Source organism: Salvelinus fontinalis, chromosome 2 (genome assembly GCF_029448725.1).
Source record: "Salvelinus fontinalis isolate EN_2023a chromosome 2, ASM2944872v1, whole genome shotgun sequence".
Classification (NCBI taxonomy): domain Eukaryota; kingdom Metazoa; phylum Chordata; class Actinopteri; order Salmoniformes; family Salmonidae; genus Salvelinus; species Salvelinus fontinalis.
In genome coordinates this window covers 97712687-97784775 of record NC_074666.1, presented here as the reverse complement: position 1 = coordinate 97784775, position 72089 = coordinate 97712687, and the positions used below count along the sequence as shown (strand labels likewise).

The window sequence follows — 72089 nt, the reverse complement described above, 5'->3', positions numbered from 1 at the left end:
GTAACATTTACCCTGCACCCCACCTCCACACAGTAACATTTACCCTGCACCTCACCTCCACACAGTAACATTTACCCTGCACCCCACCACCACACAGTAACATTTACCCTGCACCCCACCTCCACACAGTAACATTTACCCTGCACCCCACCTCCACACAGTAACATTTACCCTGCACCTCCACACAGGAACATTTACCCTGCACCCCACCTCCACACAGTAACATTTACCCTGCACCCCACCTCCACACAGTAACATTTACCCTGCACCTCCACACAGGAACATTTACCCTGCACCTCCACACAGTAACATTTACCCTGCACCTCCACACAGTAACATTTACCCTGCACCCCACCTCCACACAGTAACATTTACCCTGCACCTCCACACAGTAACATTTACCCTGCACCCCACCTCCACACAGGAACATTTACCCTGCACCTCCACACAGTAACATTTACCCTGCACCCCACCTCCACACAGGAACATTTACCCTGCACCTCCACACAGTAACATTTACCCTGCACCCCACCTCCACACAGGAACATTTACCCTGCACCTCCACACAGTAACATTTACCCTGCACCCCACCTCCACACAGGAACATATACCCTGCACCTCCACACAGTAACATTTACCCTGCACCCCACCTCCACACAGGAACATTTACCCTGCACCTCCACACAGTAACATTTACCCTGCACCTCCACACAGTAACATTTACCCTGCACCCCACACAGTAACATTTACCCTGCACCCCACCCCACACAGTAACATTTACCCTGCATCTCACCTCCACACAGTAACATTTACCCTGCACCACCACACATAACATTTACCCTGCACCCCACCTCCACACAGTAACATTTACCCTGCACCTCCACACAGTAACATTTACCCTGCACCTCCACACAGTAACATTTACCCTGCACCTCCACACAGTAACATTTACCCTGCACCCCACCTCCACACAGTAACATTTACCCTGCACCCCACCACCACACATAACATTTACCCTGCACCCCACCTCCACACAGTAACATTTACCCTGCATCTCCACACAGTAACATTTACCCTGCACCTCCACACAGTAACATTTACCCTGCACCTCACCTCCACACAGTAACATTTACCCTGCACCTCCACACAGTAACATTTACCCTGCACCCCACCTCCACACAGTAACATTTACCCTGCACCCCACCACCACACAGTAACATTTACCCTGCACCTCACCTCCACACAGTAACATTTACCCTGCACCCCACCTCCACACAGGAACATTTACCCTGCACCTCACCTCCACACAGTAACATTTACCCTGCACCTCCACACAGTAACATTTACCCTGCACCACCACACAGTAACATTTACCCTGCACCTCACCTCCACACAGTAACATTTACCCTGCACCCCACCTCCACACAGGAACATTTACCCTGCACCTCACCTCCACACAGTAACATTTACCCTGCACCTCCACACAGTAACATTTACCCTGCATCTCCACACAGTAACATTTACCCTGCACCTCCACACAGTAACATTTACCCTGCACCTCACCTCCACACAGTAACATTTACCCTGCACCTCACCTCCACACAGTAACATTTACCCTGCACCCCACCTCCACACAGTAACATTTACCCTGCACCTCACCTCCACACAGTAACATTTACCCTGCACCTCACCTCCACACAGTAACATTTACCCTGCACCTCACCACACAGTAACATTTACCCTGCACCCCACCTCCACACAGTAACATTTACCCTGCACCACCACACAGTAACATTTACCCTGCACCTCACCTCCACACAGTAACATTTACCCTGCACCTCACCTCCACACAGTAACATTTACCCTGCACCCCACCTCCACACAGTAACATTTACCCTGCACCCCACCTCCACACAGTAACATTTACCCTGCACCCCACCTCCACACAGTAACATTTACCCTGCACCCCACCTCCACACAGTAACATTTACCCTGCACCCCACCTCCACACAGTAACATTTACCCTGCACCCCACCTCCACACAGTAATATTTACCCTGCACCCCACCTCCACACAGTAACATTTACCCTGCACCTCACCTCCACACAGTAACATTTACCCTGCACCCCACCTCCACACAGTAATATTTACCCTGCACCCCACCTCCACACAGTAACATTTACCCTGCACCTCACCTCCACACAGTAACATTTACCCTGCACCCCACCTCCACACAGTAACATTTACCCTGCACCTCCACACAGTAACATTTACCCTGCACCCCACCTCCACACAGTAACATTTACCCTGCACCCCACCTCCACACAGTAACATTTACCCTGCATCTCACCTCCACACAGTAACATTTACCTTGCACCTCACCTCCACACATAACATTTACCCTGCACCCCACCTCCACACAGGAACATTTACCCTGCACCCCACCTCCACACAGGAACATTTACCCTGCACCTCCACACAGTAACATTTACCCTGCACCTCCACACAGTAACATTTACCCTGCACCTCACCTCCACACAGTAACATTTACCCTGCACCCCACCTCCACACAGTAACATTTACCCTGCATCTCACCTCCACACAGTAACATTTACCCTGCACCTCCACACAGTAACATTTACCCTGCACCACCACACATAACATTTACCCTGCACCCCACCTCCACACAGTAACATTTACCCTGCACCCCACCTCCACACAGTAACATTTACCCTGCATCTCACCTCCACACAGTAACATTTACCCTGCACCTCCACACATAACATTTACCCTGCACCCCACCTCCACACAGTAACATTTACCCTGCACCCCACCTCCACACAGTAACATTTACCCTGCACCCCACCTCCACACAGTAACATTTACCCTGCACCACCACACAGTAACATTTACCCTGCACCTCACCTCCACACAGTAATATTTACCCTGCATCTCACCTCCACACAGTAACATTTACCCTGCACCTCACCACCACACATAACATTTACCCTGCACCCCACCTCCACACAGTAACATTTACCCTGCACCCCACCTCCACACAGTAACATTTACCCTGCACCCCACCTCCACACAGTAACATTTACCCTGCACCCCACCTCCACACAGTAACATTTACCCTGCACCCCACCTCCACACAGTAACATTTACCCTGCACCCCACCTCCACACAGGAACATTTACCCTGCACCCCACCTCCACACAGTAACATTTACCCTGCACCCCACACAGTAACATTTACCCTGCACCCCACCTCCACACAGTAACATTTACCCTGCACCCCACACAGTAACATTTACCCTGCACCCCACCCCACACAGTAACATTTACCCTGCATCTCACCTCCACACAGTAACATTTACCCTGCACCTCCACACAGTAACATTTACCCTGCACCACCACACATAACATTTACCCTGCACCCCACCTCCACACAGTAACATTTACCCTGCACCCCACCACCACACAGTAACATTTACCCTGCACCCCACCTCCACACAGTAACATTTACCCTGCACCTCCACACAGTAACATTTACCCTGCACCTCCACACAGTAACATTTACCCTGCACCTCCACACAGTAACATTTACCCTGCACCCCACCTCCACACAGTAACATTTACCCTGCACCCCACCACCACACATAACATTTACCCTGCACCCCACCTCCACACAGTAACATTTACCCTGCACCTCCACACAGTAACATTTACCCTGCACCTCCACACAGTAACATTTACCCTGCACCTCACCTCCACACAGTAACATTTACCCTGCACCTCCACACAGTAACATTTACCCTGCACCCCACCTCCACACAGTAACATTTACCCTGCACCCCACCACCACACAGTAACATTTACCCTGCACCTCACCTCCACACAGTAACATTTACCCTGCACCCCACCTCCACACAGGAACATTTACCCTGCACCTCACCTCCACACAGTAACATTTACCCTGCACCTCCACACAGTAACATTTACCCTGCACCTCCACACAGTAACATTTACCCTGCACCTCCACACAGTAACATTTACCCTGCACCTCACCTCCACACAGTAACATTTACCCTGCACCTCACCTCCACACAGTAACATTTACCCTGCATCCCACCTCCACACAGTAACATTTACCCTGCACCTCACCTCCACACAGTAACATTTACCCTGCACCTCACCTCCACACAGTAACATTTACCCTGCACCTCACCACACAGTAACATTTACCCTGCACCCCACCTCCACACAGTAACATTTACCCTGCACCACCACACAGTAACATTTACCCTGCACCCCACCTCCACACAGTAACATTTACCCTGCACCCCACCTCCACACAGTAACATTTACCCTGCACCACCACACAGTAACATTTACCCTGCACCCCACCTCCACACAGTAACATTTACCCTGCACCTCACCTCCACACAGTAACATTTACCCTGCACCTCACCTCCACACAGTAACATTTACCCTGCACCCCACCTCCACACAGTAACATTTACCCTGCACCCCACCTCCACACAGTAACATTTACCCTGCACCCCACCTCCACACAGTAACATTTACCCTGCACCCCACCTCCACACAGTAACATTTACCCTGCACCCCACCTCCACACAGTAACATTTACCCTGCACCCCACCTCCACACAGTAATATTTACCCTGCACCCCACCTCCACACAGTAACATTTACCCTGCACCTCACCTCCACACAGTAACATTTACCCTGCACCCCACCTCCACACAGTAACATTTACCCTGCACCTCCACACAGTAACATTTACCCTGCACCCCACCTCCACACAGTAACATTTACCCTGCACCCCACCTCCACACAGTAACATTTACCCTGCACCCCACCTCCACACAGTAATATTTACCCTGCACCCCACCTCCACACAGTAACATTTACCCTGCACCTCACCTCCACACAGTAACATTTACCCTGCACCCCACCTCCACACAGTAACATTTACCCTGCACCTCCACACAGTAACATTTACCCTGCACCCCACCTCCACACAGTAACATTTACCCTGCACCCCACCTCCACACAGGAACATTTACCCTGCACCTCCACACAGTAACATTTACCCTGCATCTCACCTCCACACAGTAACATTTACCTTGCACCTCACCTCCACACATAACATTTACCCTGCACCCCACCTCCACACAGGAACATTTACCCTGCACCCCACCTCCACACAGTAACATTTACCCTGCACCTCCACACAGTAACATTTACCCTGCACCTCCACACAGTAACATTTACCCTGCACCCCACCTCCACACAGTAACATTTACCCTGCACCCCACCTCCACACAGTAACATTTACCCTGCACCCCACCTCCACACAGTAACATTTACCCTGCACCTCCACACAGTAACATTTACCCTGCACCTCCACACAGTAACATTTACCCTGCACCCCACCTCCACACAGTAACATTTACCCTGCACCCCACCTCCACACAGTAACATTTACCCTGCACCCCACCTCCACACAGGAACATTTACCCTGCACCACCACACAGTAACATTTACCCTGCACCTCACCTCCACACAGTAACATTTACCCTGCACCCCACCTCCACACAGGAACATTTACCCTGCACCACCACACAGTAACATTTACCCTGCACCTCCACACAGTAACATTTACCCTGCACCTCCACACAGTAACATTTACCCTGCACCACCACACAGTAACATTTACCCTGCACCTCCACACAGTAACATTTACCCTGCACCTCCACACAGTAACATTTACCCTGCACCTCCACACAGTAACATTTACCCTGCACCCCACCTCCACACAGTAACATTTACCCTGCACCTCACCTCCACACAGTAACATTTACCCTGCACCCCACCACCACACAGGAACATTTACCCTGCACCCCACCTCCACACATAACATTTACCCTGCACCCCACCACCACACAGTAACATTTACCCTGCACCTCCACACAGTAACATTTACCCTGCACCCCACCTCCACACAGGAACATTTACCCTGCACCTCACCACCACACAGTAACATTTACCCTGCACCCCACCTCCACACAGTAACATTTACCCTGCACCTCACCTCCACACAGTAACATTTACCCTGCACCCCACCTCCACACAGTAACATTTACCCTGCACCTCACCTCCACACAGTAACATTTACCCTGCACCTCACCTCCACACAGTAACATTTACCCTGCACCTCCACACAGGAACATTTACCCTGCACCTCCACACAGTAACATTTACCCTGCACCTCACCTCCACACAGTAACATTTACCCTGCACCTCCACACAGGAACATTTACCCTGCACCTCCACACAGTAACATTTACCCTGCACCTCACCTCCACACAGTAACATTTACCCTGCACCCCACCTCCACACATAACATTTACCCTGCACCTCCACACAGTAACATTTACCCTGCACCTCACCTCCACACAGTAACATTTACCCTGCACCCCACCTCCACACAGTAACATTTACCCTGCACCCCACCACCACACAGGAACATTTACCCTGCACCTCCACACATAACATTTACCCTGCACCTCACCTCCACACAGTAACATTTACCCTGCACCTCACCACACAGTAACATTTACCCTGCACCCCACCTCCACACAGTAACATTTACCCTGCACCCCACCTCCACACAGTAACATTTACCCTGCACCTCACCTCCACACAGTAACATTTACCCTGCACCCCACCTCCACACAGTAACATTTACCCTGCACCCCACCTCCACACAGTAACATTTACCCTGCACCTCCACACAGTAACATTTACCCTGCACCTCCACACAGTAACATTTACCCTGCACCTCACCTCCACACAGTAACATTTACCCTGCACCCCACCGCCACACAGTAACATTTACCCTGCACCCCACCTCCACACAGTAACATTTACCCTGCACCTCACCACACAGTAACATTTACCCTGCACCCCACCTCCACACAGTAACATTTACCCTGCACCCCACCTCCACACAGTAACATTTACCCTGCACCCCACCACCACACAGTAACATTTACCCTGCACCCCACCTCCACACAGTAACATTTACCCTGCACCCCACCTCCACACAGTAACATTTACCCTGCACCCCACCACCACACAGTAACATTTACCCTGCACCCCACCTCCACACAGTAACATTTACCCTGAACCTCCACACAGTAACATTTAACCTGCACCTCCACACAGTAACATTCACCCTGGACACCCCCCAATGGACATTACAGACTGTTACCCTGTTACCCTGCCCCCACCACCCAGTGGACATTACAGACTGATACCCTGCCCCCCCCCCCCCCCCCCCACACCATCCAATGGACATTACAGACTGTTACCCTGCCCCCCCCCATTCAATGGACATTACAGACTTTTACCCTGCCCCCCCCCCCCCCCCCCCCCAATGGACATTACAGACTGTCTACCCTGCCCCCACCCCCCAATGGACATTACAGACTGTTACCCTGCCCCCCCCCCCCCCACCCCCAATGGACATTACAGACTGTTACCCTGCCCCCCCCCCACCCCCCAATGGACATTACAGACTGTTACCCTGTTACCCTGCCCCCCCCCACCACCCAATGGACATTACAGACTGTTACCCTTCTTAGGTGCCCGACCGGGTTTAAATGCTTTTTTCAGTTTCATTCATTTTTATTTATACATCTGTATTTATGTATTTTAGTTTTTGCTGCTAAAAGGTTTTTGTTATTGGCTGGACAACCTTATTATCCTGTTTATAATGCTTCTCCACCTGCATTGCTTGCTGTTTGGGGTTTTAAACTGGGTTTCTGTACAGCACTTTGAGATATCAGCTGATGTACGAAGGGCTATATAAATACATTTGATTTGATTCTTCGTATTCGGTGGGGGGAGCTGCAACTCAATATTAGGAAGGTGTTCTTAATGTGTTGTACACACCAGAAACTGTTGAGCGTGAAAAACCCAGCAGCGTTGCAGTTCTTGACAGGAACAGGTGCATCTGGCACCTACTACCATACCCCGTTCAAAGGTACCTACTATCATACCCCGTTCAAAGGCACCTACTACCATACCCCGTTCAAAGGCACCTACTATCATACCCCGTTCAAAGGTACCTACTATCATACCCCGTTCAAAGGTACCTACTACCATACCCCGTTCAAAGGCACCTACTATCATACCCCGTTCAAAGGTACCTACTATCATACCCCGTTCAAAGGTACCTACTACCATACCCCGTTCAAAGGCACCTACTATCATACCCCGTTCAAAGGCACCTACTATCATACCCCGTTCAAAGGTACCTACTATCATACCCCGTTCAAAGGTACCTACTATCATACCCCGTTCAAAGGTACCTACTATCATACCCCGTTCAAAGGCACCTACTATCATACCCTGTTCAAAGGCACCTACTATCATACCCCGTTCAAAGGTACCTACTATCATACCCCGTTCAAAGGTACCTACTATCATACCCCGTTCAAAGGCACCTACTATCATACCCCGTTCAAAGGCACCTACTATCATACCCCGTTCAAAGGCACCTACTATCATACCCCGTTCAAAGGTACCTACTACCATACCTCGTTCAAAGGTACCTACTATCATACCCCGTTCAAAGGTACCTACTATCATACCCCGTTCAAAGGCACTTAAATCTATTGTCTTCACCCTCTGAATGGCACATACACAATCCATCTCTCAATTGTCTCAACACTCCAAAATCTTTTTTTTAACCCGTCTCCTCTCCTTCATCTACACTGATTGAAGTGGATTTAACAAGTGACATTAATGAGGGATCATAGCTTTCACCTGGATTCACCTGGTCAGTCTAGGTCATGGAAAGAGCAGGGGACCTTAATGTTTTGTACACTCAGTGTATATTTGCCAAAAGGATTAGGATACATTTCCCAATAGGATGTGGAATCAGTGTCAACATGTTTCTTGGTACATTGGAATCAGTGTAAATACATGTTTTGTACTTCGTCCTTGTGGCTTGGTGAGCTACATGTATAAAAGTGTTCCTCTTTCTCAAGCTGAACAGAACCTACAGACTACCACCTGTGATTCCTTCTCTGACAGGAACAGATTACCATGGAGAAGTTGGCCGTCCTTCTGCTTCTGAGTGCTGCCATTGCACTGGGCGACGCAAACCTGACCCAGCTCCTTGGTTTAGAACCCTTACTGAAGACTGAGGTGGAACAGACTCCTCCTGTCGAGGCTCAGGTAGCAGCACTGCATGTGGGGACAAAGGAAAGTTCATGTCCCTCAGACTGGCACCCTTATGGATCACGCTGTTTCAAGTTTGTCAGCATTCCACAGTCATGGTCAGATTCGGAGCAAAACTGTTTGGCACTTGGTGGAAACCTAGCATCCGTGCATAACCTTTTAGAGTACCAGTTCATGCAATCACTGACAAAGGACACCAATGTTCACCTACCTGACACCTGGCTTGGAGGTTTTGATGCAGTCAAGGAGGGCTTATGGATGTGGTCAGATGGGTCCAGATTTGACTACACTAACTGGAACACCGATGAGCCCAATAACGCTGGAGAAGGAGAGGACTGTCTGCAGATGAACGCTGCGAGTGAGAAGCTCTGGTTCGACGTGCCCTGTGAGTGGAAGTTTGTATCTCTCTGTTCCAGAAGAATGTAGGCTAGGAAATGACCCAGCTACTTCACCTCCACCTCCAGGGGTCAACAGGCTCCTTCACCTCCACCTCCAGGGATCAACAGGCTACTTCCCCTCCACCTCCAGGGGTCAACAGGCTCCTTCACCTCCACCTCCAGGGATCAACAGGCTACTTCACCTCCACCTCCAGGGATCAACAGGCTCCTTCACCTCCACCTCCAGGGATCAACAGGCTACTTCACCTCCACCTCCAGGGATCAACAGGCTACTTCCCCTCCACCTCCAGGGGTCAACAGGCTCCTTCACCTCCACCTCCAGGGGTCAACAGGCTACACTTCAATACTCAAACCAAGATCTGTCACTGACTGCAGCTCACCAACATGACAAATAAAACATGTAATCACAAAAAAAGCTTTCCACCTGTCTAATGATTAGCTAACGAGCCATATCTAACAGTTAGAAATAATGACAAAGGAATTTACAAGAGACAGCAAACAGCAAACATGTAACTACCGAAAAAAAACATTCTTTGAAGTTCAATGCAGACTTTTAAACTAAGTCATGATCTGCTGTTAGCTAGCTACTGTTTAGGTAGACTAACCTTTCAGGTTAACTGACATTAGCTAAACTTGTGATGAAAATGTGTGATGTTGCTAATCTTGCTTTTGAAATGAAAGATAAATTACTGAATAGTTTGTTTTCTTCATTTGCAGTTGCTTTTCAAGTTGTCATGGCACATCAGTTAGTCAATGGTGAGATTTTATAAACTAGAATAAAGACAATCTCTCAATAACATGAACCTGCGTCACTAAAAATAATTGATACATGATAAAACCTTATCATACTGTTAATAATGATTAACTCTCTTCCTAACAGACCATTTGTTTCTGAATGGTTTAGATGCAGGAAATTAAAGTTATATAACTATTAACTAACATGAATTATCAGCTTTTAAAAATAATTTCTTATTGCATTTTTCTGGCTTAGTAATTATGCATACAATTAATAAATACTTAGTAGATATTAAAATAATTATTTATTGATTCAGGTTAACACATTAACTAATGTACCCTTATTGTAAAGCGTTACCATTCCCTGTCTTTCATATCTGAGGCTAAATCCATGAGGCTGAGAAATGTGACAGGGAATGTGTCTACAGAGAGAGAGAGTGCTATTCTATTCCTCCCCTGAATGAAGGACTGAAGAAGCTCTGAGATTAAAATGCAGAAAATAAATTAAATGCGAAATATTGGGACGGAGAGTCCCTCACACAACAACGTGACAGCCATTCGGGCTTTAGGAGAAGGGTGTTACGCGGAGCAAACACAGGGGAACCCAAGAGTGGACTCAGATGCAGAAGCAGGGCTGAACGAACCAAAATGTTTATTGAACACAGAGAGATATGGAGTGCAGAACCGGGGTAGCTCAGATGAGTTGCAGAAAAACCTGAAGTGTAGAGTGAGGTTGTAGTTGACTGAGTTGAACAGGGTTAACAGATCCTGAGAGGAATCCAAGGTGGCGGTGGTGAGTGAAGTCAGATCAAGGTGTTTGGTGGTGAGATGTGGTACAAGAGACAGGAGACAGAGACAGAGCAGTACTGCAACAAGAGGACAAAACGGTGTAAGGCAGGGAAACAAGCACAGCAGGGCAACAGGATCTTGAGAACTGACAAAAGGCTAGGATAACAACTGACTGAGCAGAGATTACGATCTGGCAGAGTGGAGGTGCCAGGAATGAGTGTATATAGAGGTCTTGATTATGGGACGATTCACAGCTGATAGGGATCTGCTCTGATTCCAGCACAACTGTCTCCAACCACACAATCACACCAAGAGAGGAGAGAGAGAGAGAGCATACAGGGGGAGAACTGCAGGTTAGGACGACACCGGATGGACACCAGAGGGCGTAGTGGGAGCAGATATGACATGGGTATCCTTATGTACATATTGCCCCACCTACTGTATAAGGGCCCCACCTGTTTTCAGACCGTAGTTTCAAAGACCTTCCACACACACACACACACACACACACACACACACACACACACACACACACACACACACACACACACACACACACACACACACACACACACACACACACACACACACACCCCTCACATGGGATAAACAGAGAGACAGCCTGATATTTCATTCATTGTAAATCTTTTAAGTCTTTAGTACCAGAATGCATACATATTACACATTATTACTGAACAATACTACATATACGTACATGATTATATGTCACTATTCTCTAATTCCTTTCTTAGAGAAAAAGGCCTGGGGAAGCCGACACCCCCATCAGTCGTATGTTTTCTTTCCAGGATAGACCTTCTTGCCTTTAGGCCCAGGTTCTGTCTTCAGGACAGAAGGGCCCATCGACGTAAATGTTCACCATGTTGGAAAAGATTTTCCACTTGTCTCATCATGTCAAGGACTTTATGATAATCTCCCCACCTAAAGCTAAAGACAGGCACAAAATAGTTGACCTCTGTGCAGGCTATGGAAAATACATATGAACTAACAGATTTAGTAGCATTTGAACTATTGAATTCGGCACAACCTAAAATTTGGAGTCTGGCCTATATGCCACTGAAGAGATTCTTATGGCTTTCAAATCATCTGACCCCCAGACTTCCTCTCCCAGTGCGTACCCAGGCAGGGATGTTCCACTGAGGGCCTGTTAGATCTGACACAGAGCAAGTCTTATCTTAAGCCATTCTCTCATCCGCAACGCAGGAGAAAAACTCCCTGTTTTGGTTGAAAAAGGTTGTTGAGGCAGCTGTTTGTGAAAATCTTCACAGTTGAATCGTCCGGTTGGAAAATATAGCCCATATGTCCGTCACTCATATCCAGCACACCATTAAAACAATCAGGGACATCACAAAGAATGGCTGCGATGGTTTTGTCATTGTGTTCATGACACGAAGGACACAATACACCGACAATTGGTCTAGGAGCCATGTTTTATTTCTTTCTTCTTTAGAGTCTTCAGTGGTTTATCTCTGTTGAGGTTTATTGGCGCACATAGTGTTCACAGACCTTACCCATACTGAGGCATACCTACCCCGGAAATTACTGTTTCATATACAAGATACCTAAACAGCAGAGACATAAGTTCACTACAAAATCAAATGTTTTGAAATGTTCAAACACATTCCACAGTTCAACAAGGTCACAACACATCAATCACCAGGACAGTTTTATTTCAAACAGATGCTTTACTTCAAAGGAACAGCTGCACTATCAGGTTACATAAACACTCACTCCATAGGGTGAGAACATCCGGACGGGATGTCCATAAAAGGGCATAACCACGTGATACATAAACACTCACTCCATAGGGTGAGAACATCCGGACGGGATGTCCATAAAAGGGCATAACCACGTGATACATAAACACTCACTCCAAAGCGTGAGAACATCCGGACAGGATGTCCATAAAAGGGCATAACCACGCAATACATAAAATAGGTCATCAATCACTTTTTGACACATGCCGTATACTGTATTCTCTGTAGCGTATGAGTGAATAAAGGGAAAGGGAAGTGACATAATTTTTTGGAGAAGAAACGCATAGTATTATGGAAAATGTAGTTATGTGGCAACAGAAGTGTGGGGGGGGGGGGCAGTGGTGTGTAGTCTTAACTCAAAAAGTGGTATTGTGGACATCCTGTTCTCAAAGGTTTTTGCCTTTGTCATATGAGGTTAAAGAGGTAGTTGAGGGGAGGTTATTAAAAGTTAGAGCGAGATATCAAAACATCAATATGTGTTTAATAAATGTACAGTATGTGCCCCAGTAGTGGCAGTTGAGAGGGAATGTTTTTTTATAGACATTATCAAATACCATTGAGAAATGTAACACTGAAGAGGATTATTTATTTCTTGCTGGGGATTTTAAGAGAGAGAGAGAGAGAGAGAGAGACAGAGAGAGAAAAAAAAATTGTCTAGCAGTAGTTAACGATAGTTTGACTAGAGGGTTCGTACCGTTAAGCTGCAGAAGGGTTGTCCTCACCTTACTGCCAAAAAAGGGTGACCCTATGGAGGTGAAGAACTGGAGGCCGGTGGCCTTAATGTGCACTGATTATAAGATCCTGTCCAAGGCTTTGTCCACCAGGCCGAGAGAGGTGATGGAGCAAATAATACAGACCAGTCCTACTGTGTTCCTGGCAGGCAGATAGGGGATGACATTTCACATCATACAGACCAGTCCTACTGTGTTCCTGGCAGGCAGATAGGGGGTAACATTTCACATCATACAGACCAGTCCTACTGTGTTCCTGGCAGGCAGATAGAGGATAACATTTCCCTGATTCTGGATGTTCTGGACGTCTCTTGGGCTGTTGGGTTGGATGCTGGTCTCATTTCAATTGATCAGGAAAAGGCATTTGACAGAGTTGAACATCAATACCTCTGGGGCCACCTTGGAGGCTTTTGGTTTCAGCTCTGGTTTTATTGCCATGATCAGGGTGATATATGGTGACATTGAAAGTGTACTGAAAGTTAACGGTGGCTTGAGTGCTCCTTTTAAAGTGTGTAGAGGAACTAGACAGGGGTGTTCGTTGTCTGTAATGTTGTATCCCATCGATATAGAGCCACCACTAAATAGCATTAGAAGTCACATTGAAGGGGTGAACCTTTCAGAGGATATTCCTCCTATTGGTCTCTCAGCATATGCTGATGATGTAGTTATTGTGGTGAAACATCAAGCGGAGGTGGATAGTTTGAGTCTCATAGTTGATCGGTTTATGGGAAAATCCTCTGCAAAGGTAAATCTGGAAAAAAGTTGTGCTTTTCAGATTGGGAAAGGGTCTGGAGGGATCATGGCTTTGCCAGGGGGGTGGAATGGTGTAAGCGTATCTAGGAGTGTACCCAGGGGATGAGGGATCATGGCTTCCCAGGGAGGTGGAATGGTGTATGGGTATCTAGGAGTGTACCTAGGGGATGAGGGGATCATGGCTTTGCCAGGGAGGTGGAATGGTGTAAGGGTATCTAGGAGTGTACCCAGGGGATGAGGGGATCATGGCTTTGCCAGGGAGGTGGAATGGTGTAAGGGTATCTAGGAGTGTACCTAGGGGATGAGGGATCATAGCTTTGCCAGGGAGGTGGAATGGTGTAAGGGTATCTAGGAGTGTACCTAGGGGATGAGGGATTATGGCTTTGCCAGGGAGGTGGAATGGTGTAAGGGTATCTAGGAGTGTACCTAGGGGATGAGGGATCATGGCTTCCCAGGGGGGTGGAATGGTGTAAGCGTATCTAGGAGTGTACCCAGGGGATGAGGGGATCATGGCTTTGCCAGGGAGGTGGAATGGTGTAAGGGTATCTAGGAGTGTACCTAGGGGATGAGGGATCATGGCTTTGCCAGGGGGGTGGAATGGTGTATGGGTATCTAGGAGTGTACCTAGGGGATGAGGGATCATGGCTTCCCAGGGGGGTGGAATGGTGTAAGCGTATCTAGGAGTGTACCCAGGGGATGAGGGGATCATGGCTTTGCCAGGGAGGTGGAATGGTGTAAGGGTATCTAGGAGTGTACCTAGGGGATGAGGGATTATGGCTTTGCCAGGGGGGTGGAATGGTGTAAGGGTATCTAGGAGTGTACCTAGGGTCTGTAGGGATCATAGCTTTGCCAGGGAGGTGGAATGGTGTAAGGGTATCTAGGAGTGTACCTAGGGGATGAGGGATCATGGCTTTGCCAGGGGGGTGGAATGGTGTATGGGTATCTAGGAGTGTACCTAGGGGATGAGGGATCATGGCTTTGCCAGGGGGTTGGAATGGTGTAAGGGTATCTAGGAGTGCAGCTAGGGGATGAGGGGATAATGGAAACACATTGGAATGGGGTGGTTGATATGGTAGAAGGAGGATGAGGAGATGGTGTTGGTTGATATGGTAGAAGGAGGATGAGGAGAAGGTGGTGGTTGATATGGTGGAAGGAGGATGAGGAGATGGTGGTGGTTGATATGGTGGAAGGAGGATGAGGAGATGGTGGTGGTTGATATGGTAGAAGGAGGATGAGGAGAAGGTGGTGGTTGATATGGTAGAAGGAGGATGAGGAGATGGTGGTGGTTGATATGGTAGAAGGAGGATGAGGAGATGGTGGTGGTTGATATGGTGGAAGGAGGATGAGGAGATGGTGGTGGTTGATATGGTGGAAGGAGGATGAGGAGAAGGTGGTGGTTGATATGGTGGAAGGAGGATGAGGAGATGGTGTTGGTTGATATGGTAGAAGGAGGATGAGGAGAAGGTGGTGGTTGATATGGTGGAAGGAGGATGAGGAGATGGTGGTGGTTGATATGGTGGAAGGAGGATGAGGAGATGGTGGTGGTTGATATGGTAGAAGGAGGATGAGGAGAAGGTGGTGGTTGATATGGTAGAAGGAGGATGAGGAGATGGTGGTGGTTGATATGGTAGAAGGAGGATGAGGAGATGGTGGTGGTTGATATGGTGGAAGGAGGATGAGGAGATGGTGGTGGTTGATATGGTAGAAGGAGGATGAGGAGAAGGTGGTGGTTGATATGGTAGAAGGAGGATGAGGAGATGGTGGTGGTTGATATGGTAGAAGGAGGAGGAGGAGATGGTGGTGGTTGATATGGTGGAAGGAGGATGAGGAGATGGTGGTGGTTGATATGGTGGAAGGAGGATGAGGAGATGGTGGTGGTTGATATGGTAGAAGGAGGATGAGGAGATGGTGGTGGTTGATATGGTAGAAGGAGGAGGAGGAGATGGTGGTGGTTGTTATCTCATATGTCATATAGGGGGTCAACTATTATTGTTAATAATGTGGTTGCCTCTGCACTGCGGCATCGGTTGTCATGTTTAGAGCCACAGGCAATTATTGTAGGTTTATTGGGGGATAAATGTCATTGGGTTCCACAAAGTGTTTTGTATTTGTCAAAAGAGGAGGGAGACAATGTCTTGTACATCTTGCTAGTAGGGCTCCTGCTTTCCGGTTTCAGTTTATTCAGGTTCCTTTATGGACTGAAACATGTGGTGTGGAGAGGGGTGGCAGGTCTGGTGTTAAAGCAGGTAGGGGGTTTAGAGTTAAAGAAGGCTTTATTTTTGGTTGATAACAGCCAGATTTCTAGGGATGGAGTACCTCCGTATTACAGAGGCCTTCTTAGGGTTTGGAGTATAATGAAGGTGTCCAGACACACTAAGGCTGAGTCAGTACATTGGCTGCTGGAGGAACCTCTGGTGTTTGGAGTATAATGAAGGTGTCCAGACACACTAAGGCTGAGTCAGTACATTGGCTGCTGGAGGAACCTCTGGTGTTTGGAGTATAATGAAGGTGTCCAGACACACTAAGGCTGAGTCAGTGTATTGGCTGCTGGAGGAACCTCTGGTGTTTGGAGTATAATGAAGGTGTCCAGACACACTAAGGCTGAGTCAGTGCATTGGCTGCTGGAGGAACCTCTGGTGTTTGGAGTATAATGAAGGTGTCCAGACACACTAAGGCTGAGTCAGTGCATTGGCTGCTGGAGGAACCTCTGGTGTTTGGGGCAAGACTGGACTGTACAACTGAATCTGTTCCACATTTCTCCAAGATGTTGGTGAAGGGCAAAATCATCACGCTCAGGAAGTTAATGGACATGGCTGGGCCCACATTAATGGATGGAGGACGGGTGGCTGAACATTTAATAATGTTAATAATAATAATAATTAATGGCTGATTTACATACATTCACTAAACACACTAATACTAGGTTATGTTAATGGATGGAGGACAGGGGCTGAACACACTAATACTAGGTTATGTTAATGGGTGGAGGACAGGGGGCTGAACACACTAATACTAGGTTATGTTAATGGAGGGAGGACAGGGGGCTGAACACACTAATACTAGGTTATGTTAATGGATGGAGGACAGGGGCTGAACACACTAATACTAGGTTATGTTAATGGAGGGAGGACAGGGGGCTGAACACACTAATACTAGGTTATGTTAATGGATGGAGGACAGGGGGCTGAACACACTAATACTAGGTTATGTTAATGGATGGAGGACGGGGGGCTGAACACACTAATACTAGGTTATGTTAATGGATGGAGGACGGGGGGCTGAACACACTAATACTAGGTTATGTTAATGGATGGAGGACGGGGGGCTGAACACACTAATACTAGGTTATGTTAATGGATGGAGGACAGGGGCTGAACACACTAATACTAGGTTATGTTAATGGAGGGAGGACAGGGGGCTGAACACACTAATACTAGGTTATGTTAATGGAGGGAGGACAGGGGGCTGAACACACTAATACTAGGTTATGTTAATGGATGGAGGACAGGGGGCTGAACACACTAATACTAGGTTATGTTAATGGGGGACAGGGGGCTGAACACACTAATACTAGGTTATGTTAATGGAGGAGGACGGGGGCTGAACACACTAATACTAGGTTATGTTAATGGAGGAGGACAGGGGGCTGAACACACTAATACTAGGTTATGTTAATGGATGGAGGACAGGGGGCTGAACACACTAATACTAGGTTATGTTAATGGATGGAGGACAGGGGCTGAACACACTAATACTAGGTTATGTTAATGGATGGAGGACGGGGGGCTGAACACACTAATACTAGGTTATGTTAATGGATGGAGGACGGGGGGCTGAACACACTAATACTAGGTTATGTTAATGGATGGAGGACAGGGGGCTGAACACACTAATACTAGGTTATGTTAATGGATGGAGGACGGGGGGCTGAACACACTAATACTAGGTTATGTTAATGGAGGACAGGGGGCTGAACACACTAATACTAGGTTATGTTAATGGAGGAGGACGGGGGGCTGAACACACTAATACTAGGTTATGTTAATGGAGGACAGGGGCTGAACACACTAATACTAGGTTATGTTAATGGAGGACAGGGGGCTGAACACACTAATACTAGGTTATGTTAATGGAGGAGGACGGGGGGCTGAACACACTAATACTAGGTTATGTTAATGGATGGAGGACAGGGGGCTGAACACACTAATACTAGGTTATGTTAATGGAGGGAGGACAAGGGGCTGAACACACTAATACTAGGTTATGTTAATGGAGGGAGGACAGGGGGCTGAACACACTAATACTAGGTTATGTTAATGGAGGACAGGGGGCTGAACACACTAATACTAGGTTATGTTAATGGATGGAGGACAGGGGGCTGAACACACTAATACTAGGTTATGTTAATGGATGGAGGACAGGGGGCTGAACACACTAATACTAGGTTATGTTAATGGAGGAGGACAGGGGGCTGAACACACTAATACTAGGTTATGTTAATGGAGGAGGACAGGGGGCTGAACACACTAATACTAGGTTATGTTAATGGAGGACAGGGGGCTGAACACACTAATACTAGGTTATGTTAATGGAGGAGGACAGGGGGCTGAACACACTAATACTAGGTTATGTTAATGGATGGAGGACAGGGGGCTGAACACACTAATACTAGGTTATGTTAATGGATGACAGGGGGCTGAACACACTAATACTAGGTTATGTTAATGGAGGGAGGACAGGGGGCTGAACACACTAATACTAGGTTATGTTAATGGAGGGAGGACAGGGGGCTGAACACACTAATACTAGGTTATGTTAATGGATGGAGGACAGGGGCTGAACACACTAATACTAGGTTATGTTAATGGAGGAGGACAGGGGGCTGAACACACTAATACTAGGTTATGTTAATGGAGGGAGGACAGGGGGCTGAACACACTAATACTAGGTTATGTTAATGGAGGGAGGACAGGGGGCTGAACACACTAATACTAGGTTATGTTAATGGAGGAGGACAGGGGCTGAACACACTAATACTAGGTTATGTTAATGGAGGGAGGACAGGGGGCTGAACACACTAATACTAGGTTATGTTAATGGAGGAGGACAGGGGGCTGAACACACTAATACTAGGTTATGTTAATGGAGGAGGACAGGGGGCTGAACACACTAATACTAGGTTATGTTAATGGATGACAGGGGGCTGAACACACTAATACTAGGTTATGTTAATGGAGGAGGACAGGGGGCTGAACACACTAATACTAGGTTATGTTAATGGATGGAGGACAGGGGGCTGAACACACTAATACTAGGTTATGTTAATGGAGGAGGACAGGGGGCTGAACACACTAATACTAGGTTATGTTAATGGAGGAGGACAGGGGGCTGAACACACTAATACTAGGTTATGTTAATGGATGGAGGACAGGGGGCTGAACACACTAATACTAGGTTATGTTAATGGAGGAGGACGGGGGGCTGAACACACTAATACTAGGTTATGTTAATGGAGGAGGACAGGGGGCTGAACACACTAATACTAGGTTATGTTAATGGATGGAGGACGGGGGGCTGAACACACTAATACTAGGTTATGTTAATGGAGGACGGGGGGCTGAACACACTAATACTAGGTTATGTTAATGGAGGGAGGACAGGGGGCTGAACACACTAATACTAGGTTATGTTAATGGAGGGAGGACGGGGGGCTGAACACACTAATACTAGGTTATGTTAATGGAGGGAGGACAGGGGGCTGAACACACTAATACTAGGTTATGTTAATGGATGGAGGACAAGGGGCTGAACACACTAATACTAGGTTATGTTAATGGAGGGAGGACAGGGGGCTGAACACACTAATACTAGGTTATGTTAATGGATGGAGGACAAGGGGCTGAACACACTAATACTAGGTTATGTTAATGGAGGACGGGGGGCTGAACACACTAATACTAGGTTATGTTAATGGAGGGAGGACAGGGGGCTGAACACACTAATACTAGGTTATGTTAATGGAGGGAGGACAGGGGGCTGAACACACTAATACTAGGTTATGTTAATGGATGGAGGACAGGGGGCTGAACACACTAATACTAGGTTATGTTAATGGAGGGAGGACAGGGGGCTGAACACACTAATACTAGGTTATGTTAATGGAGGAGGACAGGGGGCTGAACACACTAATACTAGGTTATGTTAATGGAGGAGGACAGGGGGCTGAACACACTAATACTAGGTTATGTTAATGGATGACAGGGGGCTGAACACACTAATACTAGGTTATGTTAATGGATGACAGGGGGCTGAACACACTAATACTAGGTTATGTTAATGGATGACAGGGGGCTGAACACACTAATACTAGGTTATGTTAATGGATGGAGGACAGGGGGCTGAACACACTAATACTAGGTTATGTTAATGGAGGACGGGGGGCTGAACACACTAATACTAGGTTATGTTAATGGAGGACGGGGGCTGAACACACTAATACTAGGTTATGTTAATGGATGGAGGACAGGGGGCTGAACACACTAATACTAGGTTATGTTAATGGAGGAGGACAGGGGCTGAACACACTAATACTAGGTTATGTTAATGGAGGAGGACGGGGGGCTGAACACACTAATACTAGGTTATGTTAATGGAGGGAGGACAGGGGGCTGAACACACTAATACTAGGTTATGTTAATGGAGGGAGGACAGGGGGTTGAACACACTAATACTAGGTTATGTTAATGGAGGAGGACAGGGGGCTGAACACACTAATACTAGGTTATGTTAATGGAGGAGGACGGGGGCTGAACACACTAATACTAGGTTATGTTAATGGAGGAGGACAGGGGGCTAAACACACTAATACTAGGTTATGTTAATGGAGGAGGACAGGGGGCTAAACACACTAATACTAGGTTATGTTAATGGAGGAGGACGGGGGGCTGAACACACTAATACTAGGTTATGTTAATGGAGGAGGACGGGGGGCTGAACACACTAATACTAGGTTATGTTAATGGAGGAGGACGGGGGCTGAACACACTAATACTAGGTTATGTTAATGGAGGACAGGGGGCTGAACACACTAATACTAGGTTATGTTAATGGAGGAGGACAGGGGCTGAACACACTAATACTAGGTTATGTTAATGGAGGAGGACAGGGGCTGAACACACTAATACTAGGTTATGTTAATGGATGGAGGACAGGGGGCTGAACACACTAATACTAGGTTATGTTAATGGAGGACAGGGGGCTGAACACACTAATACTAGGTTATGTTAATGGATGGAGGACAGGGGGCTGAACACACTAATACTAGGTTATGTTAATGGAGGGAGGACGGGGGGCTGAACACACTAATACTAGGTTATGTTAATGGATGGAGGACAGGGGGCTGAACACACTAATACTAGGTTATGTTAATGGAGGAGGACAGGGGGCTGAACACACTAATACTAGGTTATGTTAATGGAGGAGGACAGGGGCTGAACACACTAATACTAGGTTATGTTAATGGAGGAGGACGGGGGGCTGAACACACTAATACTAGGTTATGTTAATGGAGGACAGGGGGCTGAACACACTAATACTAGGTTATGTTAATGGAGGGAGGACGGGGAGCTGAACACACTAATACTAGGTTATGTTAATGGAGGGAGGACAGGGGGCTGAACACACTAATACTAGGTTATGTTAATGGAGGGAGGACAGGGGGCTGAACACACTAATACTAGGTTATGTTAATGGAGGACGGGGGGCTGAACACACTAATACTAGGTTATGTTAATGGAGGAGGACAGGGGGCTGAACACACTAATACTAGGTTATGTTAATGGAGGACGGGGGGCTGAACACACTAATACTAGGTTATGTTAATGGAGGAGGACAGGGGGCTGAACACACTAATACTAGGTTATGTTAATGGAGGACAGGGGCTGAACACACTAATACTAGGTTATGTTAATGGATGACAGGGGGCTGAACACACTAATACTAGGTTATGTTAATGGAGGAGGACAGGGGCTGAACACACTAATACTAGGTTATGTTAATGGATGGAGGACAGGGGCTGAACACACTAATACTAGGTTATGTTAATGGAGGGAGGACAGGGGGCTGAACACACTAATACTAGGTTATGTTAATGGAGGAGGACAGGGGCTGAACACACTAATACTAGGTTATGTTAATGGAGGAGGACGGGGGGCTGAACACACTAATACTAGGTTATGTTAATGGGGGACAGGGGGCTGAACACACTAATACTAGGTTATGTTAATGGATGGAGGACGGGGGGCTGAACACACTAATACTAGGTTATGTTAATGGATGGAGGACAGGGGGCTGAACACACTAATACTAGGTTATGTTAATGGAGGACAGGGGCTGAACACACTAATACTAGGTTATGTTAATGGAGGACAGGGGGCTGAACACACTAATACTAGGTTATGTTAATGGAGGACAGGGGCTGAACACACTAATACTAGGTTATGTTAATGGATGGAGGACAGGGGGCTGAACACACTAATACTAGGTTATGTTAATGAATGGAGGACAGGGGGCTGAACACACTAATACTAGGTTATGTTAATGGAGGAGGACGGGGGGCTGAACACACTAATACTAGGTTATGTTAATGGGGGACAGGGGGCTGAACACACTAATACTAGGTTATGTTAATGGAGGACAGAGGGATGAACACACTAATACTAGGTTATGTTAATGGAGGACAGGGGGCTGAACACACTAATACTAGGTTATGTTAATGGATGGAGGACGGGGGGCTGAACACACTAATACTAGGTTATGTTAATGGAGGACGGGGGGCTGAACACACTAATACTAGGTTATGTTAATGGAGGACAGGGGGCTGAACACACTAATACTAGGTTATGTTAATGGAGGACAGAGGGATGAACACACTAATACAAGGTTATGTTAATGGAGGAGGACAGAGGGATGAACACACTAATACTAGGTTATGTTAATGGAGGGAGGACGGGGGGCTGAACACACTAATACTAGGTTATGTTAATGGATGGAGGACGGGGGGCTGAACACACTAATACTAGGTTATGTTAATGGAGGAGGACAGGGGGCTGAACACACTAATACTAGGTTATGTTAATGGAGGAGGACAGGGGGCTGAACACACTAATACTAGGTTATGTTAATGGAGGACAGGGGGCTGAACACACTAATACTAGGTTATGTTAATGGAGGACAGAGGGATGAACACACTAATACAAGGTTATGTTAATGGAGGACAGGGGGCTGAACACACTAATACAAGGTTATGTTAATGGAGGACAGGGGGCTGAACACACTAATACTAGGTTATGTTAATGGAGGAGGACAGGGGGCTGAACACACTAATACTAGGTTATGTTAATGGATGACAGGGGGCTGAACACACTAATACTAGGTTATGTTAATGGATGGAGGACAGGGGGCTGAACACACTAATACTAGGTTATGTTAATGGAGGGAGGACGGGGGGCTGAACACACTAATACTAGGTTATGTTAATGGATGGAGGACAGGGGGCTGAACACACTAATACTAGGTTATGTTAATGGAGGACGGGGGGCTGAACACACTAATACTAGGTTATGTTAATGGAGGAGGACAGCGGGCTGAACACACTAATACTAGGTTATGTTAATGGAGGGAGGACAGGGGGCTGAACACACTAATACTAGGTTATGTTAATGGATGGAGGACAGGGGGCTGAACACACTAATACTAGGTTATGTTAATGGAGGAGGACAGGGGGCTGAACACACTAATACTAGGTTATGTTAATGGAGGAGGACGGGGGCTGAACACACTAATACTAGGTTATGTTAATGGATGGAGGACGGGGGGCTGAACACACTAATACTAGGTTATGTTAATGGAGGGAGGACAGGGGGCTGAACACACTAATACTAGGTTATGTTAATGGAGGACAGGGGGCTGAACACACTAATACTAGGTTATGTTAATGGAGGACGGGGGGCTGAACACACTAATACTAGGTTATGTTAATGGATGGAGGACGGGGGGCTGAACACACTAATACTAGGTTATGTTAATGGATGGAGGACAGGGGGCTGAACACACTAATACTAGGTTATGTTAATGGAGGAGGACAGGGGGCTGAACACACTAATACTAGGTTATGTTAATGGAGGACGGGGGGCTGAACACACTAATACTAGGTTATGTTAATGGATGGAGGACGGGGGGCTGAACACACTAATACTAGGTTATGTTAATGGATGGAGGACAGGGGGCTGAACACACTAATACTAGGTTATGTTAATGGAGGGACAGGGGGCTGAACACACTAATACTAGGTTATGTTAATGGAGGGAGGACAGGGGGCTGAACACACTAATACTAGGTTATGTTAATGGAGGAGGACAGGGGGCTGAACACACTAATACTAGGTTATGTTAATGGAGGACAGGGGGCTGAACACACTAATACTAGGTTATGTTAATGGATGGAGGACAGGGGCTGAACACACTAATACTAGGTTATGTTAATGGAGGGAGGACAGGGGCTGAACACACTAATACTAGGTTATGTTAATGGAGGACAGGGGGCTGAACACACTAATACTAGGTTATGTTAATGGAGGACAGGGGGCTGAACACACTAATACTAGGTTATGTTAATGGAGGACAGGGGCTGAACACACTAATACTAGGTTATGTTAATGGAGGACAGGGGGCTGAACACACTAATACTAGGTTATGTTAATGGAGGGAGGACAGGGGGCTGAACACACTAATACTAGGTTATGTTAATGGAGGAGGACAGGGGGCTGAACACACTAATACTAGGTTATGTTAATGGATGGAGGACAGGGGGCTGAACACACTAATACTAGGTTATGTTAATGGATGACAGGGGGCTGAACACACTAATACTAGGTTATGTTAATGGATGACAGGGGGCTGAACACACTAATACTAGGTTATGTTAATGGAGGAGGACAGGGGGCTGAACACACTAATACTAGGTTATGTTAATGGAGGACAGGGGGCTGAACACACTAATACTAGGTTATGTTAATGGAGGGAGGACAGGGGGCTGAACACACTAATACTAGGTTATGTTAATGGAGGGAGGACAGGGGGCTGAACACACTAATACTAGGTTATGTTAATGGAGGAGGACGGGGGGCTGAACACACTAATACTAGGTTATGTTAATGGATGGAGGACAGGGGGCTGAACACACTAATACTAGGTTATGTTAATGGAGGAGGACAGGGGGCTGAACACACTAATACTAGGTTATGTTAATGGAGGAGGACAGGGGGCTGAACACACTAATACTAGGTTATGTTAATGGAGGGAGGACAGGGGGCTGAACACACTAATACTAGGTTATGTTAATGGATGGAGGACAGGGGGCTGAACACACTAATACTAGGTTATGTTAATGGATGGAGGACAGGGGGCTGAACACACTAATACTAGGTTATGTTAATGGATGGAGGACAGGGGGCTGAACACACTAATACTAGGTTATGTTAATGGAGGGAGGACAGGGGGCTGAACACACTAATACTAGGTTATGTTAATGGAGGACAGGGGCTGAACACACTAATACTAGGTTATGTTAATGGCTGGAGGACAGGGGGCTGAACACACTAATACTAGGTTATGTTAATGGAGGACGGGGGGCTGAACACACTAATACTAGGTTATGTTAATGGAGGACGGGGGGCTGAACACACTAATACTAGGTTATGTTAATGGAGGAGGACGGGGGGCTGAACACACTAATACTAGGTTATGTTAATGGAGGAGGACAGGGGGCTGAACACACTAATACTAGGTTATGTTAATGGATGGAGGACAGGGGGCTGAACACACTAATACTAGGTTATGTTAATGGAGGAGGACAGGGGGCTGAACACACTAATACTAGGTTATGTTAATGGAGGAGGACAGGGGGCTGAACACACTAATACTAGGTTATGTTAATGGATGGAGGACGGGGGCTGAACACACTAATACTAGGTTATGTTAATGGAGGAGGACAGGGGGCTGAACACACTAATACTAGGTTATGTTAATGGAGGAGGACGGGGGGCTGAACACACTAATACTAGGTTATGTTAATGGAGGAGGACGGGTGGCTGAACACACTAATACTAGGTTATGTTAATGGAGGGAGGACAGGGGGGCTGAACACACTAATACTAGGTTATGTTAATGGATGGAGGACAGGGGGCTGAACACACTAATACTAGGTTATGTTAATGGATGGAGGACGGGGGGCTGAACACACTAATACTAGGTTATGTTAATGGAGGGAGGACAGGGGGCTGAACACACTAATACTAGGTTATGTTAATGGATGGAGGACAGGGGCTGAACACACTAATACTAGGTTATGTTAATGGATGGAGGACGGGGGCTGAACACACTAATACTAGGTTATGTTAATGGATGGAGGACAGGGGGCTGAACACACTAATACTAGGTTATGTTAATGGAGGGAGGACAGGGGGCTGAACACACTAATACTAGGTTATGTTAATGGAGGGAGGACAGGGGGCTGAACACACTAATACTAGGTTATGTTAATGGAGGGAGGACAGGGGGCTGAACACACTAATACTAGGTTATGTTAATGGAGGACGGGGGGCTGAACACACTAATACTAGGTTATGTTAATGGAGGGAGGACAGGGGCTGAACACACTAATACTAGGTTATGTTAATGGAGGACAGGGGGCTGAACACACTAATACTAGGTTATGTTAATGGAGGACAGGGGGCTGAACACACTAATACTAGGTTATGTTAATGGAGGACAGGGGGCTGAACACACTAATACTAGGTTATGTTAATGGAGGAGGACGGGGGGCTGAACACACTAATACTAGGTTATGTTAATGGAGGACAGGGGGCTGAACAGACTAATACTAGGTTATGTTAATGGAGGACAGGGGGCTGAACACACTAATACTAGGTTATGTTAATGGATGGAGGACAGGGGGCTGAACACACTAATACTAGGTTATGTTAATGGAGGACAGGGGGCTGAACACACTAATACTAGGTTATGTTAATGGAGGGAGGACAGGGGGCTGAACACACTAATACTAGGTTATGTTAATGGAGGACAGGGGGCTGAACACACTAATACTAGGTTATGTTAATGGAGGGAGGACGGGGGGCTGAACACACTAATACTAGGTTATGTTAATGGAGGGAGGACAGGGGGCTGAACACACTAATACTAGGTTATGTTAATGGAGGAGGACGGGGGCTGAACACACTAATACTAGGTTATGTTAATGGAGGGAGGACAGGGGGCTGAACACACTAATACTAGGTTATGTTAATGGAGGAGGACAGGGGCTGAACACACTAATACTAGGTTATGTTAATGGAGGGAGGACAGGGGGCTGAACACACTAATACTAGGTTATGTTAATGGAGGACGGGGGGCTGAACACACTAATAATAGGTTATGTTAATGGAGGGAGGACGGGGGGCTGAACACACTAATACTAGGTTATGTTAATGGAGGACGGGGGGCTGAACACACTAATACTAGGTTATGTTAATGGATGGAGGACAGGGGGCTGAACACACTAATACTAGGTTATGTTAATGGAGGAGGACAGGGGGCTGAACACACTAATACTAGGTTATGTTAATGGAGGAGGACGGGGGGCTGAACACACTAATACTAGGTTATGTTAATGGAGGAGGACGGGGGGCTGAACACACTAATACTAGGTTATGTTAATGGAGGAGGACAGGGGGCTGAACACACTAATACTAGGTTATGTTAATGGATGGAGGACAGGGGGCTGAACACACTAATACTAGGTTATGTTAATGGAGGACAGGGGGCTGAACACACTAATACTAGGTTATGTTAATGGATGGAGGACAGGGGGCTGAACACACTAATACTAGGTTATGTTAATGGATGGAGGACAGGGGGCTGAACACACTAATACTAGGTTATGTTAATGGAGGGAGGACAGGGGGCTGAACACACTAATACTAGGTTATGTTAATGGAGGACAGGGGGCTGAACACACTAATACTAGGTTATGTTAATGGAGGACAGGGGGCTGAACACACTAATACTAGGTTATGTTAATGGAGGACAGGGGGCTGAACACACTAATACTAGGTTATGTTAATGGCTGGAGGACAGGGGGCTGAACACACTAATACTAGGTTATGTTAATGGAGGAGGACAGGGGGCTGAACACACTAATACTAGGTTATGTTAATGGAGGAGGACAGGGGGCTGAACACACTAATACTAGGTTATGTTAATGGATGGAGGACAGGGGCTGAACACACTAATACTAGGTTATGTTAATGGAGGAGGACAGGGGGCTGAAAACACTAATACTAGGTTATGTTAATGGAGGAGGACGGGGGGCTGAACACACTAATACTAGGTTATGTTAATGGAGGGAGGACAGGGGGCTGAACACACTAATACTAGGTTATGTTAATGGAGGGAGGACAGGGGGCTGAACACACTAATACTAGGTTATGTTAATGGAGGGAGGACAGGGGGCTGAACACACTAATACTAGGTTATGTTAATGGAGGACAGGGGGCTGAACACACTAATACTAGGTTATGTTAATGGATGGAGGACGGGGGGCTGAACACACTAATACTAGGTTATGTTAATGGAGGAGGACAGGGGGCTGAACACACTAATACTAGGTTATGTTAATGGAGGAGGACAGGGGCTGAACACACTAATACTAGGTTATGTTAATGGAGGAGGACGGGGGCTGAACACACTAATACTAGGTTATGTTAATGGAGGGAGGACAGGGGGCTGAACACACTAATACTAGGTTATGTTAATGAATGGAGGACATGGGGCTGAACACACTAATACTAGGTTATGTTAATGGAGGGAGGACAGGGGGGCTGAACACACTAATACTAGGTTATGTTAATGGAGGGAGGACAGGGGGCTGAACACACTAATACTAGGTTATGTTAATGAATGGAGGACATGGGGCTGAACACACTAATACTAGGTTATGTTAATGGAGGAGGACAGGGGGCTGAACACACTAATACTAGGTTATGTTAATGGAGGACGGGGGGCTGAACACACTAATACTAGGTTATGTTAATGGAGGACAGGGGGCTGAACACACTAATACTAGGTTATGTTAATGGAGGAGGACAGGGGGCTGAACACACTAATACTAGGTTATGTTAATGGATGGAGGACAGGGGGCTGAACACACTAATACTAGGTTATGTTAATGGATGGAGGACAGGGGGCTGAACACACTAATACTAGGTTATGTTAATGGAGGAGGACGGGGGGCTGAACACACTAATACTAGGTTATGTTAATGGAGGACAGGGGGCTGAACACACTAATACTAGGTTATGTTAATGGAGGGAGGACAGGGGGCTGAACACACTAATACTAGGTTATGTTAATGGAGGGAGGACAGGGGGCTGAACACACTAATACTAGGTTATGTTAATGGAGGGAGGACAGGGGGCTGAACACACTAATACTAGGTTATGTTAATGAATGGAGGACAGGGGGCTGAACACACTAATACTAGGTTATGTTAATGGAGGACGGGGGGCTGAACACACTAATACTAGGTTATGTTAATGGAGGACAGGGGGCTGAACACACTAATACTAGGTTATGTTAATGGATGACAGGGGGCTGAACACACTAATACTAGGTTATGTTAATGGATGACAGGGGGCTGAACACACTAATACTAGGTTATGTTAATGGAGGAGGACAGGGGGCTGAACACACTAATACTAGGTTATGTTAATGGAGGACAGGGGGCTGAACACACTAATACTAGGTTATGTTAATGGAGGAGGACAGGGGGCTGAACACACTAATACTAGGTTATGTTAATGGAGGACAGGGGGCTGAACACACTAATACTAGGTTATGTTAATGGAGGAGGACGGGGGCTGAACACACTAATACTAGGTTATGTTAATGGAGGAGGACGGGGGCTGAACACACTAATACTAGGTTATGTTAATGGAGGAGGACGGGGGCTGAACACACTAATACTAGGTTATGTTAATGGATGGAGGACAGGGGCTGAACACACTAATACTAGGTTATGTTAATGGAGGAGGACGGGGGCTGAACACACTAATACTAGGTTATGTTAATGGTGGGAGGACAGGGGGCTGAACACACTAATACTAGGTTATGTTAATGGATGGAGGACAGGGGGCTGAACACACTAATACTAGGTTATGTTAATGGAGGGAGGACGGGGGGCTGAACACACTAATACTAGGTTATGTTAATGGATGGAGGACGGGGGGCTGAACACACTAATACTAGGTTATGTTAATGGATGGAGGACAGGGGGCTGAACACACTAATACTAGGTTATGTTAATGGAGGAGGACGGGGGGCTGAACACACTAATACTAGGTTATGTTAATGGAGGACAGGGGGCTGAACACACTAATACTAGGTTATGTTAATGGAGGGAGGACAGGGGGCTGAACACACTAATACTAGGTTATGTTAATGGAGGAGGACGGGGGGCTGAACACACTAATACTAGGTTATGTTAATGGAGGAGGACAGGGGCTGAACACACTAATACTAGGTTATGTTAATGGAGGAGGACAGGGGGCTGAACACACTAATACTAGGTTATGTTAATGGAGGAGGACAGGGGGCTGAACACACTAATACTAGGTTATGTTAATGGAGGGAGGACAGGGGGCTGAACACACTAATACAAGGTTATGTTAATGGAGGACAGGGGCTGAACACACTAATACTAGGTTATGTTAATGGATGACAGGGGGCTGAACACACTAATACTAGGTTATGTTAATGGATGGAGGACAGGGGGCTGAACACACTAATACTAGGTTATGTTAATGGATGGAGGACAGGGGGCTGAACACACTAATACTAGGTTATGTTAATGGATGGAGGACAGGGGGCTGAACACACTAATACTAGGTTATGTTAATGGAGGAGGACAGGGGCTGAACACACTAATACTAGGTTATGTTAATGGAGGACAGGGGGCTGAACACACTAATACTAGGTTATGTTAATGGATGGAGGACAGGGGGCTGAACACACTAATACTAGGTTATGTTAATGGATGGAGGACAGGGGGCTGAACACACTAATACTAGGTTATGTTAATGGAGGAGGACAGGGGGCTGAACACACTAATACTAGGTTATGTTAATGGATGGAGGACGGGGGGCTGAACACACTAATACTAGGTTATGTTAATGGATGGAGGACAGGGGGCTGAACACACTAATACTAGGTTATGTTAATGGAGGAGGACAGGGGGCTGAACACACTAATACTAGGTTATGTTAATGGAGGGAGGACAGGGGGCTGAACACACTAATACTAGGTTATGTTAATGGAGGAGGACAGGGGGCTGAACACACTAATACTAGGTTATGTTAATGGAGGAGGACAGGGGGCTGAACACACTAATACTAGGTTATGTTAATGGAGGAGGACAGGGGGCTGAACACACTAATACTAGGTTATGTTAATGGAGGAGGACAGGGGGCTGAACACACTAATACTAGGTTATGTTAATGGAGGAGGACAGGGGGCTGAACACACTAATACTAGGTTATGTTAATGGAGGGAGGACAGGGGGCTGAACACACTAATACTAGGTTATGTTAATGGAGGAGGACGGGGGGCTGAACACACTAATACTAGGTTATGTTAATGGAGGAGGACGGGGGCTGAACACACTAATACTAGGTTATGTTAATGGAGGACAGGGGCTGAACACACTAATACTAGGTTATGTTAATGGAGGACAGGGGGCTGAACACACTAATACAAGGTTATGTTAATGGAGGACAGGGGCTGAACACACTAATACTAGGTTATGTTAATGGAGGGAGGACGGGGGGCTGAACACACTAATACTAGGTTATGTTAATGGAGGACGGGGGGCTGAACACACTAATACTAGGTTATGTTAATGGATGGAGGACAGGGGGCTGAACACACTAATACTAGGTTATGTTAATGGAGGGAGGACGGGGGGCTGAACACACTAATACTAGGTTATGTTAATGGAGGAGGACAGGGGGCTGAACACACTAATACTAGGTTATGTTAATGGAGGGAGGACAGGGGGCTGAACACACTAATACTAGGTTATGTTAATGGATGGAGGACGGGGGGCTGAACACACTAATACAAGGTTATGTTAATGGAGGACAGGGGCTGAACACACTAATACTAGGTTATGTTAATGGAGGACAGGGGCTGAACACACTAATACTAGGTTATGTTAATGGAGGGAGGACGGGGGGCTGAACACACTAATACTAGGTTATGTTAATGGAGGACGGGGGGCTGAACACACTAATACTAGGTTATGTTAATGGAGGGAGGACGGGGAGCTGAACACACTAATACTAGGTTATGTTAATGGATGGAGGACAGGGGGCTGAACACACTAATACTAGGTTATGTTAATGGATGGAGGACAGGGGGCTGAACACACTAATACTAGGTTATGTTAATGGATGGAGGACAGGGGGCTGAACACACTAATACTAGGTTATGTTAATGGATGGAGGACAGGGGGCTGAACACACTAATACTAGGTTATGTTAATGGAGGAGGACGGGGGGCTGAACACACTAATACTAGGTTATGTTAATGGAGGACAGGGGGCTGAACACACTAATACTAGGTTATGTTAATGGAGGACAGGGGCTGAACACACTAATACTAGGTTATGTTAATTGATGACAGGGGGCTGAACACACTAATACTAGGTTATGTTAATGGATGGAGGACAGGGGCTGAACACACTAATACTAGGTTATGTTAATGGCTGGAGGACAGGGGGCTGAACACACTAATACTAGGTTATGTTAATGGAGGGAGGACAGGGGGCTGAACACACTAATACTAGGTTATGTTAATGGAGGAGGACGGGGGGCTGAACACACTAATACTAGGTTATGTTAATGGATGGAGGACAGGGGGCTGAACACACTAATACTAGGTTATGTTAATGGAGGAGGACGGGGGGCTGAACACACTAATACTAGGTTATGTTAATGGATGGAGGACAGGGGGCTGAACACACTAATACTAGGTTATGTTAATGGATGGAGGACAGGGGGCTGAACACACTAATACTAGGTTATGTTAATGGAGGGAGGACAGGGGACTGAACACACTAATACTAGGTTATGTTAATGGAGGAGGACAGGGGGCTAAACACACTAATACTAGGTTATGTTAATGGAGGAGGACAGGGGGCTGAACACACTAATACTAGGTTATGTTAATGGAGGGAGGACAGGGGGCTGAACACACTAATACTAGGTTATGTTAATGGAGGGAGGACAGGGGGCTGAACACACTAATACTAGGTTATGTTAATGGAGGGAGGACAGGGGGCTGAACACACTAATACTAGGTTATGTTAATGGCTGGAGGACAGGGGGCTGAACACACTAATACTAGGTTATGTTAATGGAGGGAGGACAGGGGCTGAACACACTAATACTAGGTTATGTTAATGGAGGGAGGACGGGGGCTGAACACACTAATACTAGGTTATGTTAATGGCTGGAGGACAGGGGCTGAACACACTAATACTAGGTTATGTTAATGGATGACAGGGGGCTGAACACACTAATACTAGGTTATGTTAATGGATGGAGGACAGGGGGCTGAACACACTAATACTAGGTTATGTTAATGGAGGAGGACAGGGGGCTGAACACACTAATACTAGGTTATGTTAATGGAGGAGGACGGGTAGCTGAACATCTGGGGGTTAAGGTCAGAAAGGATTGTCGGACAACTGCTGGCAAGTTGCAGGAAGGCTCTGTCTGCAGAAGAGGGGATTCTGCTCAAGAGTTACTACAGAAAGACAAGATGAAGACGCCTCATTTCCAGACTAAGGATTCCACCCAATATCCCAGAGTCAGACAGACTAAGGATTCCACCCAATATCCCAGAGTCAGACAGACTAAGGATTCCACCCAATATCCCAGAGTCAGACAGACTAAGGATTCCACCCAATATCCCAGAGTCAAACAGACTAAGGATTCCACCCAATATCCCAGAGTCAGACAGACTAAGGATTCCACCCAATATCCCAGAATCAGACAGACTAAGGATTCCACCCAATATCCCAGAGTCAGACAGACTAAGGATTCCACCCAATATCCCAGAGTCAAACAGACTAAGGATTCCACCCAATATCCCAGAGTCAGACAGACTAAGGATTCCACCCAATATCCCAGAGTCAGACAGACTAAGGGTTCCACCCAATATCCCAGAGTCAGACAGACTAAGGATTCCACCCAATATCCCAGAGTCAAACAGACTAAGGATTCCACCCAATATCCCAGAGTCAGACAGACTAAGGATTCCACCCAATATCCCAGAGTCAAACAGACTAAGGATTCCACCCAATATCCCAGAGTCAAACAGACTAAGGATTCCACCCAATATCCCAGAGTCAGACAGACTAAGGATTCCACCCAATATCCCAGAGTCAGACAGACTAAGGATTCCACCCAATATCCCAGAGTCAGACAGACTAAGGATTCCACCCAATATCCCAGAGTCAAACAGACTAAGGATTCCACCCAATATCCCAGAGTCAAACAGACTAAGGATTCCACCCAATATCCCAGAGTCAGACAGACTAAGGATTCCACCCAATATCCCAGAGTCAGACAGACTAAGGATTCCACCCAATATCCCAGAGTCAGACAGACTAAGGATTCCACCCAATATCCCAGAGTCAAACAGACTAAGGATTCCACCCAATATCCCAGAGTCAGACAGACTAAGGATTCCACCCAATATCCCAGAGTCAGACAGAAAGGCTTTATTAGTGGATCTGAGAGGGTTGGAAGAGGTGGGTTTGGATGAGGTGAATGGGGAGGAGTTATATAGAGGGTTGGAAGAGGTGGGTTTGGATGAGGTGAATGGGGAGGAGTTATATAGAGGGTTGGAAGAGGTGGGTTTGATGAGGTGAATGGAAGGAGTTATACAGAGGGTTGGAAGAGGTGGGTTTGGATGAGGTGAATGGAAGGAGTTATATAGAGGGTTGGAAGAGGTGGGTTTGATGAGGTGAATGGGGAGTAGTTATATAGAGGGTTGGAAGAGGTGGGTTTGGATGAGGTGAATGGGGAGGAGTTATATAGAGGGTTGGAATAGGTGGGTCTGGATGAGGTGAATGGAAGGAGTTATATAGAGGGTTGGAAGAGGTGGGTTTGGATGAGGTGAATGGAAGGAGTTATATAGAGGGTTGGAAGAGGTGGGTTTGGATGAGGTGAATGGGGAGGAGTTATATAGAGGGTTGGAAGAGGTGGGTTTGGATGAGGTGAATGGGAGGAGTTATATAGAGGGTTGGAAGAGGTGGGTTTGGATGAGGTGAATGGAAGGAGTTATATAGAGGGTTGGAAGAGGTGGGTTTGATGAGGTGAATGGGAAGGAGTTATATAGAGGGAGTGTCATGGTTTTATATAAAGATACATTTAAAACTAGAAAAGACACTCCTTGGAGGGTTAAACTGGGCCTTGATGACAAGGTAAAGCCAGCATGGAGAGCACTGTACAAGCCACCGTTACTAAAGGGGACTGGTGATATGTAATGGAGGGTGATGATGACAAGGTAAAGCCAGCATGGAGAGTACTGTACAAGCCACCGTTACTAAAGGGGACTGGTGATATGTAATGGAGGGTGTTGATGACAAGGTAACCACCGTTACTAAAGGGGACTGGTGATATGTAATGGAGGGTGATGATGACAAGGTAAAGCCAGCATGGAGAGCACTGTACAAGCCACCGTTACTAAAGGGGACTGGTGATATGTAATGGAGGGTGATGATGACAAGGTAAAGCCAGCATGGAGAGCACTGTACAAGCCACCGTTACTAAAGGGGACTGGTGATATGTAATGGAGGGTGATGATGACAAGGTAAAGCCAGCATGGAGAGCACTGTACAAGCCACCGTTACTAAAGGGGACTGGTGATATGTAATGGAGGGTGTTGATGACAAGGTAAAGCCAGCATGGAGAGCACTGTACAAGCCACCGTTACTAAAGGGGACTGGTGATATGTAATGGGGGGTGATAAATGACATCATTGCAGTTAATGTTTTTGTTTCTGTCATTAACTCAGATGTTGGAGATGGACGTCCTTTATGTAATATAAGAGAAACAATGTTTCACTGTTTTATGGAGTGTGAGAGGATAAAGCCTCTCTTTGAAATACTAGAGATTTTCAATAACACTGTTTTTATTTGGGGTTTCAATATAGTAAGATACAGGAAATACAATGTCAAATGTTACATTTTATTATGGGTCAAGATGATAAACAGAGGATCCATCTAAAACAGTATAAAACAAGATGATAAACAGAGGATCCATCTAAAACAGTATAAAACAAGATGATAAACAGAGGATCCATCTAAAACAAGATGATAAACAGAGGATCCATCTAAAACAGTATAAAACAAGATGATAAACAGAGGATCCATCTAAAACAAGATGATAAACAGAGGATCCATCTAAAACAGTATAAAACAAGATGATAAACAGAGGATCCATCTAAAACAGTATAAAACAAGATGATAAACAGAGGATCCATCTAAAACAGTATAAAACAAGATGATAAACAGAGGATCCATCTAAAACAGTATAAAACAAGATGATAAACAGAGGATCCATCTAAAACAGTATAAAACAAGATGATAAACAGAGGATCCATCTAAAACAGTATAAAACAAGATGATAAACAGAGGATCCATCTAAAACAGTATAAAACAAGATGATAAACAGAGGATCCATCTAAAACAGTATAAAACAAGATGATAAACAGAGGATCCATCTAAAACAAGATGATAAACAGAGGATCCATGTAAAACAGTATAAAACAAGATGATAAACAGAGGATCCATCTAAAACAGTATAAAACAAGATGATAAACAGAGGATCCATCTAAAACAAGATGATAAACAGAGGATACATCTAAAACAGTATAAAACAAGATGATAAACAGAGGATCCATCTAAAACAGTATAAAACAAGGTGATAAACAGAGGATCCATCTAAAACAGTATAAAACAAGTGCAGTATGTTCTGAGAATGTTACTTTAACGTCAACTCATAACGTCACACTATAACTTCATGGGAGTCTTGTGGAAAGACTGCATGTTGTTTTGGGTGGATTGAGTGACGTCTTCATCAACATTTACAGAATATTCCGGTAATATTTTCACCTCTTGTCAGACGCCAACAGCCTAGTCGGCTGCAGACATTCATAAGGAGTTCAAGTGGTTTATTTGCCATTTGCAGGTATTAAAAGTAATACATCCATTGTAATTCCTTGTTGGAGCTCTCTCACATATAGGACAGTACATACCAGAGGAGGCTGCTGAGGGGAGGATGGCTCATAATAATGTCTGGAACAGAGTGAATGAAATGGAACACATGGAAACCACGTGTTTGATACCATTCCACTTATTCCCCTCCAGCCATTACAAGCCTGTCCTCCCAATTAAGGTCCCACCAACCTCCTGTGGTAAATACACAAAATGTAAAATATATAATAAAATCACAGTGTGTGTGTGTCCCCGCTGTGTCTGTGTGTGTGTCTGTGTGTGTGTGTGTGTGTGTGTGTGTGTGTGTGTGTGTGTGTGTGTGTGTGTGTGTGTGTGTGTGTGTGTCCAGTGTGTGTGTGTCCTGTGTGTGTCCCCGCTGTGTGTGTGTGTGTGTGTGTGTTTGTGTGTGTGTCCAGTGTGTGTGTGTCAGTTTGTGTGTTTGTCCAGGTTGTGTGTCCAGTGTGTGTGTGTCAGTGTGTAAGTGTCAGTGTGTGTGTGTGTGTCCAGTGTGTCCAGTGTGCCCTGTGTGTGTGTGTGTGTGTCGTGTGTGTCCCCGCTGTGTGTGTGTGTGTTGTGTGTGTCCCCGCTGTGTGTGTGTGTTTGTGTGTGTGTCCAGTGTGTGTGTGTGTCTGTGTGTGTGTCCAGTGTGTGTGTGTGTGTGTGTGTGTGTGGCCAATGTGTGTGTGTGTCAGTGTGTGTGTGTCCAGTTTTTGTATGTGTCCTGTGTGTGTGTGTGTGTGTGTGTGTGTGTGTGTGTGTGTGTGTGTGTGTGTGTGTGTGTGTGTGTGTGTGTGTGTGTGTGTGTGTGTGTGTGTGTGTGTGTGTGTGTGTGCGTGCGTGTGTGTGTGTGTGTGTGTGTGTGTGTGTGTGTGTGTGTGTCCAGTGAGTGTGTGTGTGTCCTGTGTTTGTGTGTCAGTGTCGGTGTGTTCACTGTGTGTGTGTTCTGTTTGTGTGTTTGTGTGTGTGTCCATTGTGTGTGTGTCCTGTGTGTGTATCCAGTGTGTGTGTGTGTCTATTCAGTGTGTCCAATGTGTGTGTGTTTGTGTGTGTGTGTGTGTGTGTGTCAGATTATTATTTACAGTGACACTGAGGAGTCTTCATCATAATGAACCCTAAACCCTGGATGGAGGGGCTCAGTGAATGTGGAGGTGAATGTGAACAGGTGGGTCAGTGTGTCAGAGGAGGCTCTATAGAAGGACAGAGTGCCGGCTGGCCAGTCCAGATACACTCCTACTCTGTGGGAGCTGGTGGAGGGGACATCTATTATAGTAAGGCTATTATTGTGCCAGGCAGTGTAACTGTTGTCATAGCAGAACAGACTCCAGGACCTGTTATTGTATCCAAGACAACAGTCATCACCCCTTCCTCTCCTGCTGATTCCTTTATATGTCACTCCTATATCAGCCCCTCTCCCACTCCACTCTACCTCCCAGTAACAGCGCCCAGTCAGACCCTCTCTACACAGCACCTGCTCACAGTCCTCAAATCTCTCTGGGTGATCAGGATACGGCTGCTTCTCTCTCCTACATGTCACCTTTCTGTTCTCCTCAGACAGAGAGAGGAGTCTGTTTACTGTGTTTAGGTCGAGTGTGAGATCACAGACATCTGATGGATGAAACCAGACACAATATTAGAAATCATCATCATTCACATTAGAATGTTAACTCACTTTTTACTAATTAATTTAATGTAGATGTTTCTAGGTATCAAAAGGATAAGTTAAGGTAACTTGAGACTTGTTGAATGATCATATGTTATACTGTATGGTGATATAAAACACACTTATTCCTATTAATTACACACAGACACACACACAAACACACACTGGACACACACTGGACACACACAGACATTCACATTGTCAAAGCAACTATTTGTAAACTTTGGTGTCCCTGATTTCTGCTTCTGTAGAACTACAGCTGATATTATATATGACCAAGTAAGTAATGATGGCGGTCTTTTACTTTGACTTAACATACATGAAGGGCACTTTTTTGGCATTTGCTGTATGATCGATGAGAATCTTCATATTGCAAATGTACGGTCCCTTACTAGACGTCCGGACCGTGCACCGGGGCCCGATCTTCCGGAAAGTCATCGAACGAAGTCTCTCGGACATTCGGTTTCCGTTTCATAAAATGTTCAAATTTTGGTCATTTTTCCGCTGTTCCGGTAAATTCCACCAGATGGCGAATGGAATTTACATTTACATTTTAGTCATTTAGCAGACGCTCTTATCCAGAGAGACTTATAGTAGAGTGCATACATTTTTATTACATTTTACATACTGAGACAAGGATATCCCTACCGGCCAAACCCTCCCTAACCCGGACGACGCTATGCCAATTGTGCGTCGCCCCACGGACCTCCCGGTTGCGGCCGGCTGCGACAGAGCCTGGGCGCGAACCCAGCCCAGCCTGGGCACGAACCCAGAGACTCTGGTGGCGCAGCTAGCACTGCGATGCAGTGCCCTAGACCACTGCGCCACCCGGGAGGGAATCTTATTGCAAATGTACAAAACATCACCAATCACGACCTGGCAATTTCTCCTAAATGGAATAGACTTCGAAGACGAAACTTGGTGAGCATTGGTTTGGACTAATGGGCTGCTAGCCTAGAAACAAGATGGCGTCGAGGCCTCAACACTTTTTGAGTTAACCTTTAACGAGTCACCAACCCGGATCCGGGATCACCCCCCACTCCCCCCCACTGAGTAGCATAGCTAGCATAGCGTCACAAGTAAATTGTAGCATCTAAATATCATTAAATCACAAGTCCAAGACACCAGATGAAAGATACAGATCTTGTGAATAAAGCCACCATTTCAGATTTTTAAAATGTTTTACAGGGAAGACACAATATGTAAATCTATTAGCTAACCACGTTAGCAAAAGACACAATTTTTTTACTCCAACAGTTTTTTCCTGCGTCAGTAGCTATCACTAAATCGACTAAATAAAAATATATATAGCCACTAACCAAGAAACAACTTCATAAGATGACAGTCTGATAACATATTTATGGTATAGCATAGTTTTTTTTTGAAAAATGTGCATTTTTCAGGTATAAATCACAGTTCTACATTGCAGCTGCAATCTGAAATAGTGCCGACGCAGCCAGAACAATTACAGAGACCAACGTCATATAACTAATTACTTATCTTAAAACATTTCAGAAAAATACACAGCGTACAGATATTGAAAGCCCAACATCTGGTGAATCCAAACAATATTTCAGATTTATTAAATGTTTTATAGCGAAAACAAAATGTAGCGCTAAATTAGCATAGCCACGCCAGCCAGAACCAGCTGGGCGCCCACGACCAGTTCACATGCACGACAGATATATGAAATAACATCGTAAATTGGGTCTTACTATTGCTGATCTTTCATCAGAATGTTGATCAAGGTGTCCTTAGTCCTGATGAGTCGTTCAATCCATTCATAATGGCAACTTTCCCTCTTCATTTAGCATAGGTACTGGTCGACTGGCACGGATCTGTCCAAAGTAAAAAAAGTCACAGAACGGAACACGGCAAAACTCCCGAAAAAATTCAAATAATCTGATTAAACTATATTGAAAAAACATACATTACGATGATATGGTCACATGTATCAAACAAACTTCGAGACGGTGATAGTTTTCATCCGTAACGGCAGCAAAACAGTAGACAATCGCACCTCCAAATCGCGCGATTCAGAGAACCGGAAGTTGTCGGTCACGCCAAAGAAATAGGTCTTATTTCACGTCAGTACAAGATAAACAAAAAAATTCTCCTCTGACGTCCTCTTGACACCCAGAGGAAGACGAATGAAGTGTGTTTCGGGTCATAGGTGGCGTGACCATATATAGGCAGAGCGTTGAAGCGAGCATACACATCTTGCATTCTTCTTCTTGGTCAGGGAAAGTGCTGTCAAATGACTTCTGTTTCACTCAGAGACAAAATTGAAACGGTTTTAGAAACTATAGATTGTTTTCTATCCAATGGTATTAATTATATGCATATAGTAAGAGCAATAATTGAATAAGAGGCAGTTTAATATGTAGAGCAAATTATGCTAATGCAAAAACAGCACCCCCTGTATTCTCAAGAAGTTTAAGGCCATTTTTCTGGGATTAAAATGTCAAAACGAAAATAGAGCGCTAATTTGACCACGTCAATGTACATGAACCTACGGTGTCAAGAAAGATAGAACCAGCCATTTATCTATCGTAATTTTAGAGAAATCGTACAATGTACAATTGGTGATGGTCAAAGAAATGTGTTTTTTCCCAAAAAAGCTACAGATCCAGTTGCGGTGTGTTCAGACGAATCCGATAATCACAAAACGTTGATGATCTTCATCAGATGACACTCATAGGACTTCTAGTTACACAATACATGTATGTGTTGTTTGATAAAGTTCATATTTATATAAAAAAATCGGAGTTTACATTGGCGCGTTACATTCACTAGTTCCAAAAACATCCAGTGATTTTGCATAGCCAGATCAATTTTACAGAAATACTCATCATAAATGTTGATGAAAATACAAGTGTTACACATGGAATTATAGATATACTTCTCCTTATTAATGCAACCACTATGTCAGATTTCAAAAAAGCTTTACGGAAAAAGCAAACCATGTAATAATCTGAGAACGGAGCTCAGAATTGTTCTTTATTTATCCGCCATGTTGGAGTCAACAGAAATCAGAAATAACATTATAAATATTCACTTACCTTTGATGATCTTCATCAGAATGCACTCCCATGAATCCTAGTTCCACAATAAATGTTTGATTTGTTCGATAATGTCCATCATTTATGTCCTGATAGCTTTTTTTTGGTACACAAATCCAAACGCGCGTGCAGGTTCAGCTGAACGTCGGATGAAAAGTTCAAAAAGTTATATTACAGGTCGTAGAAACATTTCAAACGAAGTATAGAATCAATCTTTAGGATGTTTTTATCATAAATCTTCAATAACGTTCCAGCCGGAGAATTCCATTGTCTGTAGAAAAGCAATGGAACGCAGGTCACTCTCATGTGAAATGCGCATGACCAACGCGTGACTCTTCCAGACCACTGACTAAAGGAGCTCTCATCCGGCCCCACTTCACAGTAGAAGCCTCATTCAAATTTCTAAAGACTGTTGACATCTAGTGGAAGCCTTAGGAAGTGCAAGGGGCTGAGTTGAAAATCGACCAACCTCAGATTTCCCACTTCCTGTTTGCATTTTTTCTCAGGTTTTTGCCTGCCATATGAGTTCTGTTATACTCACAGACATCATTCAAACAGTTTTAGAAACTTCAGAGTGTTTTCTATCCAAATGTACTAATAATATGCATATATTAGCAACTGGGACTGAGGAGAAGGCCGTTTACTCTGGGCACCTTATTCATCCAAGCTTCTCAATACTGCCCACAGCCATAAGAATTTAACTTCCTATGAAATCCTATTGCAAATGGACAAAACATATGCCATATGGACAAGTAAAAAAAAGATGACAATAAAATATGACAAAAGTATGTATGTACAGTTCTTATACATGTGTAATTGACAAAAGAATCGAAAGAATTTCGAAAAACTGTCCAGAAAGCACTTTTTTAAACCTCTCTGGTACAAGTGGGACGGTAGCGTCCCACCTCGACAACAGCCAGTGAAATTGCAGGGCGCCAAATTCAAAACAACAGAAGTCCCATAATTAAAATTCCTCTAACTTAGAAGTATTACACACCATTTTAAAGATAAACTTCTTGTAAATCCAACCACAGTGTCCGATTTCAAAAATGCTTTACTGCGAAAGCACACCATGCGATTATGTTAGGTCAGCGCCTAGTCACAGAAAACCATACAGCCATTTTCCAGCCAAGGAGAGGGCTCACAAAAGTCAGAAATAGCGAATAAATTAATCACTAACCTTTGATGATCTTCATCAGATGGCACTCATAGGACTTCATGTTACACAATACATGTATATTTTGTTCAATAAAGTTCATATTTATATCCAAAAATCTCAGTTTACATTGGCGCGTTTTGTTCAGAAGTGCATTGTCTCAAACAAACATCCAGTGAAAGTGCAGAGAGCCAAATCAAATTACAGAAATACTCATCATAAACATTGATCTAAGATACAAGTGTTTAAAATACATTTAAAGATAAACTTCTCCTTAATGCAACCGCTGTGTCAGATTTCAAAAAGGCTTCACAGCAAAAGCACACTTTGCGATTATGTTAGGTTAGCGCCTAGCCACAGAAAACCATACAACCATTTTCCTACCAAGGAGAGATGTCACAAAAGTCAGAAATAGAGTTAAAATTAATCACTTACCTTTGATGATCTTCATCTGATGGCACTCCCAGGTCTCCATGTTAGACAACAAATGTTAATTTTGTTTGATAAAGTCTATCATTTATGTCCAAATACCTCCTACATTTTCGCACTTTTAGTCCAGTAATCGAAAATGCACAAGGCACGAGCACAAAGTCTAGACGAAAAGTCCAAAAAGTTATATTACAGTTTCTAGAAACATGTCAAACGATGCATAGAATCATTCTTTAGGATGTTTTTATCATAAATCTTCAATAATATTCCAACCGGACAATTCCTTTGTCTTTAGAAATGAAAAGGAACGGAACTCGTGTTAACGGCCGCACGCGTGACTAAACTAAAGGCTTTCAACCAGACCACTGGTTCAAACAGCTCTTATTCGCTCCCCCTTCACAGTAGAAGCCTGAAACAAAGTTCTAAAGACTGTTGACATCTAGTGGAAGCCTTAGGAAGTGCAATCTGACCACAGACACTGTATATTGGAAAGGCAATCACTTGAAAAACTACAAACCTCAGATTTCCCACTTCCTGGTTGGATTTTTATCAGGTTTTCGCCTGCCAAATGAGTTACGTTATACTCACAGACATCATTCAAACAGTTTTAGAAACTTCAGAGTGTTTTCTATCCAAATCCGCTAATGATATGCATATCCTAACCTCTGGGCCTGAGTAGCAGGCAGTTTACTCTGGGCATCCTATTCATCCAGACGTAAAAATAATGCCCCCTACACCAGTGAGGTTAAGTTATATATATTTTTTTTCAAATGTTCAAAATTTGACCATTGGGTCTTAACTCGATGTGCATTTGCAATATGACAATTTACTGTGGAGCGCGCTCGCCATCTTTTAGATTTTTGCTGTATGACACTTGGCATTAGCAATAAGCTTTGAATGATCTGCCGTCCATTTGAGAGGTATTGCAAATCGTGTATCTGTGTCGTACGGTGCCAATATTAATATAACATCTACATATCACTAACAACCCACTACTATACATTATAACCTAGTCTACTTTACATAATATAACATCTACATATCACTAACAACCCACTACTATACATTATAACCTAGTCTACTTTACATAATATAACATCTGCATATCACTAACAACCCACTATTATACATTATAACCTAGTCTACTTTACATAATATACCATCTGCATATCACTAACCAACCACTACTATACATTATAACCTAGTCTACTTTACATAATATAACATCTACATATCACTAACAACCCACTACTATACATTATAACCTAGTCTACTTTACATAATATAACATCTACATATCACTAACAACCCACTACTATACATTATAACCTAGTCTACTTTACATAATATACCATCTACATATCACTAACAAACTGTTATTATACATTATAACCTAGTCTACTTTACATAATATAACATCTACATATCACTAACAACCCACTACTATAAATTATAACCTAGTCTACTTTACATAATATAACATCTACATATCACTAACAGCCCACTATTATACATTATAACCTAGTCTACTTTACATAATATAACATCTACATATCACTAACAACCCTCTACTATACATTATAACCTAGTCTACTTTACATAATATAACATCTACATATCACTAACAACCCACTATTATACATTATAACCTAGTCTACTTTACATAATATAACATCTACATATCACTAACAACCCACTACTATACATTATAACCTAGTCTACTTTACATAATATAACATCTACATATCACTAACAACCCACTATTATACACTATAACCTAGTCTACTTTACATAATATAACATCTACATATCACTAACAACCCACTACTATACATTATAACTTAATCTACTTTGCATAATATAACATCTACATATCACTAACAAACTGTTATTATACATTATAACCTAGTCTACTTTACATAATATAACATCTACATATCACTAACAAACCACTACTATACATCATAACCTAGTCTACTTTACATAATATAACATCTACATATCACTAACAGCCCACTACTATACATCATAACCTAGTCTACTTTACATAATATAACATCTACATATCACTAACAACCCACTACTATACATTATAACCTAGTCTACTTTACATAATATAACATCTACATATCACTAACAACCCACTACTATACATTATAACCTAGTCTACTTTACATAATATAACATCTACATATCACTAACAACCACCACTATACATTATAACCTAGTCTACTTTACATAATATAACATCTACATATCACTAACAACCACCACTATACATTATAACCTAGTCTACTTTACATAATATAACATCTACATATCACTAACAACCCACTACTATACATTATAACCTAGTCTACTTTACATAATATAACATCTACATATCACTAACAACCCACTACTATACATTATAACCTAGCCTACTTTACATAATATAACATATCACTAACAACCCACTACTATACATTATAACCTAGTCTACTTTACATAATATAACATCTACATATCACTAACAACCCACTACTATACATTATAACCTAGTCTACTTTACATAATATATTCCCATACATTTTTGTCCATTTCAGGGGGGTCTTCACACACACACACACACACACACACACACACACACACACACACACACACACACACACACACACACACACACACACACACACACACACACACACACACACACACACACACACACACACACACACATTGTCAAAGCAACTCTTTGTAAACTTTGGTGTCCCTGATTTCTACTTCTGTAGAACTACAGCTGATATTTAATATGACCAAGTAAGTAATGATGGTGGTCTTTGACTTTGACTTAACTTGAATTAAGACTTATTCTTAGTCATATTCTTCACAGCAGTCAACACTCACATTTTCTAAGCCCAGGTTTCATTGTATTCTCTCCACCATGTTCCACACTGTAGCAGTAAGCAGAAGAACAGACAGTCATTGAGGGATACACCTGAACACACACACACACACACACACACACACACACACACACACACACACACACACACACACACACACACACACACACACACACACACACACACACACACACACACACACACACACACACACACACACACACAGGACACACACAAAAACAGGACACACACAAAAACAGGACACACACACAGACTAACACACTGTCACATTCTGACCTTAGTTCCTTTGTTATGTCTTTATTTTAGTTGGTCAGGGCGTGAGTTGGGGTAGGCATTCTATGTTGTTTTTCTATGTTTTGTTCTGTTGTTATATTTCTATGTGTTTGGCCTAGTATGGTTCTCAATCAGAGGAAGGTGTCAGTCGTTGTCTCTGATTGGGAGCCATATTTAGGTAGCCTGTTTTCCTTTGTGTTTTGTGGGTGGTTGTTTCCTGTGTTAGTGTTTGCACCATACGGTACTGTTCGGTTTTCATTTATTCTCTTGTTCTTTTGTGTTTTGTATTCATTCTCGATTAAATGATATTATGGATACATACCACGCTGCATTTTGGTCCTCCTCTCCTTCCACCAACGAAAGCCGTTACACACACAGGACACACACACACACTGGACACACAAACACCCACACACACACACACACACAGAACTAAAACACACACATACACAGACCTAAAACAAACACAGGACACACACACACACACAGGACACACACACACCGGACACACACAGGACACTCCAACATACAGGTCACACACAGATACAGGACATACACACAGGACACACACAAACTGGACACACACACACTGGACACAAACACACACTGAACACACACACACACACACAGGACACACAAAAACAGGAGACACACACACACAGGACACACACACACACACACACACACACACACTGGACAGACACACACACACTGGACACACACACACAAACACACACTGAACACACACATACACACATTACTCACACACACACAGGACACACACACACACACACACACTGAACAAACACTGGACACACACACACACACACTGAACAAACACTGGACACACACACACACACACACACACACACAGGACACACACAGGACACACACACACTGGACAGACACACACACACTGGGCACACACACACAAACACACACTGAACACACACATAAACACATTGCTCACGCACACACAGGACACACACACACACACACACTGAACAAACACTGGACACACACACACACACACACACACAAACACACACACACTGAACAAACACTGGACACACACACACACAGGACACACACACATAACTCAAACACACACAGGACACACACACACTGGACACACACACACTGGACACAAACACACGCTGAACACACACACACACACACAGGACACACAAAAACAGGACACACACACACACAGGACACACACACACACACACTGGACACACACACACACAGGACACACACACACACAGGACACACACACACTGGACACACACACACAAACACACACTGAACACACACATACCTCACACACACACAGGACACACACACACACACACACTGAACAAACACTGGACACACACACACACACAGAGAACTCAAACACACATATGACACACACACACACTGGACACACACACACAGGACACACATACACAGGACACACACACAGGACACTCACACACAAGACACTCACACACACACACACACACACACAGTAACATTTGTCCAAGTGGTGGTAATAATGTTTGTCTCAACTAGCCTGATAAGTCAAACATGTCTGATATGAACATTGACATCAACCCTCTACATACTTGAGTTTCTCCAGTCTGCAGTGTGGATCCTCCAGTCCAGCAGAGAGCAGTCTGACTCCTGAGTCTCCTGGGTGATTGTAGCTCAGGTCCAGCTCTCTCAGGTGTGAGGGGTTTGACCTCAGAGCTGAGGCCAGAGAAGCACAGCCTTCCTCTGTGACTAGACAGCCTGACAGACTGCAAAGAGTAAAATCATATTAAAATCACACTGCTATTCTTTGGTGGTGAAAATAGTGGCAGTATATTTTTTCAACATATTCAGATACATCAGTGTCCTGAAACCTGCCATATCTATTCATAAATTAATGTATCATTATTAGAAATGACAAACTATCAAAGTATTGCTTGTAGAGCGAAAAATGTATAGTACGACTTTTTGAGTAGACTGACCAGACCAGTTTAAAAACTTCTTAAGGATAGGGGGTGCTATTTTCACTTTGGGGGAAAATCGTATACAATTTAAACGGCCTCGTACTCAATTCTTGCTCGTACAATATGCATATTATTATTACTATTGGATAGAAAACAGTCTTTAGTTTCTAAAACAGTTTGAATTATTTCTCTAAGTGAAACAGAACTCTTTTTACAGCCCATTTCCTATCCGGAAGTGAGATTTCCAAAAGCGATGTCTCTCTTCAAGAGCTTGTCTATAAAAGGGCATGTCACTTATGACTATAGAAACACGTCATACGCCTTCCCCTGGGTGTCATGCGGAAGTGAGAGCAGAAATGACTTGATTATCTCGTTCAGGGATTGAATACAACCTCTTGGAGTGAGAGGTGCGCCGTTTTTTTTTTTGTTGAGGGCGCGAATTTGGACCTGGACTCGCATCCTGGAAAACCGTCGTTATGGGTGAATATGATCTCCGGCTTCGATTTTATTTGATACATGTCACAATATCATCCTAAAGTATGTTTTTTCAATATAGTTTAATTATATTATTGAAATTTATTCTGGACTTTAGACGTGATGCGTCGCAAGAATTTGTACAAGAAGGAGAGGTTAGCGCCGCACGGCCAGTGTGCTTGCTAATTCAAGAGGGAAATAGTTCGTTCTGGATCCAAATAAAGACGGTTCTGAACAAAGGACCCCTTGGAGAACATTCTGATGGAAGATCAACAAAGATAAGGACCCAATTTGGGATGCTATTTCATATATCTGTCGAACTGTGCTATCGCTACCATTTGACTAGAATCAATGCTGCTGTGTGCTAGCTATTGTAGTAAGCTAATATAACGATATATTGTGTTTTCGCTGTAAAACACTTAAAAAATCGGAAATATTGGCTGTATTCACAAGATCTTTGTCTTTCATTAGCTATCCACCATATATTTTTCTGAAATGTTTTATGATGAGTAATTAGGTACTTGACGTTGGTGTCTGTATTTTCTCTGGCTACTCCCGTGCGATTTCTGACTGTAGCTATGATGGTGGCTATGATGGTAGCAGTAATGTAAAACTGATTTATAGCTAAAATATGCACATTTTTCGAACAAAACATAGATTTATTGTGTAACATGTTATAGGACTGTCATCTGAGGGAGTTTTTTCTAGGTTATTTAGGTTGGTTCTAGGTTAGTTAGGTTAGCTTTGTGCATGCTGCTTGCATGCTACCGTTGCTGTGAAAAATGTCTGTCTGTCTTTTGTATTTGGTGGTGAGCTAACATAAATATATGTGGTGTTTTCGCTGTAAAACATTTTAAAAATCGGAAATATTGGCTGTATTCACAAGATCTTTGTCTTTCATTTGCTATCCACCATACATTTTTCTGAAATGTTTTATGATGTGTAATTAGGTAGTTGACGTTGGTGTCTGTATTTTCTCTGGCTACTCCCGTGCGATTTCTGACTGTAGCTATGATGGTAGCAGTAATGTAAAACTGATTTATAGCTAAAATATGCACATTTTTTTAACAAAACATAGATTTATTGTGTAACATGTTATAAGACTGTCATCTGAGGGAGTTTTTTCTAGGTTATTTAGGTTGGTTCTAGGTTAGTTAGGTTGGCTTGTGCATGCTACCTGCATCCTACTTGTGCTGTGAAAAATGTCTGTCCTCTTTTTTATTTGGTGGTGAACTAACATAAATATATGTGGTGTTTTCTCTGTAAAACATTTTAAAATGCAGTATCAGTCAAAAGACAGACAGTGAGGTATCAGATTTAGATTGTTTTGAGTATACAGCCCACACCATATCTATTTTGACAGTGAAGCTAACATTTTAAATGTGGCTCTAAACTCCAACATTTTGGATTTGATATATGTTATGTGTTTTCATATAAGGTGACAGTATATAATGTCACCTTTTATTTGAAGGTATTTTCATACATAACTGTTTTACGTTTTAAAATAAAAGCACTTTTCTTGTCTAGTCCCCCTATTTGAAGAAGTCATAAGTATTCTGATCAATTGATAAAATAATTTAAATGTTGAAAAGATAATGATGAAATAATTCCACTCTCAAACCTTAAAATTGTATATAATTGATTAGCATCATACAATTATAATCTGATGATGCGTGTAGTTTTAGTCAGAATTAGATTAAACAATGTATCTGTATAGTGGAAAAACACAGACTGTCTGAGCAAGGCTCAGGATTTGAACTTGTATGGGGGGGGGCCGAAGAAATATACAGAGAACAGTTAGACTGTGTTTGAACCCACCTGGCAGGAACTGAGAAAACTTATGAGGACAGGGAGTACTTTTCAAGGTTTCCCTATTCTCGGGGGGATGGAACTGTCAGCTGGGAAGGGATCCACAGTGGTGGGAACTATGGAGATAGAGACTCACCTACTGTTTGTGTGGAAGTATGTGTGTAGGATACCTACTGTTTGTGTGTGAAGGTATGTGTGTAAGGAGCCAGTATGAAATGGATGGTTTTGTACAACGGACTAGGACGTCCTCGTGAATAAACACTTGGATTTTTGTAAGCTGGGACTCTTGTCTGCTTCATTCAACCAGAATCTTACAAACTCTGGGTTGCAGACTGAGTAGATTAATTGAAGTTTATGAACATCGATAACAAAATTCTCATAACAATTTGGTCCATCGAGCCGGATTCCAATACCTGTCCCTGTCGTCCGAAGGTAACACGCCAAAAACCGTGCACGGGCGGGTCGTTGACCCGTAAATTAAAGACCCTGACATTGGGGTTCCATAACAGGCCGGTATATATCTAAGGTCGACAGAGACAGTGACGGAATCCGACCGACATTGCTTTCCCAGCCTACGAGACAAGGTCAGTAAGTCTTTATTCACGAATTTGGGGGAATATTTTAAGACATCTTGGACTTGATATGCTAAACACCTAGAAGTAATCAAGGATAGGAACTTAGGTATTCTAAACAGATCACCGGGACGGTCTAATACTTTGTGTATTAACGTAATCAATCCAGTCCGCAAAGACCTGAGGTACCTGTCCACTACCATAAATTAAACTAGCTTAATAATTGAGGTCTGTGAGCAAAGGCTAGTGTACGCACTTTCTGAATGTGGATTACTGGACTGAACGTGCTAACAAAAGGAGCTATTTTGACATAAATGATGGACATTATCGAACAAATCAAACATTTATTGTGGAACGGGGATTCCTGGGAGTGCATTCTGATGAAGATCCTCAAAGGTAAGGGCATATTTATAATGCTATTCTGACTAATGTTGACTCCACAACATGGCGGATATATGAATGGGCTCTGAGCGCTCTACTTAGATTATAGCATGGTTTGCTTTTCGGTAAAGCTTTTTTGAAATCTGACACAGCGGTTGCATTAAGGAGAAGTGTATCTATAATTCCATGCATAATAGTTGTATCTTTTATCAATGTTTATTATGAGTATTTCTGTAAATTGATGTGGCTCTCTGCAAAATCACCGGATGTTTTGGAACTACTGAACGTAACGCGTAAAGTAAACTCAGATTTTTTTTATTTTTCCCGAACTAAACATACATGTATTATGTAACATGAAGTCCTATGAGTGTCATCTGATGAAGATCCTCAAAGGTTAGTGATTCATTTTATCTATATTTCTGCTTTTTGTGACTCCTCTTTTTGATTGGAAAATGGCTGAATGCTTTCTGTGACTAGTTGCTGACGTAACATAATGATATGTTGTGCTGTCACCGAAAAGCGTTTTGGAAATCGGACACTGTGGTTCGATTAACGAGAAGTTTATCTATAAAATGGTGTAAAATACTTCCATGTTTGAGGAATTTTAATTCTGGGATTTCTGTTGTTTTGAATTTGGCGCCCTGCAGTTTCACTGGCTGTTGAGAGGTGGGACGCTCACGCCCCGAACGTTCCCAGTTCAGTAATCCACATTCATAAAGTGCGTTCAATAGTTTCAGACGAAAAGTCTAAATAGTTCCGTTACAGTCCGTAGAAACACGTCAAACGATGTATAGAATCAATCTTTAGGATGTTTTTAACCTTTTATGGCTGCCATCCCGCTACAGGGATGATATCACAACAGCCAGTGAAAGTGCAGGGCGCCAAATTCAAAAAACAGAAATCTCATAATTAAAATTCCTCAGACAGTCATGTGTGTTATATCATTTTAAAGGTAATCTTGTTGTTAATCATACCAAAGTGTCTGAATTCAAATAGGCTTTTCAGCGAAAGCACTACAAACGATTATGTTAGGTCACCACAAAACCACAATAATCACAGCCATTTTTTCCAGCTAAAGATAGCTTCACAAAAACCAGAATAGAGATAAAATTAATCACTGACCTTCGATTATTTTCATCAGATGACACTCATAGGACTTTATGTTACACAATACATGCATGTTTTGTTTGATTAAGTTCATATTTATATATCAAAATCTGAGTTTACATTGGCGCGTTAGATTCACTAGTTCCAAAAACATCAAGTGATTTTGCATAGCCACATCGTTTCAACAGAAATACTCATCATAAATGTAGATGATAAAACAAGTTATACACATGGAATTATAGATATCTAGGGGGTGCTGTTTCCACTTTGGAAAATATCGTCTCCAAATTAAACTGCCTCATACTCAATTCTTGCTCGTACAATATGCATATTATTATTACTATTGGATAGAAAACAATCTCTAGTTTCTAAAACCGTTTGAATTATGTCTGTGGGTGAACCAGAACTCTTTCTGCAGCGAAATCCATGACAGGAACTGCAAAGGTCTGAAAACGAGGCTCTGTTCTCAGATCAGTTTAAAGCTCTGTATGTATCCTATGGGTCGACATGAACTGCACCCGCTTTCCCCTGGATGTCAGTAACCAATGAGAAGTGGAATGTAGTTTCTACGTAGTTCTCAGACATTATAAAAGGCCAAGGAACGAAGGGAGCTCTCTTTTCGACATTCGTCATTACGCAAAGCAAGACCTCAGGATGGCATTTTGAAACGCTCAGTTATCGGCCTTAGATATATCTGTCTGTAATTTAATTCGATATAGGTGTTAGAAACATCAAAACGAAGTTATTTTAAACTGAGTTATATCAGTTTATGCGAGTATATTGCTATTTTCGGAATTTCCTTAGTATTGCGTTTTGAGGATTTGGGCATGTTGTTGCCACATAGCTAATGTTAGCTGCTAATTCCAAAGTTGAAGACGACGTTTTACAACCAAGCAACGATTCTTTTGGACAAAGGACACCTTGCCCAAGATTCTGATGGAAGCTCGTCCAAAAGTAAGAGCTATTTATGATGTTATTACGTATTTATGTGGAAAAATGTAAACGGATTTGTCCGCCATTATTGCGGCACTAGTCTGGCTGTAACGCACACTGTATGTCCAGTAACGTTAATTTTAAAAATCTAACTCAGCGGTTGCATTAATAACTAATGCATCTTTCATTTGCTGTCCAACCTGTATTTTTTAGTCAAGTTTACGATTATTTATCGATTAGATTAGGTGCCTTTCCAAGATGGCGCCGCACAGAATGCATGACCTGTTGCCACTGATCACATTGTATAACCACGATTTGTGCTGCTAAATATGCACATTTTCGAACAAAACCTATATGCATTGTGTAATATGATGTTACAGGACTGTCATCTGATGAAGTATATCAAGGTTAGTCAAAAATTATATATCTTTTGCTGTATTGTTACGATCGCTAACCTGTGCTGCTGGTAAATTGCTTGTGTTTCTGGCTATTGTGCTAAGCTAATATAATGCTATATTGTGTTTTCGCTGTACAACACTTAAAAAATCTGACATATTGGCTGGATTCACAAGATGTTGGGCTTTCATTTGCTGTACGCTGTGTATTTTTCAGAAATGTTTTAAGATGAGTAATTAGGTATTTGACGTTGGTCTCTGTAATTATTCTGGCAGCTTCGGCACTATTTCAGATTGCAGCTGCAATGTAGGACTGTGATTTATACCTGAAATATGCACATTTTTCTAAAAAAACATATGCTATACAATAAATATGTTATCAGACTGTCATCTTATGGAGTTGTTTCTTGGTTAGTGGCTATATATATCTTTATTTGGTCGAAATTGTGATAGCTACCCATGCAGGAAAAAAATGGTGGGAAAAAAAGTTGTGTCTTTTGCTATCGTGGTTAGCTAATAGATTTACATATTGTGTCTTCCCTGTAAAACATTTTAAAAATCAGAAATGATGGCTGGATTCACAAGATGTGTATCTTTCATCTGGTGTCTTGGACTTGTGATTTAGTGATATTTAGATGCTAGTATTTACTTGTGACGCTATGCTAGGCTATGCTAGTCAGCTTTTTTACTGTGGGGGGTGCTCCCGGATCCGGGATGCTGTGCAAGTAGAAGTTAATGCAACAGCTGTGTTAGATTACAAAAAAACTTTACGGAAAAATAAACCCACGCTATAATCAAAGACGACGCTCAAAAGTAAAACACCACAGCCGCAAAGATGGCGTCAACATAAACAAGAAAATATATGATAAATATTCCCTTACCTTTGATGATCTACATCAGAAAGCACACCAGGATTCCCAGGTCCACAATAAATGTTTGTTTTGTTCGAAAAAATCTGTTATTTATGTCCAAATACCTTCTTTTGTTAGCACGTCTGGTTTACATATCCAAAAGCTAATTCTGGTCAGCGTTATATCTGACAAATCTTCAAAAGTGATATTACCGGTCGAAGAAACATTTCAAACTAAGTACTGAATCAATCATTAGGATGTTTTTAACATATAGCTTCAATAAAATTCCAACCGGAGTATTCGTTCTTGTCTGCGTGAACAATGGACCGCAAGTGACTACCATGAGGAAAAAGCATGATCAGAAAATGGCTGCTTGATGGACACCTGACTGATCCTGCTATCATTCTCTCCCACAACATCATAGAAGTCTCATTATAATTTATATTGATGGTTGACATCTAGTGGAACCCCTAGGCAGTGCACAACCATTCATATGTCAATTGGACTTCTTTAGGGACTCTGTTGAATATCTCACAGACATAATTCAAACAATTTTAGAAACTTTAGAGTGTTTTCTATCCAATACTAATAATAATATGCAAATATTAGCAACTATGACTGAGGAGCAGGCCGTTTGATATGGGCACCTTTCATCCAAGCTACTCAATACTGCCCCTTTAGCCGTAAGAAGTTAATCGAACTGCGTCGTCCAATTTCCAATAGGCTTTACAGCGAAAGCAGACATTGCGATTGTCTGAAGGCAGCGCCCCACATCAACACATTTTTCAACCAGCACAGGTGTCACAAAATCACAAATAGTGATAAAATAAATCTCTTACTTTTTAAGATCTCCTCTGTTTGCAATCCCAAGGGTCCCAGTTACAAGATGAATGGTCGTTTTGTTAGATTAAATCCTTATTTATATCCCAAAAAGTCAGTTTAGTTGGCTCCATCGATTTCAGTATTCCACTCGTTCAACATGCAGATAAAGGAATCCAAAAAGCTACTGGTAAAATTCGTCCAAACAAGTCAAATAACATTTCTATTTAATCCTCAGGTACTCTTAAATGAAAAAAACTATAATATTTCATACGGAAAGTAGTATGTATGTGAGGGGTTTGAAACAAGCCTGAAACCTTGAATAAAGACTGTTGAACTAGTGGAAGTCATAGGAATTGCAATCTGGGAGCCGGATTTACATAAAGCCTATAGGTTTGCATTGGAAGAGCCTGGGACCTCAAAAACAAAACAAATTCGGTTGGATATTTTTCAGATTTTTTTCTTCCATATCAATTCTGTTATAGTCACAGACAGTATTTTAAATCCTACCAATTAAATTAATATCCTACCTTTTGGGCCTGAGTAACAGGCAGTTTACTTTGGGTATGTCAGTAAGGCGGATATTCAGGAAACTAGACGCTATCCCTAAGAAGTTTTTACATTTTAACTGCCTTGTTCAGGGGATTAAATAAAATGTGAAATTCTGTACTATTGTCTAATATGAAACATTCTATCTCAAATCCAAAATGCTGGAACATAGCACCAAATTTAAAACTGTAAGCTTCACTGTCCAAACACATATGGTGTGGACTATGGGTGCCTTGGTAAACACATGTGGATCTGGTGAACAGTTATCACTTGTTGACCAACTACAGGAATACTGACCTCAGAGTCTCCAGTTTACAGTGGGGATTCCCCAGTCCAGCAGAGAGCAGCTCCACTCCTGAATCCTTCAGGTCATTGTTACTCAGATCCAGCTCTCTCAGGTGTGAGGGGTTTGACCTCAGAGCTGAGACCAGAGAAGCACAGCCTTCTTCTGTGACTCCACAGCCTGACAGCCTGACAAAGAAATCATCATGACTTCACAAACACACTGTTAATTTAACACCAGTAGTGTAGAAGGACAATGGCAGATGCATTTGGTTTATTCTCTCAAACAACATAGAGATTCATCTACCGTCTCCTAGAATTGTATGGTCATAATGTTATACCAATGCACTGATTCAGAAAGTTTTTCAATAAAAAATATTTTAATCTAAACTGAATATTTCTTCCTGATGATTAGTTCTTATATGTCATTTTATGTACTCACAGAACAGTTCTGGAGGCTTTGACCACTGGCAGCAGCCTCAGAAGTCCTTCCTCTGATCTGGAGAATTTCTTCAGGTCGAACACATCCAGCTCCTTTTCTGAAGTCAGCAACACAAAGACCAGAGCTGACCACTGTGCAGGTGACAGTTTGGCTTCTGAGAGACCTCCTGATCTCAGGTAGCTTTGGACTTCCTCCACCAGAGAATGGTCATTCAGTTCATTCAGACAGTGGAACAGATTGATGCTCCTCTCAGGAGAGGGATTCTCCTTGATCTTCTTCTTGATGTACTTGACTGTATCTTCATGGCTCTGTGAGCTGCTTCTTGTATTTGACAGTAGACCTTGTAAGTGGTTCTGATTGGACTCCAGTGAGAGGCCCAGTAGGAAGCGGAGGAAAAGGTCCAGGTTTCCCGTCTCATTTTGTAAGGCTTTATCCACAGCACTCTTATAGACAGTAGCTTCAGGCTTCAGTGCAAAATAGTTACTGGACGTTGATTGCGGTTCGGTCATTAGATTCTCATTGTTGTTGATGAATGAGAGGAACACATATACAGCAGCCAGAAACTCCTGAATGCTCAAATGCACAAAGCAGTACACCTTGTTCTGGTACAGCCCAAATTCCTCTTTAAAGAGCTGTGTGTACAATCCTGAGTACACTGAGGCTTCATTGACATCAACACCAGCGTCTTTAAGGTCTTCCTCATAGAAAATCATATTGCCATTCAAAAGCTGTTGAAAAGCCAGTTTGCCCAGTGACAGAATGCTCTCTTTATTCCAGTTTGGACCTGTCTCTTCTTTCCCAAGATACTTTTCATTATTCTGTTTGGCATGAAACTCCACAAGGTGTGTGTACATCTCAGTCAGAGTCTTGGGCATCTCTTCTCTCTTATGTTTCAGCATGTGTTCAAGGACTATTGCAGAAATCCAACAGAAGACTGGAATGTGGCACATGATGTAGAGGCTCCTTGATGTCTTTATGTGTGAGATGATTCTGCTGGACAGGTCCTCATCACTGAATCTCTTCCTGAAGTACTCCTCCTTCTGTGGGTCATTGAACCCTCGCACCTCTGTCACCTGGTCAACACAACATGAAGGGATCTTATTGGCTGCTGCAGGTCGGGTAGTTATCCAGATGAGAGCAGAAGGAAGCAGATTTCCCTTGATGAGATTTGTCAGCAGAACATCCACTGAGGTTGACTCTGTGACATCACAACAGATCTTGTTATTCTGGAAGTCTAGGGGCAGTCGGCACTCATCCAGACCATCAAAGATGAACAGACCTTTGTACTTGTCATAGTTGGAGATTCTTGATTGTTTGGTATCCATTGAGAAGTAATTGAGAAGTTCAATGAAAGTGTGTTTGTTCTCTTTCATCAAATTCAGCTCCCGGAAAGGGAATGAAAATAAAAATTGGACATCCTGATTTGCTTTTCCTTCAGCCCAGTCCAGAATGAACTTCTGCACAGAGACTGTTTTTCCAATGCCAGCGACTCCTTTTGTCAACACAGTTCTGCTAAGTTTGTCTTGTCCAGTTAAGGGTTTGAAGATGTCGTTACATTTGATTGGAGTCTCTGGTCTTGCTTGTTTCCTGGTTGTTGTCTCAATCTGTCTCAGCTCATGTTCATTATTGACCTCTCCTGTTCCACCCTCTGTGATGTAGAGCTCTGTGTAGATCTTATTGAGAAGTGTTGGGTTTCCTTGTTTAGCGATCCCCTCAAATACACATTGAAACTTCTTCTTTAGATTAGATTGGAGTTCACGTTGGCAAATCACAGCAAACTCATCTGAATCTAGAAATAACACAGGGGATATTAATATTACGTCTGTTTTAATTCCTACAGTATTGAAGGACTGTTATAAAGTTTTATATTATAATAATTTATTCTCTTAACTGACTGTCTAAATGTGTAAATGTTTTCATAATGCATTACAGACTGGTGTGACTGATTATATTATTATTGGTATTATTGATGGTATTATTAATGTTGTCTCTCTCTCTCTAAATTAATCACCACAACACATCCCTGCTGCTACTTGATGAGGTCACTAGGTGTTGTGTTAAGGCTGCTACAATATCATTGAGTTACACAGCTACTTTAGCTGTACTTTAGCTACAGATTTTAAATGTTATAAAACAGCATTCAACATGAGTCAGACAGGTCTTACAGTTCTCCAGTGTCTCAGCAAGCTCCTTCTGGTTCATTTTCCTCAGGATGTGCAGTGTGATCTTCAGAGCCCCCTCTCTGGCACTGCTCTCCTGCTTCTCATATTCAGCATCCACCACTTCTTGCTTCTGACTCTCAAAGCCTTCTGGGAGTTCTGGACTAAGAATCCTCTTGAACATCTTCAGCTCGTTCTTCACAAATGTCATAATTTTCTCTTCAAGCAACTGAAATAAATCAAGTAAATAAGTTAAGCAAGAGAATAAATGTTTCTCATTAACACATTAATGAATGATTGACTGATCAACTTTACTTGAGGTAAACAAAAACAAATGTACATAACAGGACCACATACACTGAATATGGAGGCCAGGTCTGTTTGATGACTCTGGGAAGACTGACCACTGAGAATCTCTGACTCCGATCTCTCCTGTTGGTTTCTGTGGACAAAACATGAGATTACATCTCCTCATCCAGGGAGTGCGCACACACACACACACACACACACACACACACACACACACATACACAAACACACAAACACACACACACACAGGGAGGGAATGTTGTGTTTGTTTAATATTGTTTTAGGACTATGAAAATGGACAAAAGGACTAGCCTATGGAGAATGAGAACAAACAGAAATTAAAAAATGGGAGAGGAGAAATGACTAGAGACAGTGTTGTTTAACTCACTGACCATGACCCATGAGTTCTTCTTACCTTTGTTCAGTAGAAAAGTCTCCCTCTCTAAACCGTATAGGATATTCCATAGACTTGTCACTCTTCATGGACACACAGCTGGGTACAGGGGAGGCTGGTCTCTCCTGCTTGATTGGACTTCAACACAACAGAGACAAACATTACATCTCTCATCTACTCTGAGCTCAGATGGGGAAACATTAGAAGAGTTTCATTCCAAAACGCTATGTATCCATTTTCAGAAACGTTCATAAATTATCCATTCTTAAATGCTATTTATCCATTTCCTGAAACGTTTGTAAATTTGCTTTAATTGTTTGAAGAAATTATGAAAGAGATGATTGTGTGTTTTTCACTAGCTAATCAAGGCATGGGGCTGTTCAATGACAGACCTGTATTTGTTCAAAATCTATTACTTGATGGTTTCATTTCATTTCAAATAATGTTTTTTTTTCTCGCAAATTGCGATATACCTACTATATAGAAATCAGTAGTACTGCTAGGTTTTACACAGTAATAATATATATCTGCCTCACTCTCAGAGAAATCAGTAGTACTGCTAGGTTTTATACAGTAATAATATATATCTGCCTCACTCTCAGAGAAATCAGTAGTACTGCTAGGTTTTACACAGTAATAATATATATCTGCCTCACTCTCAGAGAAATCAGTAGTACTGCTAGGTTTTACACAGTAATAATATATATTTCTGCCTCACTCTCAGAGAAATCAGTAGTACTGCTAGGTTTTACACAATAATAATATATATCTGCCTCACTCTCAGAGAAATCAGTAGTACTGCTAGGTTTTATACAGTAATAATATATATCTGCCTCACTCTCAGAGAAATCAGTAGTACTGCTAGGTTTTACACAGTAATAATATATATACCTGCCTCACTCTTAAATGTGACCACCGTCTGAATTTTGTCTTATGTAGCTAATTTGAAAAGGTGTTTTTTACGTTGGATAAAAGTAGAGGCTCAGGGCTATAACATGGTATATCATACACTACAGTTGAGGAACAATGGGAAAGTAATTCTGCTTTGAACATTGATAAACTTGTAACCTCACTTTTATGAAAATGGCCTTTGAATGTTTTGGTACCAACTGGAGAGCTCCTCTTTGTCTACAGGACACTTACTTTGGCAGATAATGTCACCCATCTAAATAAATAGTTATATATATATATATATAACTATATATAAAAAGACAAGTCACGCTCTTATTAAATTAGTGTATGTTGTTTTTGATTTATGTAAGTTTCATTGTTTGTTATGCTATAAATTGTTAATTTTATGGTTGTAAGTGGTAAGATGAACTAGAATATTTTATATTTTGCCATTGAGTAATTACTACTTTAGTAAGGAATTACACATTATTCAGTACTACTACAGTTGCTACATCATTCCAATAGATGGCAGCATAAGACCACAAATGACATTTCAGAAGATTAGTTTAGTTCTCTCCCTGGATACACCACCACTCCCCCTCACAGGAAAACTCCTGTGCGCTTCTTTCTGTCCCTTTCCACACCGCTAACGCAAGAGGAAGCACTGAAAAAGCATTTAACAGATTACTGTGAAGTAATATATTGATGATTATCAATAAGCCTGAACATTAATTTAGTCATCTCTGGTCGAGAAAAACATATTTTCCATGTACATTCATTGTAAAATTCATGAACCAGCATCGGCCTGCTCTGCCTTATCCCGCTAGTAGTCAACTCAGCCATGCTAAAAAGCTTGTGTCATCACTCTGCCTTCTCGAGGGCCATGTTGAGGTACATGTGCTTCTGTGGGTACTACATAACTCATTCACAACACCTGCTAGGCTCATAATCTGAGGTAGCAACTGAGTCAGATCTACAAATCAATGAGCTAGACCTGTCCATCTGCTTTGCAACTCAGTGGACCTGCACAGCAGTCACTCAATTCGTAGGATATCGATGGATATCAAATTACCCAGCAGCCATTTAGAAACAATAAGTTGTCAAAAAAAGTGTTGCTCGATGGAACCAAAAGGGTGAAAAACGACCTAAAATAAGGCCTGTTTTTTAGCCATTACTAAATCATAAGTGACATAACGTAATTGTAACGGCAGCCTTCCTCCTCTTCGTCTGAAGAGGAGGTGTAGCAGGGATCGGACGAAGACGCAGCGTGGTTAGAATACATTCTTCTATTTTTTGAAGACGACAACGAAGAACACTATACAAACTACAAAATAACAAATGTGGCAAAACCAAAACAGTCCTATCTGGTTCAGAGAACACAAAGACAGAAGACAACCACCCACCAACCCCAACACAAAACAAGCTACCTAAATATGGTTCCCAATCAGAGACAATGACTAACACCTGCCTCTGATTGAGAACCATATCAGGCCATACATAGAAATGGACAAACTAGACACACAACATAGAATGCCCACCCAGCTCACGTCCTGACCAACACTAAAACAAAGAAAACACAAAAGAACTATGGTCAGAACGTGACAGTAATATTATGAAGCTGGGCTCCAATGAACTAGTTTTCATCAGAAAAAAACATAATGTGTCCAGTCTGTTTGAGGCGCCCCAAAAATAATATTAAAAAGTCGGATACAGAGGTTAAACACTTAAGATACCGTCCACCTAGTGAAATGAGGAGAACCAGACACAGAGATAGCCAGCCTCCGTCAACGAGAGAGGGAGAAGCCCTCCACGGGATTTAACAGGTAGAAGAAACAACCGGGGAGCTCCATCAGTCCACAAGAAATGCAGGCAGCAGGTGATGATTTTGTGGTAGCTAGGGTAACTACGATGCTGCTGGTATAGTAGCTAGCTAGCTTGCCTAACTGTACCGGCTAGCTAGCAGGTCGTTCGTCTGTTCGTCATCTCGAGGATAATGACGAATCCGGTAAACCACAAATTGAAACAAGGATAGCGAGTGAAAAGGATCTGGCTACACTCAAACTGTCCCTGACCGTAAAGCAAAAAGCAAATTGAACAATAAACTTTGGCGTTTCAACACTAACAAACTCTGCCGTTATTCTCCAAGTACGCCTCAGCCTAGTGATGGGTCGTTCGCCAATGAGTCGGCTCTAAGAGACGTTTTGAGCCGGCTTGCATATCAGAAGAGCCAAATCTATTTTATATATCTAAAAAATAAAATAAGATATGAATAACCAAAAGATTTAAATGAATAGAATTAACTAATTCAAAGAACGAAAAAAAATAAAAACAATATAAATGTAAATGTTAAATGCCTAAATGCTCAAGCGCACAGTCACGCACTTATCAGCCGAGGAGAGAAAGGAAGGACAGCTGTGAAAACAACAGCTGGAAAATGATACGGAAGCACAGAAGAATTTGGAATGAATTTTAATAATGTAGACAATGTTAGATCACAGTGTAGAATTTGCCAAAACAAAATATCATATTAAGCCGGTTCTATGCACAAACTACACCGGCATACGCAAACTGTGCACCCAACTGTGAAGCTAGCTGTAGCGGAGCTTTGAGAAACTAGCGGGCCTGCTAGTGATAGTGGTGGAGCCAGCACCTCCACACGTGGAGATGTATCCACTCAGTCAAGTAGGCCTACTCCGCGACCCACAGCAAAACAGTCTTCTATGGACCAGTTTATGTCAAAGTCTATGTCTGAGGCAAAACAAGGCCAAATTGATATTGCATTAGCTAAAATGATTGCCACCGATTTCCATACATTTTTGATCGTGGAGGACAGAAATGTTAGAAATTACAGCAATACCAATGTAACCAATTACAAGCAGGAAAACCCTTTCAAAATCACGTATTCCACAACTGTACAACAGCACACAGGCTTCAGTGAGGGAAACAGTTCAAAGAGCTACTGCAGTTTGCCTTACCACAGACTGCTGGACATCAAGGGTAACCACTTCTTACATGTCGGTTACATGTCACTTCACTGAATATTTTTTTATGTCTAGCTGTCTTCTGGACTGCTTTGAGTTCAGCAACAGACACACCTCAGAGAACTTGACAGAGGAACTGTTGAGAGTGGCCAGAGAATGGCAAGTAGATGGAAAAGCGGTCTGTTGTGTTAGCGACAATGCAGCTAACATAATCAAAGCCATGAACATTTTTAAATGGACCCATCAGGCATGTCTTGCCCACACAATCAACTTGATCGTAAGAGATGCTCTGAAGGTGATGAAGCCCACTGTGGACAAAGTGAAAGTAGCTGTGGAATACAGGAGCACAGTAGGTGCTGAAAAACTAAATCCTACACAACGCCAGATGGGCATGCCTGAGCTGAGGCCTAAACAAGACTGCACAACAAGGTGGAATTTAAGCGGTTTCTTGAGTCAAACAATGCCATCATCGCTACCCTAGCCATTGTCAATGCACCTGTTGATGCTCTGACCCAAGAGGAATGGGAGGTGGTGGAGGAGGTGTGCAGAGTCATTGAACCCTTTGAGCAGGTCACTGTGGAGATCAGTGGAGAGAGGTACAGTAAGCAGTTATTACTACATCATTATTTAATCCAGTATTATATATGTATATGAGCAGTAGATGAGAATGTAGTATCAGTAGACAAAACACGAACCTGAACTATTAAGTTACTGTTATTTTCAGCTATGTGACAGCCTCAAAAATGATACTCCTGTGTGAGGGTCTGCAGCGAAACACAGCCAGCCGCCAGGGAGAACAAAATGTAACCACAGGACATGTGACAGAGGTGATGGACACCCTATGTTCATCAATGGACAGAAAGTTCCACAGATCTATCAGAAACGCTGCACTTGACCCCAGGTTTAAGAAGTTAGCCTTCAGTGATGCCTGAGCGATTGATGAGGCTCTTCAAAGAATAACCTCATTAGCAGGAAGGGACAGCCCCAGCAGTCAGCTGGCTCAGGCACCAGGGAAATAGGAAGAAGAGGGATCAGATGGAGCAGAAGCACCAGCAGTAGTGCCACAAACGTTTGCTGTTTGGACGCTGTTTGACAAGAGATCAACTGGGGATGCAGCACAAAGGAATCCCTCAGCAGATGCCAAAATGGAGGTCCGATCCTATTTGGTGGAGAGCCTCCTCCAAAGATCTGCAGATCCTCTGAGCTTGTGGAAGAACAAGGCCTCTGTCTACCCATGGCTTTCTAAAGTCATGTCAGGGAGACTCTGCATAGTGGCCTCGTCCGTTCACTATTAGAGGGTCTTCTCAAAAATGGGACAAATAATTACTGAGAGAAGAAACCGCATCAGCCCCTCGAAAGTGAGGCAGCTTGCATGAGCTTGCTATCATAAAAGCAAAATATGGTCTGCATTGCTGTGTGCTGCTGGTTATAACATGGCAATAAAGAAGAGAGAAAAGAGGGACCAGTTTAATGTTTTAAGTGGGATGCTGCAGTTTTGGACATTGTTATTTATTTTTCTTTGATATGGTGCAATATTCTATTACGCTGTTCAGATTGTATTCCTTTTGAATGGTTAGATTTATATGCACTTTGTTTATATACATTAAAAAGTTATACTTTAAATGCAAATGTTTAATAGCATAACAAACCAATGCATTTTTTTAAATCATTGTGGTTAAGGTAGAGTATGATTTAATTTAATAATTTAATTTGAATTGTTTTAACACCAATCATAGTCAAACTGTCGCAAACTGTTTGACAAGAAAAAATGCAAAACACATTTTTTTAAAAGAGACGTTTTGGAGCCAAAAGAACCGGAACGACCATCACTATTGCCGCCACACCGGCAGTTCCAGAACGCGGAAATGGGCAGTGCAACACAATCAACTAAACCCAGTCTTTACAGTGGGTTACATTAGTAATATTCATTTTATTATTATGTTAAACAAACATTAGTAATATTCATTTTATTATTATGTTAAACAAACATTAGTAATATTCATTTTTTTGTGATTATGTTGAACAAACATATGTTTTTTTATAAACAATATTTTGAGATATGGGCCCATATCCACAAAGCGTCTCAGAGTAGAAAATTGGTCGTATAAGTGCTGAGAAGAAAGACATTTTACACTTCTGGGTATACATTAAAGCTATGCACGAAGTCTCTAGTCCCACCTGGTCGGCAGATATTTAGGACACCTCGTGAGTAATTTAATAATTTAATTTAAATTGTTTTAAAACCAATCATAGTCAAACTGTGAAGGAGTTTTGAGAGTTAACAGCAGGTGTCTTGATAATACTATAGAATAATGCAGTGAGCCAATGGTTCCTGTGCCCCATGTAATTGCTTTGCAGTAGTTAAAAATAATGTTTTTGTAACGGCTGTTGGAAGGAGTGGAGGAACAAGGTGCAGCTTGGTACATGTTCATCTGTCTTATTTGAACTGAACACTGATTAACAAAAAAAGAACGAAGAGAACGAACGAAACCGAAACAGTTCTGTCTGGTGCAGAAAGACACAAAACAGAAAACAAATACCCACACCACACAGGTGGGAAAAGGATACCTAAGTATGGTTCTCAATCAGAGAAACGATAGACAGCTGTCTCTGATTGAGAACCACACCTGGCCAAACACACAGAAATAAAAAACATAGAACCCACAACATAGAATGCCCACCCCAACTCACGCCTTGACCAAACCAAAATAGAGACATAAAAGGATCTCTAAGGTCAGGGCGTGACAGTTTTGATATTTCTAAATAATCAATCCATAAATAATATAGACCTACATGCAACAGTATGTCTTGTGCTTTTGGCAATGATTTATGTATAATAATTATGATAACAAGTGATAACATTTTGTCTTCATTTTGGCAGATTAAATCATGCTTATTTCCCAAGATTAAAATTCTTATGGCTGCAAGCCCGACACCGGTACACCTATGACAACATCCAGCTCAAGTGCAGGGCGCGAAATTCAAAATATATATTTTTTAAATATTTAACTTTCACACATTAACAAGTCCAATACAGCATTTGAAAGATAAACATCTTGTGAATCCAGCCAACATGTCCGATTTTTTAAATGTTTTACAGCGAAAACACCACGTATATTTATGTTAGTTCACCACCAAATACAAAAAAAGACAGACATTTTTCACAACACAGGTAGCATGCACAAAATCAACCAAACTAACCTAGAACCAACCAAACTAACCAAGAAACAACTTCATCAGATGACAGTCTTATAACATGTTATACAATAAATCTATGTTTTGTTCGAAAAATATTTGAGCTATAAATCAGTTTTACATTACTGCTACCATCACAGCTACAGTTAGAAATAGCACCGAAGTAGCCAGAGTAATTACAGACACCAACGTCAAATACCCAATTACTAATCATAAAACATTTCTGAAAAATATATGGTGTATAGCAAATGAAAGACAAAGATCTTGTGAATACAGCCAATATTTCCGATTTTTTAAGTGTTTTACAGCGAAAACACAATATAGCGTTATATTAGCTTACTACAATAGCTAACACACAACTGTTATGCTGATGAAGGAGGACCCAAAAGCGACGTAATAGAAACAGAGTCTTTATTCCAGTCTTAGACAAAAACGATACTCCTGATATATCTAAGGTAAAAACAAAACAGGAAAACTGAAATCCTCTCGTCAGTAGAGATGAACGACTGGAGACGCGACCACTAGACACCTGCTCACATGCAGCATCTGATGAAGGCAAAAACACGACAGGGCGGAACAAGGACACTGAACAGCAAACATCAAACAAGAATCCGACAAGGACTGAAGCGGAAAACAGAGGAAGAAATAGGAACTCTAATGAGGGCAAAAATAGGGGACAGGTGTGAAAGAGTAAATGAGGTCGTTAGGAGAATGAGAAACAGCTGGGAGCAGGAACGGAACGATAGAGAGAGAGCGGGAGAGGGAGAAAGGGAGGAGGAGAGAGAAAGAACCTAATAAGACCAGCAGAGGGAAGCACAGGGACAAGACATGATGATCAAAAACATGACAGTACCCCCCCACTCACCGAGCGCCTCCTGGCGCACTCGAGGAGGAACCCTGGCGGCAACGAAGGAAATCATCAATCAACGAACGGTCCAGCACATCCCGAGATGGAACCCAACTCCTCTCCTCAGGACCGTAACCCTCCCAATCCACTAAATACTGGTGACCACGTCCCCGAGAACGCATGTCCATGATCTTCCGTACCTTGTAAATAGGTGCGCCCTCGACAAGGACGGGAGGGGGGGAGGGAAGACGAACGGGAGCGCGAAGAAAAGGCTTGACACAAGAGACATGGAAGACAGGGTGGACGCGACGAAGATGTCGCGGAAGAAGCAGTCGCACAGCGACAGGATTGACGACCTGAGAGACACGGAACGGACCAATGAACCGCGGAGTCAACTTGCGAGAAGCTGTCGTAAGGGGAAGGTTACGAGTGGAAAGCCACACTCTCTGACCGCGACAATACCTAGGACTCTTAATCCTACGTTTATTGGCGGCTCTCACAGTCTGCGCCCTGTAACGGCAAAGTGCAGACCTGACCCTCCTCCAAGTGCGCTCACAACGTTGGACAAAAGCCTGAGCGGAGGGAACGCTGGACTCGGCGAGCTGGGACGAGAACAGAGGAGGCTGGTAACCAAGACTACTCTGAAACGGAGATAGCCCGGTAGCAGACGAAGGAAGCGAGTTGTGAGCGTACTCAGCCCAGGGGAGCTGTTCTGCCCAAGACGCAGGGTTTCGAAACGAAAGGCTGCGTAAAATGCGACCAATCGACTGATTGGCCCTTTCTGCTTGACCGTTAGACTGGGGATGAAATCCGGAAGAGAGACTGACGGAAGCACCAATCAAACGACAGAACTCCCTCCAAAACTGTGACGTGAATTGCGGACCTCTGTCTGAAACGGCGTCTAACGGGAGGCCATGAATTCTGAACACATTCTCAATGATGATTTGTGCCGTCTCCTTAGCGGAAGGAAGCTTAGCGAGGGGAATGAAATGTGCCGCCTTAGAGAACCTATCGATAACCGTAAGAATCACAGTCTTCCCCGCAGACGAAGGCAGACCGGTAATAAAGTCTAAGGCGATGTGAGACCATGGTCGAGAAGGAATGGGAAGCGGTCTGAGACGACCGGCAGGAGGAGAGTTACCTGACTTAGTCTGCGCGCAGTCCGAACAAGCAGCCACGAAACGGCGCGTGTCCCGCTCCTGAGTAGGCCACCAAAACCGCTGGCGAATAGAAGCAAGTGTACCCCGAACGCCGGGGTGGCCAGCTAACTTGGCAGAATGAGCCCACTGAAGAACAGCCAGACGAGTAGAGACAGGAACAAACAGAAGGTTACTAGGACAAGCGCGCGGCGACGCAGTGTGAGTGAGTGCTTGCTTTACCTGTCTCTCAATTCCCCAGACAGTCAACCCGACAACACGCCCTTCAGGAAGAATCCCCTCGGGGTCGGTAGAAACCACAGAAGAACTAAAGAGACGGGATAAGGCATCAGGCTTGGTGTTCTTATTCCCCGGGCGATAGGAAATCACGAACTCGAAACGAGCGAAAAACAACGCCCAACGAGCTTGACGTGCATTAAGTCGTTTGGCAGAACGGATGTACTCAAGGTTCTTATGGTCAGTCCAAACGACAAAAGGAACGGTCGCCCCCTCCAACCACTGTCGCCATTCGCCTATGGCTAAGCGGATAGCGAGCAGTTCGCGGTTACCCACATCATAGTTGCGTTCCGATGGCGACAGGCGATGAGAAAAGTAAGCGCAAGGATGAACCTTATCGTCAGACTGGAAGCGCTGGGACAGAATGGCTCCCACGCCCACCTCTGAAGCGTCAACCTCGACAATGAATTGTTTAGTGACGTCAGGAGTAACAAGGATAGGGGCGGATGTAAAACGCTTCTTGAGGAGATCAAAAGCTCCCTGGGCGGAACCGGACCACTTAAAGCAAGTCTTGACAGAAGTCAGAGCTGTGAGAGGGGCAGCCACCTGACCGAAATTACGAATGAAACGCCGATAGAAATTAGAGAAACCGAGAAAGCGCTGCAACTCGACACGTGACTTAGGAACAGGCCAATCGCTGACAGCCTGGACCTTAGCGGGATCCATCTGAATGCCTTCAGCGGAAATAACAGAACCGAGAAAAGTGACAGAGGAGACATGAAAGGCGCACTTCTCAGCCTTCACGTAGAGACAATTCTCTAAAAGGCGCTGGAGTACACGTCGAACGTGCTGAACATGAATCTCGAGTGACGGTGAAAAAATCAGGATATCGTCAAGGTAAACGAAAACAAAGATGTTTAGCATGTCTCTCAGTACATCATTAACTAATGCCTGAAAGACAGCTGGAGCATTAGAGAGACCGAACGGCAGAACCCGGTATTCAAAATGCCCTAACGGAGTGTTAAACGCCGTTTTCCACTCGTCCCCCTCTCTGATGCGTACGAGATGGTAAGCGTTACGAAGGTCCAACTTAGTAAAGAACCTGGCTCCCTGCAGCATCTCGAAGGCTGACGACATAAGGGGAAGCGGATAACGATTCTTAACCGTTATGTCATTCAGCCCTCGATAATCCACGCAGGGGCGCAGAGTACCGTCCTTCTTCTTAACAAAGAAAAACCCCGCTCCGGCGGGAGAGGAAGAAGGCACCACAGTACCGGCGTCGAGAGAAACAGACAGATAATCCTCGAGAGCCTTACGTTCGGGAGCCGACAGAGAGAATAGTCTACCCCGAGGAGGAGTGGTCCCCGGAAGGAGATCAATACAACAATCATACGACCGGTGAGGAGGAAGAGAGCTGGCTCTGGACCGACTGAAGACCGTGCGTAGATCATGATATTCCTCCGGCACTCCTGTCAAATCACCAGGTTCCTCCTGAGTAGAGGGGACAGAAGAAACAGGAGGTATAGCAGACATTAAACACTTCACATGACAAGAAACATTCCAGGATAGGATAGAATTACTAGACCAATTAATAGAAGGATTATGACATACTAGCCAGGGATGACCCAAAACAACAGGTGTAAAAGGTGAACGAAAAATCAAAAAGGAAATGGTCTCACTGTGATTACCAGATACTGTGAGGGTTAAAGGTAGTGTCTCACATCTGATACTGGGGAGAGAACTACCATCTAAGGCGAACATGGGCGTGGGCCTCCCTAACTGTCTGAGAGGAATCTCATGTTTCCGAGCCCATGCTTCGTCCATAAAACAACCCTCAGCCCCAGAGTCTATCAAGGCACTGCAGGAAGCAGCCGAACCGGTCCAGCGTAGATGGACCGACAAGGTAGTACAGGATCTTGATGGAGAGACCTGAGTAGTAGCGCTCACCAGTAGCCCTCCGCTTACTGATGAGCTCTGGCTTTTACTGGACATGATATGACAAAATG

At 43.5% G+C, this 72089-nt stretch overlaps 2 protein-coding genes across 2 annotated transcripts; one reads left to right on the top strand and one right to left on the bottom strand.

Moving 5' to 3' along the window:
- Window positions 1–9082: 9082 nt before the first annotated feature.
- On the top strand, window positions 9083–10374 carry LOC129868461 (ladderlectin-like). The gene has a single exon (XM_055942472.1). The coding sequence runs from the start codon at window positions 9143–9145 to the stop codon at window positions 9701–9703; it is 561 nt and encodes a 186-aa protein (XP_055798447.1). The 5' UTR covers window positions 9083–9142; the 3' UTR covers window positions 9704–10374.
- A 36419-nt stretch (window positions 10375–46793) lies between these two features.
- On the bottom strand, window positions 46794–61029 carry LOC129868421 (NLR family CARD domain-containing protein 3-like). The gene is made up of 7 exons (XM_055942390.1): window positions 60818–61029; window positions 60451–60535; window positions 60100–60322; window positions 57935–59723; window positions 57508–57681; window positions 48952–49125; window positions 46794–47095 (listed from the first exon to the last, which is right to left on the bottom strand). Exons 1-7 carry the CDS (start codon window positions 60883–60885, stop codon window positions 47038–47040), a joined length of 2571 nt encoding a protein of 856 aa, XP_055798365.1. The 5' UTR covers window positions 60886–61029; the 3' UTR covers window positions 46794–47037.
- Between the last annotated feature and the right edge of the window lie 11060 nt (window positions 61030–72089).

What these genes read in the sequence shown, in the direction of transcription:
- LOC129868461 (XM_055942472.1), top strand. Translation starts at nt 9,143, where the DNA reads ATGGAGAAGTTGGCCGTCCTTCTGCTTCTGAGTGCTGCCATTGCACTG.
- LOC129868421 (XM_055942390.1), bottom strand. Translation starts at nt 60,885, where the DNA reads ATGAAGAGTGACAAGTCTATGGAATATCCTATACGGTTTAGAGAGGGA. An exon ending in AAAGCCTCCAGAACTGTTCT is followed by an intron (nt 57,682 to 57,934) that starts GTGAGTACATAA and finishes TTTCTTTGTCAG; the next exon opens with GCTGTCAGGCTGTGGAGTCA. An exon ending in TGCAGACTGGAGAAACTCAA is followed by an intron (nt 47,096 to 48,951) that starts GTATGTAGAGGG and finishes TTACTGCTACAG; the next exon opens with TGTGGAACATGGTGGAGAGA.